A 72,089-nucleotide genomic window follows, 5' to 3' on the forward strand; every position below is an offset into this window, starting at 1 on the left:
TGAAATCTCATTATCAACAATGTCCTTCAGAAGAAAAACTGAACTTAAAAGTGTGGACTTTGGAAGAAGGGGGCTGGGGGTGATGGGACCTGGACCCCTAAAAGGAAAAGACCATGTCTTTGAAAGCAGCCCAGTCCCTGAACTTTCCCATACATTTAAGCAGCCCAGATCACTGGTACCCCTGCCCAAGGCACCTGGCCCACCCCAGCCCACCTAGATCATCTAATTAGTTTACTTGACATTCCTTTCACAGTTGTACCTGGCCCAACCCAGACTACTTACCACTCCTTAATTCCATCCAGATCCTTTTACTGTTCCTTTGGTATACAAGTGCATCAGTCTCACCCCCTATTAAATTGCAGGTGCACTAAGAGCCCTGCAGGCTTCTAAACCTTGTCACTTGACTAGAAGAAGGTTTGAGTGTGTGAATTCATTCCAGGTGGATGCTGCCCTGTACCCTGACATTTTAGGATTCCCAGCAATCCAAAACCTTGTCAGGGGAAACTCTGAATCTCCAAGATATTGGTGGTTAATGATCACTTTTCAGAAAACTAAATTAACATTGAGAGCATAGCCTTGCAATGAAAATGAAATGTTCCTCCTGCTATTTCAGTTGTTCCTTTATTTCTTTAAGGAATACTTTGCAGTTAAATCTATACAAGTCTTTCGTGTGCTTTGGTAGATTAATCTCCAGATACTTTATGAATTTTTTAGTTTTTGGAATGGAATTTCCCTTCTCTTATCACCTTTCAAATTTTAGTGCTGTTGATTTTTGAGGGTTTATTTTGTAGCCTGCAACTTGCTATCATCTCAATTAGTATCTTTGCTGATTCCGTAAGATCTTCTAAATAAATCATGTTATCAGAAAATGGGGACAGTTCTATCTCTATTTGCCTATCTTTAAAATTTCTCTCCTCAATGCTATTGCTAGCATTTCTAAAACTATAAAAAATAATAGTGAAGACAGCAGGCATCATTTATAGGAGCTTTACTCCTATATTAGGAAAGTTTCTACCATATTTCCATTGTATATGATGCTTACTTTAGGTCTCAAACAGGTATTTTTTATATCTATGCTTATATCCCTCTACGAAGGCAGCTAGGTCCACAGTGGATAGAGCTCCAGGCCTGGAATCATGAAGACCTGAGTTCAAATCTGACCTCAGACACTTACTAGTTGTGTGACCCTAGACAAGTGTCTTAACTCTGTTTGTCTCAATTTCATCATCAGTAAAATGAGCTAGAAAAGGAAATGGCAAATCATTTTAGTATGTTTGCCAAGAAAATCTCCAACGGGGTCACAAAGAATCAGACATGATTGAAAAACTGAACAACAACAAAATATCCCTCTTTACCCATACTTTTTTTTTTAAGGTTTTCAGCATAAATGAATGTCCTTTGTCAAAGGTTTTTCTGCATCAATTGAGGTAACAATTGTGGTTTTAAATGTTAATTTTTATAATTAATTACGTTGACTGTTTTCCTAATGTTGAGTCATCTTCATATCCCTTGTATAAATCCAACTCTGTAATAGTGAATGATTTCTTGGATTAACTGTTGTTGTTTGTTTGACAGGATATAATTTAAAAGATTTCAATTAATATTCATTCATGATATTGGGTCCATAGATCTTTGCTTTGTCCTTCTCTGGTTTAGGTACCATTTCCTCATTTCCCACCAGCAACACTGCTTTTGGACTTTTTTGGAACTCTGCAGCATGCCTTTCTTCCCCAGAACACCCATCATAGGGAAATCTCATCATCCTGGTACTCAAATGTCACCAGTAACCTATGTTACTGTTATCAGTAACCTCTGATTAGCCCTTCTGAATAGAGGGCATGGTCTTGGACTCTAGGGCTTCTATTTAAGGAGGGTGCAGAGTCTTCTTCCTATTTCCCATCAGCTACACTGCTTTTGGACTTCTCCATCATGCCCCTACAATGAGGAACATTCCCTTCTTCCTCCTCCTTTTTTTCAGTGTCCTTTTGTGTATAGTCTTTCCCCATTAAATTGTAAGTTCCTTGAGGGCAGAGGTTGTCTTTGCTTTTATTTGTATCTCCAGTGGTTAGTAAAGTGCCTGGCATATAGTACACAATAAATGTTTATAGACAATCCGGAGTATATGCCTCATAAATGGCGTATAGTAGAGTTTTCTGTCTCAATTTTTGAGAATTAATATGAATTATTCTTTAAAAGTTTTGGTAGAATTTGCTTAAGAATCCATAAAGACAGAGGTTTTGTTTTATTTCCTTTAAGGCTAGATCCATTTCCTTTTCTGAAATTGTATTATGATCTTTTGCTTTTCTGTAATTTTGAGCATTTTATATTTTTGAAGGTAATCCTTCATTTTATATTGTTTTGTTAGAACTGTGCATAATAGATTCTGATAATTTCTTTTGGTTTTGATTTTATCTTGTTTATTTGCTATTTTGATTTTCTGCTCTTTTCTTTTTAATCAGGTTGGCTAAAAGTTTGTCAGCTATGTTAGTCTTTTCAAAGAACCAGCCATTCCCACATGGCTTTTAGCTTTCAGTTTACTTTTCATCTTATTTTCAATATCTTCTTTTTATGCTCATTTTGGGTTTTTTTACTTTTTAATGTTTTAAAATGCATATTCAGTTCATTAATCCTCTCCTTTTCTATCTTATTGATGTATATTTTTTGGGATACAACTATTCCTCTAAGGACTGTGATAGTTGCATCCCACAATTTTTGGTGTCTTATTTCTTCATTGCTATTTTCCTTCACGTAATTATTTATTTCTATGATTTGCTCCTTGACCATTCATTATTTAGGATTTTGTTAAGTCTCCATTTGGGTTGGTGTTTTGTTTGCATTCCCTGAACTGATTATTTTTTACTGCATCCTGTAAAGGACATGTTTACTACTTCTGTCTTTTTACACTGTTTGCAATATCTATCATAATAAATTGTCAATATTTGTAAAAATTCCATGCGTTACTGAATGAATATTTTTAAAGGGCCCATTTAGAAGATGCCACAAGTCCTTTAGCTTTAGTTTCTCCAGCAATTGATTCAGTTTTAGATTTTCCCTCTTGTTTATCTTTCTCTTAGATGTGTCTAAACCTGAAAGGATATAAATATCCTTCCATTATAGTGTCTCTATGTCTTCTCGTTTTTTGTTTGTTTTTTTAATGAACTCAGATGTCATGTCATTTGAAACATTTAAGGTAAATACTGATATTGATTTGTTGTCTGTAGCTCCATTAAGTTACTACATACTTTTCTTGTTTATTGCTTTATATTGTGAGTTGTTTTTTGCATTGTCTGATTTCAACTCCTGATTTGGATTCACCTGATGTAAAATAATTTTTGTTCCTGCCTCTCATTTTTATTGTATCTTCAAATTTAAGTTTGTTTCTTGTAAGCAAAAGATTCTGGGGTTTTGTTTTTTTATCGATTTTATCCAATTTATCCATTTTATCCAATTTACTGTATCTAATCAATTTCACATTTAAAATTATGACAGGTTAATATTTTTCCCCATTTGTGTCTTTCCTCCTCTCAATTTTTTAATTAAAATTTTTTTATCAATTTTTAAAGTCCTCTTTTAAATTAGTACAACACTCTTTTATTTTTGTTTATTCAACATTAAAGCAAACCTCTTCTTACAGGCTCTCTTTCCCCTTACTCTCAACCTATCTCTTTCCCCTAGTTTTGGAGTTTTACTTGTTAATTACTCATATTTAGTTATATAATTCTGCCTTCATTTTCCCCCCTTCTTGGTCAAGTATTTAATCAGTCCCCTCATTTACACTCCCCTTAAATCTTTTATTTTTTAGGGTTGTTATTTTTTTCTGCACTTTTTTCTGAACAGGATTTCATCTTTTTTCTCTTTGTTCTTATTGCTTTCTGTTCTTTGATTAATGGTCTTTATACTTATTTATTCCTTCTTTAGTCTTTTTGCATTCCTCATGTAATTAAAGTTTTAAAGTACCAAATTTGAATTCCTTCATTTAAATATTTTTTATGTGATTGCCTTACAGATGTTACTCTTTGTCCCCCTTTTGTTGTTCCACACTCTTAGAAAAATCAACAGGAAAAGGAGGGTAAAAGTGTTATTGGGTCATGGTAGAAATTTCCCTGTCCTTGGTCATGCAGTCCAATTCTATCCCCTGCCTTTTCCATGATAATTTTCCTTTACATCTGCAATATAATTTCTTCTTTGGGTTCATTCTTTGCCATCCTTCTGGATGTTGGTTGCCCCTCAGAACTCTAATTTCCCCTTTTCTGAGGTGGGTTGTTATCCATGAAGCTAGAAAATTCTCTTGTAGGTAGCAGTACCTCTAAGGACCAAATTCCTGCAGATTATACCCAGTCCCCATTTCCTATTACAGAATTCATCTAGCCCTACCATAGGAGTGTTCTTCAGGGGTACCTCTTTCACCACTGAATCAAGATTTCATTTTTTCCCCTGTTTCAAACCATCTCTTTGCCTCATTCATTGTCTCATAGCTGCTCTTCATAATAAGAAACTTATAGAGGTTACTTTCCCTTCACTGTTTACCATTTACTTGATTAAGACACATCACATATTCTCTATCTTCTTTTTCCTCTCTTCCATTTTGTGCCCCATCCCACTCTGTAATTCTGTCCCACAAAATACACTGACTTCTGTGTCATCATACATTTGTTGGAGATTGGGGTGTTATGAAGTTTAGTCCATGGTGTTTCATGACTCTTTCTCCAGAGTAACTTCTCCTATCTCTTTAAGTTCTGTTTTCATTTTTATTCCCTTGTGTCCTTTCAGAAAGAAATTTCTTAATGATCCGTTACTTTTAATTTTTTTTGATCTGTTATTTTTTTTAAGCCCACAGATTTCTCCTTAGTTTTTCTTTTCCTTTTAATATTCTTGAGGGCTAGGGGTAATTTATTTCATTATTTGTTCTTTTCTTGGTAATTACATTTATTTACCTTTCTTGTGTTCTGTTGTTCTAGGTTTCTATAAGTCTAATAATCTGCTCATCTCTTTTTTTTGGGGGGGGGAGAGGGAGTAAAAATGCCTCAAATGCCTCTTTTTTACGGAATACCTATTTTCATCGAAGCTTAGGTTAGCTGGGTATGTAGCCTTTGGAGCTCCTCTGCTCTCACAATTAGATTATTCCATTCCCTTATGTGGTTTCCAGGGCATAAAGAATAGTCTTGTTCTTAAAATTTATTTTCCTTTATCTTCTTGTCAGCTTGTAAAATCTGTTGTCACTGGAATTATTCAATTTAACCAGTTTGGAGCATGGGGTAATTTTTCTGAAGGAAATCTGTTGATTCCTTTGATTGCTGCTTTGTTTTCTGTAGGTAGAAATTTAGGGCAATTTTCTTGTATTATTTCTTGCATTACAGTATTCAAGTTTCTTTACTTTTATTCTTCTGAGGGACCTGAGATCCTTAATTATTTCTATGCACCTTTTTTTTTTGAGAGCAATGTGTTTTGCTTGTGTAGAGATATTTTTTGTTACTGCTTTTTGCTTTTCTTCTTCCACTGTCCTTCCTCCAGTATTTTTATATTTCCAAACAACTGTTCTTTCTTCTGCTTCTTTGGTGAGACTTGCCACTGTGTATTTATGTTTTTGGATTAGTACAGGCAAAAAAAATCTTCCACTTTTCTTTTCAAATTATTTTCAAGATTTTGATTTCTCTTGAATCATTTTGGAAAATGCTATTGTGGTTTCATTTCTTCTTGCAAATACATAGGGTATTCTGTCTCACTGGGAATTAGTTCACTTTCTTTGGTTTTGTAATATTTATTTGGTGACATTTGCAATAATTTAGGTATCTTGGTACCATCTTCCTTTCTAATTTATCTACTTTTGTAGTTTTATTTTTTTTTCCTTCTTTCTGAGAGCTTTGTTTAATTTAGTCTTTTCCCCTTCTATTCCCCTATTAATCACTTTCTGATTCCTACCATTTTGATAGTGTCCCCAGGGGCTGTATCACCTGTAAAGTTATATTAACCTTCTCTTACTTTGGAGAATTCATTTCTCACTAGCCTCAATGCCTGCCCCCAGAGGCTTCTGGGGACACAGGGCTGGAATTAGCTGGATACAATTCCCTTTTCTTCAGGCTTGGTTCAGCCACACACACAGGTACTAATGTCCTGCATCAGTTCCCTTTGGTTTTTTTTTTTTTTTATTTCTCTGGCTGAGAGCTGTGGTCCAGGAGGCAGACACTCCCATTCCTTTATTTTCCCCCTCCTCCACAAGGGGATGGGCAGAGTTGAGGGCTTCCGTTTTTTCTTTTTGTTGGGTTTTTTTTTCTTGTCATCGAATGGTGGCTGAGGGTAGGAGCAGGGTGTACTGGCTGGGAATGCTGCAGCAGCAGGGAAATTCCTGAATAGCTGCTAGAGCTTACACAAATGGGTTGGGTTATGAACCCAGACAGAGAATGATAGCTGGGGAGGGAGGGTTGTCCTGAGTAAGCAGGTTAAGGGCTGTTGTTCTCTACGGTTAATTCATAAGCCTGCTACTTTATCAAGTTTCTTGGTATCTTAACCTATGGAGACAGCTGGAATTGCTTTAACTCTTAGGCATAATTCCTATTTAGGGGAGTTTTTGAGAGTTAGTGAGGACTGAAGATACTTAGACGTCCACTATTTTGTTGGTCCAAACCCAACAGACCTCTGTAGATCCCAGTGTCTCACATACCTGTCCCCTGCAACCTATCTTCCACACTGCTGCTAAGGTTATTTTTTGAAAGTCTAAGTCTGATTATGCTACACCACCCATCCACTCACCATCAACCTCCCCTCCCTCTTAATTCAGTAGCTCCAATGGTTCCAATTGCCTCTAGGATCAAATATAATCTCTTTTGTTTGGCACTTAAGGCTGTACAACCAGTGCCCTTTCTACCTTTCTGATCTTTTCTACTTTTTTTTTCCCTCCATGGGCCTACTGGTTTAGATGGGGTCATGCCCCATAAGAAATTAGTCTCCATTGTTCTCTCTTCATCTAATCAGCTGTTTTGATATATCCTAGGAGTGACAGATCTAATGGGACTCTAGGAAAATGTATTTTTATTGGGCTATCCTATTTCCCTGCTTCTTGTCCTGTCCCTGATCTCCTTTTCTGAATCTTCTCTCAGAAACCTTAGCCCTCTCTAATGATTAAGTTGTTTCTGTGATCTCATGTGAGGGACTGTCTGATGTTGGCTACTGCCAAGTGAGGATTGTGGCAAGATTGAGGTAGGATCTGGGTATTTGGAAGTAACCGGAGCTCACGCTCCCGAGGCAGGGGCTGTGGTGGGCGGAGTTGTGGTGAACTGGGATGGGCTGGATACAGAGAAGTCCTGAGGCAGTGGGCAGTGTTATGTGAGATAAGCTGGGGAAGGTACAGAATACAAGGAAGTAGCCGGAGCACGTGCTCCTGAGGCAGGGGGCTGTGCCACTTGGGAGTGGGACGGCAGAGGACGAGTTCCCTTTGCTTAGTCCCCTCCCTAAGTGCAACGTCAACCCCAGACACCTCCTTCCTGTGTCCTTCCTGACTTCCTGGGTCATGTACCTTCCCTTTGTGTAGCACTGACCCCAGACGCCTCCTCCCGGTATCTGGGCCTGACTTCCTAGGTCACGTACTCTTTGTCTATGCACTAATCCCAGACGCCTCCTTCCTGTATCCGGTCCTAGCCTCCTGCGTCACTTCCTCTCCCTTGGTGCGCTAAACTCAGACATCCCCTTCCGGTATCTGACCCTACAATCATTGACTAGTAGGCGGGCTGAGGAGGAGGGGCTAAGTAGGTACTTAAGGAACGATTGTGGTTGGATCACGGCTCTCTCTTTGCTCCTGCTCTGTTGCTCTGGCCTTCCTGCTTGGCCTTGCTGTGATGGCCTCTGAATAAAGCTTGGGTGTTGGCACCTCCTAGTAGGCTTGTCTCTGTGTTTATCCGGTTGAGGACCGAAGACTGGTAAGTATGACTCTGGCAGCCTGCTCCTTATAGGAGGAGAGTGCACGGCGCAGCCGGCACAATCTCACTGTGTGAATTTTTCATATGACTTATTTCTCACAGTTAATTTTCCTATATATGACTAATTTTCTTATTTTCATGAATAACAATTTCCATAGTTGACTTTGTGCCAAAACATTCCCAAAGCAATCAATATGTAATTTAATTCTGTTTGATTAACGAACACACACAACTACTTTCAAGTAACAACCCACTCAAAGGAGAGCTAATTACAGAAGAGAACAAATTGCAGGAAAGTATACTTCTGACAAAATCAAAGGATCCTTAGTTCACAAGACTCCTGAAAAACATGTAAGTGAAGCATATGTCCTGGGAAGAAAATTTAATAACAAGGCTACCATCAACTTAATAATATTTAACATTAAATCAAATTAAAATACTTTGTAATAAATTAAAACTTAATAATAAATCAATATTCAATATTTAATTTAATAATATTTAACAAAAGGCTACCATCAATCAATAAATTAACATTTATTACATACTTACGTGCCAGGTTTTGTCTAAGCTCACAAAAGACAGTCCCTGACCTCAAGGAGCTCACAATCTAATGGGCGGAGACAAACAAATATGAACAAATAAACCAAATACAGGAAAAAATAGGAAATAATTAACAGAGAAGGAAACAGAATTAAAATGGGTTGGGAAAGGCCTCCAGTTAGAAGATGGGATTTGGGTGTGTAATGTGACCTTGGGCAAATCATTTTGCCTCTTTCCCTTTCTCAAAAGTGGGGACAGTCTTCCTTAGAGACTTGTGTCCAAGACCCAACGATTTGAAAAACAACTCATTTATGTAGTGCTTTAAAAGCCCTACAAATCAATTCATCAACAAGCATTTATTAAACACCTAGGGGCCAAACACCACACTAAAGATAGAGACAAAAATGAAGCAATCCCTACCTGAAAGGGGCTCAAATCCTGTAAGGGATGGGGGATGGCAATATGCACAAGTAAAAAAATATAAGAAAAACAAGTTAGTTTGAGCAAAAGGCTGGGGGGGATGGCAGGAGCAGCTGAGAGGAATCAAGACAGCCTCCTGAAGGAAGTGGCCTTTGAGCGGTACTTTGAAGATAGCTAAGTACTTCACCTACCTTACTTCATTCGATCCTCACCATAATCCTTTGGGATAGGTACTATTATCATCCCCATTTTATAGATGAGGAAAGTGAGGCTCAAGGAAATCAAAGTGACTCGTCCAAGTCATCCAACTAGTATCTTGGCCTGGACAAAAGGCTGTTAAATGTGTAGTCATACTTGCAAGAAGATTAAAAGGTGAATTTAAAGAGAGGAATTCCTGAACCTCAGAGTTATAACTGGATCAGAGATCCAGTTCAACTAGTTCAAATAATAGCATTTCTCCACCAGAAAACTCTCCTTTCAGTGGTGGTGGTTGTTGATAAACCACCTCGCACTCATTAACTATCACAGGAATACCGTGGGCACCTGGGGAAAGTCCTTCTGTCACTTCCCTTAATTTTCTCTATTCGAGGTCTTCTCGGCCCAAGTAAATCAAAAACTTGACCAAAGAGGACTTTCGAATCACGTCACGGATTACGCCACCTAGCACAGGCGAGACGACGTGTGACGTAACACGCCAAATTCCCAACCTCCTCTTCCTTCTTAGTCAGCTCCGGCGTTACTGGGCGTCCCACGCCACCCCACCAAAATAGGAAGCGGGTAGACGACAGGTTCCGCCCATAGGCATCATGGCGTATTTAGGCTCTCTTTCCACTCCCGCCCTTTCTGTTCTCTCTGCCGGCGGAATCAGCAAAGGATTAGGAGGTAAGTGAGGAACACCGTCTCTATTCTAGACTTGTCCCGGCCCGGAAACCCTCTCGGGTTCTAAGGTATTCGCTAGAGAAGAACAAACGTTTGTCAATAAAGCTCGTTGACAGACAGGAAGAGAAATAGAAAATGGGGGCCGGGAGCGGTGGTGGGCGGATACCTTTCGATGCTTGGCCAATCGGTGCCGCACGAGGCTGGACCAGTTGAGGAAGGTTGGTAAGGAAGAGGGAGGGGGCGGGGCCGGGGCGGGGCCCTGCAGGGAAGGGGCGGGGCTGCGGTTGCGATCGTTAGCCGGAGGGGGCTGCGGCAGCTGCGGGTGAGTGAGCAAAGTGGCGGAGGAGGCTTGCGACTTGATGGGGAGGAGCACTGTGGCGCCTGAGACTTCGCTCCCTGCAGGCATCCGTCTCTTTTTTCGTTCGGGGCTTTACCTTTGAGAAAGCGGGTGGCCAGTTATCGGAGAACCTGCCGCTCTCCCGCCTTAGGCGGGGTGGGGGGAGCCTTGATTGGCCCGGCTGGTTCGGGTCAGTTTCGTTCCTTTTCCGCCTCCCCCCCTCGCCCCGGGGGATTCTGGGATGGGGACTCCGGGGGCAGCACCTTTTTGACTCCGGGCGTTCCCCGGTACGGGAGTGGGGCGTGCCGGCTCTGCACCGCCCCCTTGGCTGTGTGGGGCGGGGAGATAACGTGGCCGTGGCGGACACGCAGCCGAGAGCTGGTAGTCTGGCAGTCTGGCTCCTCTTTCCCCTGCATCTGCCCTCTTAGCATCCCCTCCCGCCCTCCGGGGCAGTTGTCACTCCCTCAACCCCACTCTCCGCTCCCCTCCGCGTGTCAGGCCCGAAGCCAAAAACTAAGGCCTACGTGGGACGGGCACGACCGGTGGTGAACCCGAGTTACGGCCCAAGGTGAGAGTTTGCATTTCGGGTCCGCAACTCTTTAGGGCTTCACCTCCTGATGAGGTCTGTTAAAGGTAAGACGAGTAGGAAGATGAGGTTGGGATATGTTTTGTAACTTTGGGCAGCCCACTTGTCTGAATGCTTTTGTTAGCTCTTGTAGGCTAAGGGGGAGCAAGACTAGGTAAAAAGTGCTCTAAGTAGTGCCTGATGTACAGTTTACAGGGATTCTTAACCAGGGCTCCTTGTGGATAGATTTCAGGGAGTTTGGGAACTTGGATGGGAAAAAAGTCACATCTTTCTTTCTCTTAAATAATCACCGATTGAAATTTTGCGTTCAGCTATGGATTAAAAAAAGGGGAGGGGGCAGCATTTATATAGCACTTTTAAGGTTTGCAAAGCGCCTTACAAATAATCTCTCTTTATCCTCACAACAACCCTGGGAGGAAGGGGCTATTATTATCCCTCTTTTGCAGATGAAGAAACTGAGGCAAACAAATTGTCTTGTCCAGGTCACTAAGCTAGTAAGTGACAGAAGCCAGATTTGAATGGTGTTCTTGACTCTAAGCCCAGTACTCACATCTACTTCACTACATATTTTTCAAAAAATATTATTCTGATGAGATACAGGTTTTGTCAGACTACGAAGAGGATATAAAAAAGGATAAGAATCCCTGTGTTTAAGGGCTTATTGAGATGGCCACTTCTGGTTAGTTTTTGGCCTCCTATGTAAAACTTTGTTAAGTTAATTTATGCAAAGGAAGTAATCAGTGTGTATGGGATCATCAAGCCAGCAATTACAGTAATATTAAAAGATTGCATCCCAATTGTGAATTTACTAAACATATATAGAGGAAAACCTTTGCAAGCAAAGCCAGACTTAGGATAGTTTATTGAAAAAGCAAATAACTTCTCTTGCTTCTAAAAATAGTTTCCCTTTTAAGAAGTCTTGTGTCAAGAGTTGATAGCATCCTGTTCAGGAAAGACGTTTTTCAAAACTGCACCCAAAATAGGCCTTTAAAAAATGAACAGGTACTGGAGGATTTAACAGCTGGGGATGTGCTATATTTAGGAAGATAAGGTTGTAGTAGAAGCATCAAAGCAATGTAAACAAAATGGCTAATACCCTTATGGGATGCTAAGCAGGCACTTTACTCAAACCTGACTCAGGAGCAAGTATTTAGGAGCTACTTGATTTATGCACATATCAGTGCTCTTGAATGAAAGAAATGAATGGAAATCTCGTTTTTTAAATTGTTAAACTGAGTATTAAGCCCCAATACAAATACATAATTGAGACAGTTTCTGACCTGAGGGAACTTACAATTTAACGTGGGTGAGGCTGCACAAAGAAGGAAGTTTGGGTCTGGGAAGTCCCTGGGATATTAAGCAGATGTTAAGTGGCTATGATGGGGCACTAGTGATTTGGTAACTGTTCCTGCTACAAGAATTGGAAAAGGGGGAGAGGGTGCCCATGTCATAACAGGACAGATAATAAGATCCCCAGATTGGATGACTGGGATGCACTTCACACAGATACATAAAAAGGGCGTAATAACTAACATATAGTCATTTGAGACTTAGAAAACAGTTTTGTAAGACATGCATCACACTGCCAGCAAAGGTCACCAAGTATGAAATACAGTGAAGTCGTATAAACTAGTGTAACTCTGTATACAGCTAGAAAATTTCACCTGCTTTAAAGAAATGAAGGTTATTGCTGGATTCCCCCACTTGAGCAATTCTATGCTGTATGTACTTTCTAGAGGAGTAAAACCAATTGAAAAAGAACAACCCATCTTAAAGAGACAGGCCAAATGTAGCATAAAAGTGGCATGTTCCATGCTAAAAGACTGTTAGTAACACTAACAACTGAACCTATAATAGATACAGATAATGTCTTTGTGAACCATTTAATCAGTGCCACTTATGAGCTCTGCTTAGTATTAAATGTCAAGAAATTATTACCAGCAATAAGATACAGTCTACCAACATTAAAGTGATGAATAAAAGTTCAGTAATACTATAATAGTATACTTATATAAGTCGCCATATGCTAGTCAGCATTAGGGATCCAAAAAAAATGCTGTATGTATTTTACTGAAGCAGTTTTAAACTGTGAGATGACTACAGAATTTTAGTTAGTAGTAGTCAGCAGACTAAATGAGGCTGTTGAACCAGTCATAAATAAAATAGCCCTTTTGAAGCAAAGGCTTAAGAAACTAAAATCACAGGCATCAGAAACTGAAAAAAGTTCAAAGGTATTAATCAAAATTGTCGGATAAGAAGTAGCATGAAAAAGGCTCCTGATTCTAGACCCAGCAATATCCTTAACTACTTGAGGGACTTCAAGCAAAACTCTAAACCTCGTTCCCCTTGGGTTGCTTACAGGTAAAATAAGGGAGGTATAATTATAATAGTTAATGGTAGTATTTATATAGAGTTTTAAGGTTTGCAAAGTACTTTACAAATATTGCTTTTTGTACTCACGACCCTGAAAAGTAGGTGCTATTATTATCCTCATTTTGCATATGGGGAAACTGAGGCAGAAAAGAGTTAAGAGACTTGTTCAGGGTCACACATCTAGTAAATGTCTAAGGCAGGATTTGAACTCAGGTCTTTCTGACTCCAAATCCAGTTCTCTATCTACTGTACCACTTAGATGATTTCTCAGGTGTAGTTTAGGAAAAATTGTTTATCATCTATTTTTCTAAAATGCACACTTCATGGCAGGACAGGTTTCTTTTTGTTTGTTTCTTTTTTGTTTTAAAGTTTTTGATCTAGGGACTAGCCTCCAAATTTAAGAAACAGATAGATTTTTCAGTTTTCAATGAAAGAAAAAGAAAATGAAAAAAAAAAAATAGTAGCCATGGTATGGTTGATTCCCAACATTCAAGATGAAATCCAAATTGGGACCTGGACGTGGAAAGTGGGGATCTACCCAATCATCCTGAAGCATTTTCTGAAAAGTCCCCAAGCATACTTTTTCAAACCCTTTCTAGAAGTACACAAGGGGCCAGGATGAAGAAACTTCTGTTGGTTGTGGTTGCAGCATGGTTGATCTTGAACAACTTCCTCTGCCTTATTCCTAAGGAGAGAAGGCCAGGCAAGCCAGAACAAGTAGTCCCAGCTGAGAAGACCAAAAATTCTCCAAGTGGGACCCCACTACTTCTTTGCCTCAAACAGCAAGTTACTTGTTACAGAACAAAATGCCCTTCTGGTTCTTGTAAAATGGCACCACAGATACTGGGTGGTATGGAATGTTATTATTCTGCACCTGATAGTGGGCAAGCCAGTCAATATTGGATAAATTCTTATAATGATATCAGGACACCAGAATACTGGACTCCCGTGAGAACTCTGTGAAAAGTCACCTGAATGTCTCAAGAGTATATACTCCAATAACTATGAGTAGTATATTATGTTGAAAAAAAGTGTCTGGTCTTACATTGGTCTGTTCAGACATATTTCCAAATGTGGATTTTCATCACAAAAGAAGATACCATGTATGATAGAAGTGTCTGCTAAACCCCCTGCTGGGTGTAACCTACCCCCACATAGGCCAGACTAGGTTTTCCTTAAAAGATAGTGAAATCATCCTTAGACTTAATTGGGCAAGAGTGAAGTAAGTACAAAAGCCAACCCAGGAGGAGTTTGTAGCTCCTCCATTGACATGAACAGTTCAGGAAACTGTGCCCAGCTTAATCAATGGTAAGTGTTTGCTAAACTGCTTTTGGTATATGCTATGTAAAGTAAGTAAACTTTGTTTTGTTAACTCTGATTTCATTCCAGTTTGAAACCTGAACCACCAAACTAGCCTGAGTCAGTCCTGGTCTACAACAGTATGTGTTTGTAAATTAATCTTTGCCACCTTGGTTGGAGGATTTGATTTTCTGTGATCATTTCTCCTGACAGGATTTCAATGATAAATATTTTAAATTAATTTTACCTTTCTTTATACCAGTTATAGTGTGTGATTAGCATTGTGTTACTACTAATCATTTAATTTTACAAGTGGAAGATATTTTCCCTTAATTTAATCAACTTTGGCTGTGTTTCAGTTCAGTTTCAAAAAGAACGTTTTCATTTAGAGGATGATAATATGGATGGAGGATGAGACACCATAGTATGGTGGATAGAAAGCCAGTGCCTTCTAAATATACTACCTCTGTGACACATTGGTCAAATCATTTAATATTTCAGTGCCCCAGGTAACACTCTCAAACTATAAGTTACATATTAGTTGCTGACCTGCAGCAGAGAAGGGAGAATCCACACCAGGAAAGTAAAAAGAAGGGAGATGTTGTGGAGGTAGAATGGACATAGGTGGGTGGAATGGACGTTATGTGTGCCTAAATGCAAGAAGAAACAATCCTATAAAAGTTTTTGACCCCACCCCTTTTCCTTCCTTTCACAACTATATACCTGATATCTCAGTTTCCTCATTATCTACTGTCCTCAATCCATTACAATCTGGCTTCTGCACTCACCATTCTACTAAAACTGCTGTCTTGAAGGTTACAGATGACCTTATTGCCAAATCCACCAGCCTTTTTTCCATCTTCTCTCTCCTTGATCTCTTTACATATCTTTATTTGGTTTCAGAGATGCCACACTTTGAAAGAATGGTGACTCAGATCCAAGCTCGGTTACTTAATTACCCATGTGACCTTATGCAATGGGTCTTAGTTTCCTCATTTGGAAAAATGAGATGGGTAGACCTGATGACCTTTAAGGTCATTTGCCCTTAATTAATGATCCTCCTGTCCTAAATGATCTTCTGTCTCTAAGAGGCAGTATAGTTGAGTGGAAAGAGTACTGAACTAGCAGAAGGGAGAGAAGAGATAATCTTTTGAGGGCAGAAAGTTGTTTTTACCTTTATATCTGTAGCATCTTTAATAGTGCTTTGCACATAGTGCTTAATAAATGTTTATTGAAATTTCATCTATTTCCTTTGTGATCTTGGCCAAGTTATTTGATATTTCCTATTTCCTCGTCTTTAAAATTAGGAGGAGGCTGTACTAAATCATCTCTAACAATCTTATGAATCTTCCTCACCTCTTAGTGTGGGTCTGTTTTGGTGCCACTCTTCTTTTTATGCCCTGTATTTTGGCAGTCTCGTTTTTTGTCCACTAACATCATCTGCCACTTCTGTGCAGATAACTGACCCTCACATTGCTTACCAAGGTCTATAGTCTTCACCTGTCTTCTGCACTCCAAATCTCATCTCCAGCTGCTTTTTAGGACATGTCTAACTAGATTGACAAACTGCATGATATTGTAGAGTGTTGGTCTTGACATGAGGAGACCTGGGTTTCAGTGCTGCCTGAGTGCTAACCCTTTCTGAACCTCAGCAAGTACCTCTCTGAGAAAGTGAAGATCAAATGAAATAATAGGTAGAATGTACTTTGCAGACCTGAAAGTGTTAAAACATGAGATTCTATTTGTGATGATGATAACAATGAAGCCATTAGGGTCCTCCAGCATTTCAAATTCAGGATGTGCCAAATTAAGCTTACACTCTTATTAAATCTGCTTCCCTTTTTGACATTAATCTTTCTGTCTATGGTTCTTTCTTTCACCCCATCTTCCGTATTCTTAACTCTGGTTTCATTGTTCTGAACACACAGTTCTTCTCCCACTTGTTTACCTTTTATATCCAATTAATTACCAAGTCCTATTGATTACATTTCTACAACATCCCTCACATGTATCTCTTCCCAAAGTCATTACCTTAGTGTAGATCCTCATTACCATTCACCTAGACTTTTGCATAGCCTTATGACAGGGCTTCCCACCTGCATACTGTCTTCCAATCTGTCTTTCATAGTGTTGCCAAAATAATTTTTTATACACATGTCACTTCTGTTCAAAAATCTTAAAATGTTTGCCTATTTCCTACAGAGCAAAGTACAGATTTTGTTATTCGAAGCTCTTTAAAATATGGCATCAGTTTATCTTTCCAACCTTTATATCATGTTTCTTTTTATATCATCATAGCTGAATTGAATTATCTTCCAGTCCCCCGAAATACAGAATGCTCTTTTGTCTTCTTGCTTTTGCTTACACTTCTCCATTAATCAATGATAGACTAAAGGTTAAGAAGCAGTTTTGTTTTTTTGGACATGGCTCATCAGTGAATGGATGTGATTTGCCTGGCTCTGTTTTCCTTTCCTTTCTTTCTTTTTGTGTGTGTGTGTGTGTGTGTGTTTATTTTGCTTTTTACAAGTGAGGGATTTTTATTTATGAGGAGTGGGAAAAGATGGCTCAACACCAGCAGTGCCCCCACCCCACAAAAAAAAAAAAGCATCAACAAGACATTTTTAAGAAATACTCAGAACATAAGGCGAGGGAGGGGAGTCTCAGAGGGGAAAAAAAGAGAAGCTATGGAATTTAGCATGTTGAATTATATACTTTAAAAAAATCTGTACCTTAAAGGGATTTGTGGTTGCCTAAGTATCCTCCTTTTTTTCTGTTCTTTTATGTAGGGTAATGTTCATGTTTAGTAAGTTTAGAATAACAGAATTTTTAAAGGGAATAGATATGTTTTAGTAACTGATTTTATAGAGCAGACCATATCTTTGTAGTCACAACAGTAGAGAAAGTATAAAATCTTGTAATGCTAGTTGATTTTTAAAAAGCCTTTGGCCCAAAGGAAGTTTAAAGATTTTGCTTAATGTCTTCCTTACGTATGTAAAAATAATATGAAGTTCTATCACAGATTCAACCACAAGAAAATTTTATTTGATGACCTGAACAAAGTGAGGAATAAAAACAGTAGGAACAGGTTCATCTGAGCTGTTCACTGGTAACAGAGAAGATAACTTGTGCTGAGTCCAAATATAAGATTCCCTATCTATGGTGGAGTTCTCCAAATTTTCATAAGCAGATAACATTATGCCTACTGCACTGAGCCTTGCAATACTTCTTTTCTTTAGTTAAATCCATAATTTTTCAGAAAAGATTGATTTGATACCCAGACTTGCAGCTTGATAGAAAACTCATTGACTTAATTCCATCATTGTGGAAAGAACACTATATTTAGAGCTAGAAGCCATGGGTTAAATTCTAGATTCTACCCCCTCTTACTAGGAGACCTCAATATACATATTGATTCTCCCTCACTCTGTTCCCCAACCTATACTGGCTTGACATGAGCTATTCTTCCACCCTGTCTCAGCTACACACAAAAATGGTCATACACTTGATCTTACTGTTAACCCACAAATGTACCACCTCTATGTTTAAAAATTCCAAAATTCCCTTATCTAACCATAATCTATTGGCTTTCCACCTCTTCCCCTGCCTTCCTTTACATAACCCTACTCTTCATCTATACCATGATCTCCAATCCCTTGACTTCTAAGTTCTCTCACAGGCTCTCTCCCCCATACTAGCCACTTCCTCTTTAACCTGTCTTTGCCCTTTGGGGAACCAATTCAATTCTATGTTGTACTCTTTTCTTGACTCTCCAGGCCCTTTATCATTTCGATGATTGTGCTCTGCGAGGCTTCAGCCTTGGATCACTCCCACCACTCATGGTTTCCTACATATGCTGTTTTCATCCTTAAACCTTTTCATCCCTCTTCAAACTTCCCATGGTTCTTCTTTCCCTCACCCTCACATCTGAGAACCTTTCGTCGTATTTTACAGAAGACAATTGAGGCCATTTGCGGTAAGCTCCCTTTTCTTCCCTCTTTCTCATCTCCTCTCATTCAGATGTTTTCTGCAACTTTGTCTTCTTCATCCCTGTCTCACATGATAAAGTGGTCTTACCCCTTACTAAGTCTAACCCCCCTACCAGCTCAAGCAGTCCCATTCTATCCCATCTCTTATCCCATGACAGATTGTCACCTCTGTCATCCCCACTCTTTCACTTATTATCAGTCTCTCCCAGTTCGTTTCCTACAAATGTATCCATGTCTCCTCCATTCTCAAAAGAACCCCTCTCACTTGGTCTTTCCATCCCCACTACCTGATGTCCTATACCTCTCCTGCCCTTTATGGATAAACTCCTTAAAAAAACTGTTTACACTAGGTGCCTCCACTTTCCTCTCTCACTTTTTTTTTAACGTAGTCTAGTTTCTGACCTTATGTTCCACCAGAACTCCTCCCTCCAAAGATTTTTGTTGTTCAGTCATTTTTTTAAATTGTGTCCAACTCTTTATGATCCCATTTGGAGCTTTCTTGGCAAATAGTGGAGTGGTTTATCATTTCATTCTCCAGCTCATTTTATAGATGACTTGTCTAGAGTCACACAGCTAATAGGTGTCTGAGGCTGGATTTGAACTCATTTCTTCCTTATTCTAGGCCCAGTGCTCTTATCACATAGCTACCCAAAGGTCCAATGACTTTTTCTCAATCTCCGTTAATCATACTCTCCTCCTTGATTCTAAGTTTTTGGGACATCACTATCCTGGTTTTCCTCCTACCTATCTGACTATGCCTTCTCTGTCTCCTGTGTTGGATCCTTCTCCAGATCACACCATCTGACTCATAGGTGTGACTAAGAATTCTGTCCTGGGTTCTCTATATACTGCTTCACTTGGTGATCCCATCAACTCTTGTGCATTAAATTATAGTCCCCCATATTTGATGGGAAAATCATACCGGGTCTGATTACGTAGTGCTTTCATTGATCCTAAAACGTGTGCTTCTGGAAAACTCTTCTCTAATACTCATTCTCCCAGTGGTAGATATGTGGGATAACACAATGTCAGAACAATAAAAATTTCTTGCAGTCCAAAAAGGCAACAGGAAGACATGACAGATATAAGCTGTTTGCAAATGAGAAGTGATCTTTAGTCACATGACCAGAAAAGGAGGTAGGGGAGGGATGAGAGGTAGTAGACAGGCAACCTGCATACTAAACTGGTATTTTTCAGATAGTTGAAGAACAAGAGGAATGCCTTCTGCATGTTAGGAGGATTTAGGAAAGACAGAACTGTCAACCTGCACAAGATAAGGCACAAAGTGATTTGGAGAGTTAAGTCTTCCTACTAATTCCATAACTTTTACTTACATACAATTTGCTGTAGTTATCAGTGATGCTTTTAGAGTACAGGCATATATCCGAGATATTTTGGGTTTAGTTCCAGACCACCACAATAAAACAAATATCTCAGTGAGTCACATGAATTTATTTGGTTTCCCAGTGTATATAAAAGTTATGTTTACACTGTGTTGTAGTCTGTTAAGTGTGCAATAGTATCAGGTCTAAAAAAAACAACGTACATACCTTATTTTAAAAAATACTTTGCCTCGGTCTGCAGCCAAGGCAGGAGTGCAATAAGGTGTTGGAGATGTTTGATTGGAACCTGGAGCAGGCTGGCTACCACCTGCTAGATTCCTGTGGTCCCACCCACCATAGGCACTGATGGTAGGTCTGGGGAGCCTGAGAGTCTGACTTAAGAAGGGGAGGGGGGGTCCTGTTAGTCTGCCTGAAGGATTGTTTGAGCTTGTGCTGGATGGCGGGGGCTGGGGAGGGGCCTGGGGAAACTTGCTCCTGCTACCTTCTCCCCCCATCACTTCACTTTTCAGATAGGCAGAGAAGAGCCAGAAGGAGCAGGAGACTTAGATGGGACCATCCTTCCACAGTGCTAGCTCTAGTCCTCCATCCATCTGCTCTTCCCTTGGCCATTCCAGAGGGACAACGGAGAGGGAACATCCAGGAAGGGGGTGAGGAGGCATGCAGAGCTGGTCTGAAGGAGAGCTAGAGACAGTCCCAGGCACAATTTCCCCCTCTTCTCCTGGCCCTTTCAATTTCCATCTGCTATGATGCCTCACTTCCCTTTAGGGACCAGATTGTAGGGAAAACCTCAAGCCTGTCTGCTTGTCTCTGTGGCATTACCCATTCCTATAAAAGCTGAAAGAAGGGGGGGCCATGAGTGCAGGAGTGAGACCCCAATGCTTTGCTCATCTCAGTGGAGTCTGCTAGCTTCCTGGCAGGTGTGGTGCCATAAAACAGGCTTGATTGTTACGGGGGAGAGAGCACTCAGGATACAAATCACTGTCGATCCTCTTCCTGGGGTTGGGGAAACTGGGGTGGGGGGGGGGTACTGTCACTCAAGGTCAGGAATTTCAGATGTTGGGGCAGCTAGGTGGCGCAGTGGATAGAGCACCGGCCCTGAGGTCAGGAGGACCTGAGTTCAAATGCGGCCTCAGACCAAACACTTGACACGTACTAGCTGTGTGACCTTGGGCAAATCACTTAACCCCAGTTGCCTCACTAAAAAAAAAAAAAAAATTTCAGATGTTGAAGGCAGGGACAATGGAAGCCCAGTTCCAGGGCGGGGATAGAACCCCAGGATGTGCAAAAGGGAACAGATACTGGCAGCTAACCTGAGACCAATGCTCCCACCCCAGCTCACTTCTGTTTTGTGTTTTTCCCCCAACAACCTCTGTTGCTAAAGTTGCTGCTCTTATCCTGCCTCCACATATTTGCTTCTTCCAGAGAAATAAAGTTAGTTTCTATTTTACATTAAAAAAGAAAAAGAAAAGCTTATCTACTTTGATGAAGGCAGTGACCCAAGACAATTCCATAGGACCCATGAGGAAAAATGCTCTCCACCTTCAGAGACAGAACTGATGAATTCTGAATGCAGATTGAAATACGCTTTTTTTTAAAATTTCCTTATTTTTAGAATTTTGTTTTGTTTTGCAACGTGGCTAATATAGAAGTATTTTTTATATGACCTCACATGTTTAATCAAAACCATAGTGTCTTCTCAAGGAGGGAGCAAGAACGAAGGAGGGAGGGAATTTGAAATTCAAAAGTTTAGACAATGATTATTTTAAACAATTTTACTTGTGATAGGGAAATTTTTAATGAAATAATTTTACATTTAAAAAATACTTTATTGCTAAAAACGCTAACCGTCATCTGAGCTTTCAGTGACTCATAATCTTTTTCCTTGTGGAAGGTCTTGCCTCAATGCTGATGGTTGCTGACTGATCAGGGTGGTGGTTGCTGAAGGTTGGGTTGGTTATGGCGTTTTGTTAAAATAAGACAACAGTAAAATTTGCCCCATCAATTGACTCTTCCTTTCATGAACAATTCTCTGTAGTGTGTAATGCTGTTTAGTAGCATTTTACCCACAGTAGAACTTATTTAAAAATTGGAGTCAGGCCTCTCAAAACCTGCCAGTGTTTATGTAATATTCTTCAATATTGTTGTGTCTCAGAGAATAGGGAGGTCTGAGGAGAGGGAGAAAGACCAGGGAATGGCTAGTTGGGGAACACTCAAAACAAACGCAACAATTAAGTTTGCCATCTTATACGGGTGTGATTAGTGGTGCCCCAAAACAATTACAATAATAACAGCAAAGATCAGTGATCACAAATCACAAGTAACAGATAAAATGATAATGAAAAAGTTTGAAATGTTACAAAAATTACCAAAATGTGACACAGAAACACGGATGTGAGTACATGCTGTTGGAAAAACAGTGCCAATAGATTTGTTTGACAAAGGGTTGCCACAAAACTTCATTCTGAAAAAACAAATAAAGCAATAACAGTATCTTCAAATCACAATAAAATGAGGTATGCCTGTAAAATACACATAACATTATTCATAAGCTGAGAGCTTGGTTTAATAATTAAAAACAAAACTACCTGAATCAGAAGAACTAGGTCCAGACTGCCACTAACAGTGTACGCATAGGCAAATTCACTTATTCTGTCTTAATTTCAGAAGCCTTATCTCAAAAATAAGGAGGCCTAGTCAGGTTATCTTTGAAGTCCCTTTCACACATTTTTTGCAGTGTGATTATTATGAGCATCTAAGTGATATCCCTAAGGTCAATTGATGTTATAGTGCTATTTGCCTTTATATTGCACAATTACCCTCCTCACCACTTTTTTATACTTTTGCCTGCTTTTTAATAGTCCTATTGATTGATTTTTGTCAAGTCTCATATTTTGTCTACTTTCACATACCTGCCTCATACCATGCCACCTTTTCTAATTTTCTGCTTTTAATCTTCTGTGATCATGGGACAACTATGTAACCATGCATACTAGATTTCTGTAAGATAGGAGTAAAGAGGTTCTGAGTAAGCTCTTAAGGGGCCAGGTATGTAAATCTCAGTGAGATTTATAGGCCTCTTTTTTCATTATTTCCTGGTTCTGATTCTGTTTGGATATTTGAGTTTATTTCTGGGAAAGTGAATTTGTTAGCTTTCTCTACAAATATTTATGGTATATATTATCCTATATCTTTTTCTATCAGTATTTAAATGGAAATCACACTTGAAAAATCTCTTTGCTTTAAGGAACAAAAAATGTGAAGGTTGAGTCAAAATCAGCTGTTACTATGGGTTTTTTATTAATTTGAAGATTGAAAGAAGACAAATTTAACAGCCATCTTTTTTTTTTTAATTTCATTTTTTAGATTGTCACCTGAACATTGTGATAATGTGACGATTAGGATGCAGTCATGTCTACTCTCTGTCCACCACCATCTCCAGCCGTTGCCAAAACTGAGATTGCTTTAAGTGGTGATTCACCCTTACTAGCAGCTACTTTTGCATACTGGGACAACATACTTGGCCCTAGAGTAAGGCACATTTGGGCTCCTAAGACACAGCAACTGCTTCTCAGTGATGGAGAAATAACTTTTCTTGCTAACCATACTCTAAATGGAGAAATCCTTCGGAATGCAGAGAGTGGAGCCATAGATGTGAAGTTTTTTGTGTTGTCTGAAAAAGGAGTAATTATTGTTTCGTTAATCTTTGATGGAAACTGGAATGGGGATAGGAGTACATATGGACTGTCAATAATACTTCCACAAACTGAACTCAGTTTCTACCTTCCCCTTCACAGAGTGTGTGTTGATAGGTTAACACACATCATCCGGAAAGGAAGGATATGGATGCATAAGGTGAGTAGGTTCTTGAGTCCAGCATTTTATTTACTTTATTACTGTATTCTGTTTGCTCTTGACCAATCATTTCAATTTTGTGATTTCCTCTACCCATGCAGATCAGCACTTGCTTTGTATTTTTAGTCTTAGTTGCCTAAATCACTGAGAGAGGGTTCAGTAGCTACTACTTGAGTGCAGGGGTCCTGACCCAAGGAATCCTAGCCCACTGCAGGATTGCTTAAAAGAAATAAGGTCAGTGTTTCATAAATGATAATAACAGAATAGGTTTAAAGGATGAAAATAGAACCAGATATGCCAGATATGCTTTTCTTCAAGGGAAGAATTTTGGAAACAGAAAAGTTCTTAAATGAGATAAGAGGAACAAAAAAAGATAATAATTTTAATACTATTAAAGTCAGTTGGTCCTTTTGTAATCCTAAACTACCAAATGCTAGTTTTGACATTTTATGTTACATCATTCATATTATACTCTACTAGTACACCTAACTTTTTGGTATTCCATCTTTGTTTTATACAAAGATGTTTCCTCAAAATATCCTCATGTTCTACCTCCTCTACACCTGCTATAATCTTACTTAACTTGATTTAAATGCTTTTCTTTGTCATTATGATAGTACTTATGTTTGTCATTATTTATAATTTTTTGTCATTATGAAAATATAGTGCCCAAATGAACACTATTTGATATCTAAGTAGAAAGATAGTTATTCTCAGCATTTCAAAAGACAGTTTTAATTGGTAACTTGGTGGGGAAAAGAAATTGCATCTGAATTTGGAATTTAGGGTAAAATGTTAAACTGATTCTATAATTTAGAAAAATATCACCCCGTAAGTGGCGTGTTTTTGTATTTTGCACTTCCTCACCAAGCTATTGAAAATCCATTGAAAGTTTTATTTTTATATTATATTTGGGTTTCATTTTTTGACCACTTTTTTGAAAGATTGGGCAATTTGAAACTCATTTCTTTCCCTCTGAAGTGGAAACCTATTCATATCAAAATATTAATCCTATTTCCAGGAGTTCTGAACATTATAAAAACTGAACTTATATTTATAATCTATAGGAGCTTTAAAATAGGTTCCCCTTTTTTGATTACTGTGTTTTATTATGGCTCCTTTTTACAAAAGAATATATATGCATATACACGTGTTAAATTTACTTAAATTTAAATGATGGACAGAGATTAACTGGCATTTCCTTTTGAATATATTCACCACTTTGTGTTTTGAACTGTATTAGGCTTCACACTCCTTTAGAAAATATTCTGCTTTTGTAACACTCTGGAAATCTTTAAGGAATGAATGACAAATGAAAAACCATTTATTAAACACTTATGTACGTAGCGTGATGCAAAGTCCCATGGATATAGTAGAAAAGCAAGACAGTCTCCGCTGTCAGGGAGCTCATTCCACCTGGAGGTGACATACCGGAAATTTCATCTGAAAGACAGATGGAAAAATCGCATGGTTATTACAGTTCAGTGTCAAAGCAAGTGCTAATGTATTTTCTTTACCATATTATTTTCATAGTTAAGGCCATATACATTTCTGATAATGAACCATTTGACAATGCTAAGGACTTTGGTGATGAGAATGTTCAAGGTCCTTACTGTCTCCATTAGGTCTGAGAAGGCAGTTGATGGTGCCAGTGAATTGGCTCCCATGGTACATACTGCCTACTGCTCCAAAAGTGTGATTTGTTATTTCAGCTGTCTGGCTTATCTGTCCTGTAAGCAGAATTGGCTGGCAGTTGGTAGTTCCATTCTCCATCAGGGTTGCTGCCTTGGATAATGGGTAGAGAGCAAATGGCACACATTTGTTCTCATGAATTTATTCATCATATTCAACGTATTCAAATGTTGCTTTATTCTAAACACTGCACCCCTGCATCATTGTCTTATAAAATCAGTAAGGGCTCTTTTTCTACACATTTTACTCATCATGGGGCTTAGTGGTAGTGTTGTTTCTCATTTTATGATTTAGTAGTAGTAATAAAGTCTTTTTTAAAAAAAAATTAAAATTCTGTGTTTGTACTTTTTCCTGATATGTTGCTTTTTACATGCAGTACCTCATGATGAAGTACTATAGTATTGCTTTCTACTTGTTTTCATAAACTATGAAAGGATATTCTTGAATAAGCATTACCTTTTTAAAAAAAATAGAACTCAAAAGCAGCTTGTTTGGAAATTCTGTCTTCTTAAGATTGTGCCTAGAGCCAAGGCTTTACCTGGAAATAAAGACATTTCCATACTATTCTGACCCAGTGTTCCTTTCACTCAGTTTTCTGTAATTACATGATCCCAAGAAATGTACTATGGGAGAGTTATCCATTCTTGCACTAACCTTAAAAAAAAAAAAAGCTATATACTTACATCTTTTGTAGTCGTTTAGTCAGATCTCTCTAAAATATATTTGTTTTTCATGGTAGTAACATCTCTTCATTTAGTCATGACTTGTGATTTTGTTGTTGTAGAGAATTCCCAGTGAGGAAATTCCTTCTGTAACTATGAGAGTTGCCTCCAACACTGATAGGTTAAGTGACCAGTAAAACAGGAAAAGACATTTGTCATAATAAACTGCAACCCTGGTCTTACTAATTCTTTTTTTTTTTCATTCTTTTTTTTTCTTTCTTTTTTTGGTGAGGCAGTTGAGGTTAAGTGACTTGCCCAGGGTCACACAGCTAGTAAATGTCAAGTGTCTGAGGTCACATTTGTACTCGTGTCCTCCTGACACCAGGGCCAGTGCTCTATCCACTACACCACCTACCTGCACCTTACTGACTAATTCTAAGACCTGCTCTCCATTTATCTGAGTTTAGCTACTCTTACTAGGGATTATTAACCTGGAGCCTGTGAACTTTTTCTTTTTAAAACTGTATTTCCATATAATTGGCTTTTTTTCCAATCCTGTATATTTTATGTTTTTATAATTTGTTTTAGTTTTCAACATTTACTTGCAGTCCTATATATTTTAATCATTTGAAAACATTTTGAGTAGGATTCATTCCCCCTCCCCCCCAAATGGTAAGACTCCCATCTTAGAGTAATGAAATCTATGTATATTACTTGTTTTGTAAATAGGGCTTGCTTTGTTAATAGGATATGTGGGAGGCGGGGACGAAACTCAGTAATTTGAATTGGAGTAAAGCGGCAGGCATTCAAGGGGTTTCTTTGGAATGTGGTAACAAAATGTTATTTAGAGTAGATGAGCATAAGTATTTAGAAATCATTGTAACAGATGGATTGCCAGTGGTCTGAAATAGAAAACTTTTATTAAATAGCAATGTAACTTGGTCCTCAATTTCCTCATCTATAAAATTAATGAGTTAAAGTAGATTATATCTAAAGTGATTTCAAGCTCTAAATTTTCCTGATAGTTCAACTTAAAGTTTAAAGTAGTATGTTGCTTATAACTTGATGATAATTTGTAGCCAGTGAGGAAAAAATAACTTAACTTTTATTTTCTTCTGCATATGATGAGGTAAAAAAATAACAAAAGTATATCCCCAACCTTTAATTTCTTGAAAGTGTTTTGATTCAGATCCGTGAAGGAAAAAAAATTTTTTCCCTTTGTTTTAGAAGCATCCAGCTGTATTCCTTATTCAGATATTCAGCAGGCTTAGTTTTAGGAATTCTAACAACATTTTGCTTCCACTCAACTTGGTTTAATTGGTACTAAAGAATACCTGTTTGTTTTGTTTTGTTTTTACAGCAAATAACAATACTGAGTAATATTTTAGGATCATAAAAATTAAGGCTAGAAGGAGCTTCATCCCAACAACTTCTTTCTGATCTTTTAAGATCTAAGTCAAATTCCATTTCCTTATCTCTCTCTTCTCTGAACTTTTTTTACACTAGAGAAGCATCAGTTTTCATATTCAGGGAGTAATTTTGGTGTCACAAAAATTAAATGTTAGATGAGACATAAAATCTTCCTTACATTAAGCAATTAGCATTTATTTTCTGGTGTTGTAAGCAGTTTTTTTATGTATATGTATTTTAATCTTCCACTCAAATTATAAGCTGCTTGAGGGCTGGACCATGTGTTATACTTATTTGTATCACCCACAGCATCTCTTAGATGACTTCCAGATGGTAAACACTTGGCAAATATTTGTTAATATAATGATTGACTGCTTAAAATTTTTTTTTTTTTGGTTATTGACAATCAGCTAGCATTTCTAAGGTACCTACTATATGCCACGCACTGTGTTAAGCCTAGGAATTTGAAGGAAGGAAGGAAATTAGCACATATTAAGCACCTACTACATTGTAGGTACTATGCTAAATGCTTTACAAATATTTCTTTTAAACTTCACAGAAACTCTGAAGGGTAATGCTATTATTGCCCCCATTTTACATTTGGAGAAACTGAGGCAGAAAAGTGATTTGGCTAGGGTCACATAGTAAATATCTGAAGCTTGATTTAAACTCGGGTATTCCTAACTCCAGCACCCTATCTACTTGGCCACTTAAAAAACAATCCTTGCTCTCAAGGAGTTCACAGTCTAACAGGGGGAACAACGTGGGGGAAAAAAACTTTATGTATAAACAAGGTATATTCAGGATAAATTGAGGGTAATCTCAGAGGGAAGGCATTAAGATTAAATAGTAATGGGAAAGGCTTCTTGCAGAGCATGAGACTTAGCTGAGACTTGAAGAAAGCTAGGAAAGCTAGGAGGTGAAGATGAGGGGGCAGTGCATTCTAGTCATAAGGGACAGCCAGTAAAAGCTGGATGATAGAGTATCATATATGTGGGGAACAGTAAGGAGGCAAATATCACTGGTGGTTATGAAGCTTTAGATGCCAAATAAAAAGGTTTTATTTTTAATTCTGGAGGTAATAGGGAACACTAGAGTTTACTGAGGGAGACATGAGGTGACATGGTCACACCTGCAGTTTAGGAAAAGCATTTTGGCTGCTAAACTGAGATTGGAATAGGGAGAGACCTGGAAGGGAAATAGGAAGAAAGAGACAGTGTCAGTAAATATTTACTAAGTTCCTATGTGCCAGGCAGCTAGGAAGATTACCTTCATGAGTTCAAATTTGGCCTTAGATACTTACTAGCTATATGACCCTAGACAAGTCACTTAATTCTGTTTTCCTAAGTTCCTCTTCTGTAAAAAAGACCTGGAGAAGGAAATGGAAAAACACTCCAGTGTCTCTGTCCCCAAATGGTATCACAAAAAGTCAGACACAACTGAAACAACTGAACAATAACAGATGTGTCAGGCACTGCTAAGCACCTGGAATACAGACAAAGGCATATCACAATCCCTGTTCTCAAGGAATTCACATTCTAATGAGGAAAAACAACACATAGAAACATAGAATGGTAGGCGGGTGAGGTGAAGGGTAGGGGGAGGGAGGGGAACAAGGAGTGTGATGGGGAAGAATTACCCCACCTGGGGGCTTTATATAAAGCGATATTGCTGGGTTAAGAAACAATCTCAGGAGGTGTGAATTTTTGAGTTGGTCTTGCAAAATGACGAGTTTCTGATGATAATGAAATCAAAGACGCACTTGGGTGGGAAGTGATGGGAATTGCTGGGGTGCCATCTTTAAATGTGGATGACATAGAGGATCTGAGAAGCTCTTCAGTGTTCATCCTCCACCCTCTCCAATCTGAGAGAAACAGGCACCCCAAGGGCAGGAAATACTGAGGAGGCATGAGTTTCCAAGTTGATTTTATCTTGGCAGAATGAGAAAAGGGAAAAAGAGAGAGGGAAAGGGAGGGAGGATCTGTCTGTCTGAAAAAAAGAAAAGAATGGGTACAAGGATACATGTAGAGGAATTTGCATAGATGAGAAGACCACCTTCATGTTAGAGGAAGTGATAGTGGAAAAAAATAACTGAGTGAGATTTGATGAGGAAGGGAAAAGAGGGAGCTCTTAGCAAATGGCCTCAGTTTTTTTGGTCAAGAATATAATGAAAACATTCTTAACTGAGATGGTAGAGAGAGAGGGTACAGAGGGAAGCTTGAGGAACCATGAGAATGTTTAGAAAACCTGCTATAGCGAGTGAGATTGCAAATTGATTAGGAAGATATATAAATTACTTTGCTACATTGAAGACCAAGGTGAGATCAGATAACATAAATTTATAGTGTACTAGACAGTAGGATTTTGTAATATCCTCCAGCTCCATCTCAGCAACACATTAGGAGCAATGGAAGCAGAATATGGGAGTAATCATTTGGCAAGGCAAGATTAGTTTTAAGGTTGTAAGAGGTTTAAATGCAGAGGGTAGTGTGGAATTGAACATAGGGTTAGGATAGGAAAGGGAGGAAGGTGTATAGACAGTTCAAGGGTGATGACTGGTGAAAACTGGGAGACTGGAAGGATTGGAGGTCACAGCGAGGTTGAATAGGGTTGGAGGTCATAAGGCATAGGGAAAGATGGAATGACTAAAGATTATCATCAAATAAGAGTTCCAGAGTTCATGAAAGTAGAAATGGAATACTTATAGGTAGTGACAAGTTCAAGGGTTTGACTGTCTCTATGTGTAACTTGAGTTAAGAGTGGAGGAGGAGGAGGAAGGAGATCATGGGAATTGAGTAGATTCAAGAACTTGGAAGTTAAAGAATTTAACAGAGCATCAACAATATATACATTTAAGGCCCCTAGTCTGAGGGCAGGAGTTCAAGTCAGAGGAGGACTGGAAGTCCAGCAGACACTGAACTCACTGAGGGATGAAGGAAGGAGAATGTCTTGGGAGGGCTCAATAGATAATATCCTCCAGGATCTAGATTTGTTGTTATTGTTCAGTCATGTCCGACTCTTCCTGACCTTGTGGACTGTAGCACACCAGGCCCTTCTATCCTCCACTATCTTGAAGTCTGTCCAAGCTCATGTTTGTTGCTTCTATGACACCATTAGTCCATCTCATCCTCTGCCATTCCCATCTCTTTTTGCCTTCAGTCTTTCCCAATATCAGGGTCTTTTCTGGTGAGTCCTTCTTATGTGGCCAAAGTATTTAAGCCTCACCTTCAGTATTTGACCAGTGAATAGTATGAATTAATTACTTTAAGTGTTGACTGATTTGACCTCCTTGCAGTCCAAGGGACTCTCAGAGTCTTCTCCAGCATCATAATTTGGAAGCATCAATTCTACATTGCTCAACTTTCCTTATAGTCCAGATCTCACAGCCATACATTGCTCCTGGAAAAATCATAGCTTCGATCCTATGGACCTTTGTCAACAAAGTGATGTTTCAGCTCTTTAGTATGTTGTCCTGATTTGTCATAGCTTTCCTTCCAAGGAGCAAATGTCTTTTAAATTCATGGCTGCAGTCTCCTTCTGCAGTCATCTTCAAGCCCAAGAATATAAAATCTGACACTACTTCCATTTCTTTTCCCCCTGTTTGCCAGGATGTGATGGGACCAGTTGCCATGATTTTATTTATTTATTTTTTTTATGTTAAGCTTCAAACCAGCTTTTACATTCTCCTCTTTTACTCTCATCAAGAAGCTTCTTAATTCTAATTCACTTTTTGCCATCAGAGTGGCATTGTCTGCATATCTGAGATTGTTAATATTTCTTTTTTTATTTTTTCCAATTACATGTAAAGATATTTTTTAGTATTCATTTTTCAAAAAAATTTTGAGTTCTTAATTTTCTCCCTCCCTCACCACTCCCTCCCTAAAATGGTATAGGTTGTTTATGTACAGTCCTGTAAAACATATTTTCATATTAGTCATGTTATGAAAAACAAACAGGCCAAAAGAACCACAAAAAAAATAAAGTGAAAATAGTGTGCTTTGATTTGCATTCAGACTTCATCAGTTCATTCTCTGAATGTGGACAGCATTTTCCATCATGAGTCTTTTGGAATTGTCTTACATCATTGTGTTGCTTAGAAGAGCTAAGTTGTTCATAGTTGATCATGGCATAATGTTGCTGCTAACTGTGTACAGTGTTTTTCTGTTTCTGCTTGCTTCACTTTTCATCAGATCATGTAAGTCATTCCAGGTTTTTCTGAAATCCACTACACTTGCTCGTCATTTTTTTTTATTATTTATTTTTAGTTTTCAACAATCACTTCCATAAGCTTTTGAGTTTTTAATTTTCTCTACCTCCCTCCCCAAAATGCCATAGAATCTGATAGAGGCTCTACATATACATTCCTATTTAAACATATTTGTAAAGAAGAATTAGAACCAATAGGAGGAACCACAAGAAGAAAGAAAACAAAACAGAAGGAAAAAAAAAGAGCAAATAGTATGCTTTGATCTGCATCCAAACTCGTTCTTTCTCTGGATGTGGATAGCATTTTCCATCATGAGACTTTTGTAGATGTCTTAGATCGTTGCATTGCGAAGAAGAGCTAAGTCTATCAAAGTTAGTCATCACACCACGTGGCTGTTGCTGTGTACAATGTTCTCCTGGTTCTGCTCACTTCACTCAGCATCAGTCCATACAAGTCTTTCCAGGTTTTTCTGAAGTCAATCAGCTCGTCATTTCTTATAGCACAATAGTATTCCATTACATTTATATACCACAACTTGTTCAGCCATTCCCCAATTGATGGGCATCCCCTCAATTTCCAGTTTTTTGCTACCACAAAAAAAGAGCTGCTATAAATATTTCTGTATGTGTGGGTCCTTTTCCCATTTTTATGATCTCTTTGGGATGATACTTGCTCCTCATTTCTTATAACATAGTAGTATTCTATTACATTCATATACCACAACTTGTTCAGCCATTCCCCAGTTGATGGGCATTCCCTTGATTTCCAATTCTCTGCCACCACAAAAAGAGTTGTTATACGTATTTTTGTACACATAGGTCCTTTTCCCTTTTTTGTGATCTCTTTGGGCTACAAACCTCCTAGTGGCATTGATGGATTGAAGGGTATGCACAGTTTTATAGCTCTTGGGCATAGTTCCAAATTGCTCTCCAGAATGGTTGGATCAGTTCACAACTCCACCGACAGCATCTTAGTGTCCCAATTTTTCCATAATTCTTTTTAACATTTATCATTTTCCTTTTCTGTCATGTTAACTTTAATTACAGCTTTTGATTCAACTAGCCTTCCATTTCACTTGATGTATTCTGCAAAAAAGTTAATTAGATAAGGTGACAATATATAGCTTTGTCCTACTCCTTTTCCAGTCCTAATCCAATCAGTTGTTCCATGTTTGGTTCTGACTGGCGTCTTGGCCTGCATACAGGTTCCTTAGGAGACAAACAAGATGATCTGGTACTCCTATCTCTTTGAAAACTTTCCACATTTTGTTGTGATTCACACAAAGTCTTTAGTGTAGTCAGTGAAGCAGAAGTAGATATTTTTCTGAAACTCTCTTGCTTTCTCCATAATCCAACGAATGTTGTCAATTGGTCTCTGGTTCCTCTGCCTCTTTGAAAATCAGCCTGCTCTTCTGGTAAATTCTCGGTATTGCTGAAGCCTAACTTGTAGAATCTTAAGTGTAACCTTGCTGGCATGTGAAATGAGTACAATTGTTTGGTTATTTGAACACTTCTTGGCATTGCTCTTCTTTAGGATTGGGACACAAATTGATCTTTCCCAATCCAGTGGTCACTGTTGAGTTTTCCAAAATTGCTGGCATATTGAATACAAAATTTTAATAACATCATCATTTAGAATTTTAAATAGCTCAGCTGGAATTCCATCACCTCCACTATCTTTATTGTTAGCAATGCTTCCTAAGACTCACTTGACTTTGTTCTCCAAGATATATGACTGTAGATCAGTAACCACACTACATGGTTATCAGTGATGTTAAGATATTTCTTATATAGTTCTTTGATGTATTCTTGCCACCTTTTCTTAATCCCTTATACTTCTGTTAGACAATGAATTGAATAGTGTAGACCCAAAAGGGGAGGAGAGAGTGCTGAATTATGATGATAGAGGAGAGAGTCTAGAAATAGCAGCAGAGAGCAAGGAGTATGCCAATTCCCTCACTACAAGTAGAGGATTGGGAACTCAGTGGGGGATAGGAGGTGATAGGAGTTTATATTTTTACTTTGTGAAGTTCCTTACAGTTTTATTAAATCTTTTGCTAGATGACAAAGGAAAACATGTTTGTTTGTTTTTGTTTTGTTTTGTTTTTCTTAATAAGAGTTGGTTTTCACTATTCAGCTATATCTGTTAGATCTAACTTTTATCTTGTTCATTTAGGAAAGTATAAGTCACTATTTTATGAATAATTAAAGTTTAGCTTAATATTTTTGCTAAAGTGACCTGGTTTTTTTATTGTTTGTTTGTTTTTAACCAGAAAGTAAAGCATACTTTTGTTTTGTTCTTTCCTTATCTGTGGGACCATAATAGTTCTTAGCATAGTCCCTTATACCTCCCATTTGTGCCCAGAAAAGGGAAATCATTTATATCAGTCTCGAGAATTTATGAAGTGAAATTTCACCTAAAATATCTTACCAATTGACCTTTGTTTATATGAATATGTAAATACTAACACTGCTCTAAATTAAGCACATTTTTTGCCCAGGAGAGGCAGGAGAATGTCCAGAAGATTGTATTAGAAGGAACAGAAAGAATGGAAGATCAGGTAAGAAGAATGTATATGCCATCAAATGCTAGTGTATTAAAGAGGTTTTTTGGGGGGGGGGGGTCTGGTGGTTCTTTTGGTTGACCTAATTAATAACAAATGGAATTAGTGAGCTTCCAGGAATCATAAAAGAACCTTTGTGGGGAAAAAATTAAGCAGTTTCTACAAAACTAAAGGAATCTATTCAATCATTTTACCCATAAAGTAGAATCTAAGACACAAATCAAGAGTGGGGAGTGGTGGGACAATCAGTGTGGGAATAATATCAACTACAGGTGAACACTTTGTCACCTTTATTCTTCTTTTTCTGTAGGGTAAGTTTTAGATAATTTGTTCAATGTCAGGGCCCAAATCCCCACGCTGAGACCATTTACATTAAATGTCTGAGACATGGTAAAAGATAAATGTTTCCCTTTGGTTCAAGAGGAAGCATGTTTGAAAACTCTAGCTTTGACCTGTACTAATGAGAAATGTTATCTTGAGACAGAGGATAATTTCTTTATTCTTAAAATTCATATGATTATGTGTAAGCTTCCTTTTGTTTGTAGAAAGAATATTTTATTAGCAGTCGTAAGGGTCCTGGTATGAGTCTAGGCTGCACTATTTGAAATTACTGATAAAAAGATTTACAGATTATGCTGTCTTTTAGCTTTCCTAGCTATAAAATGTGGAAAGCAGTAGATGTCCTTTTAATTAATTTTTTATATCTCAAGTAATAAATTAGAAATATTAATTTTAAACCAGGCAGTTCACATAATGACGTTTGGCAGTGTATGATAAGCCATAGTTGGCAGTATGTGACAAATTTAGTAACTAGAAAAGACTTTCTGGAAAAATTAAAATATCTTCGATTAGCACATAAACCTTTAAAAACCTTGAGTGGGAAACTTGTTTTATTTGACTCTTTTTAATGTTATCAAGCATTTCTACCAAATGAAAGCATTGGTTTTTGTATTCCTGCCATCTCACCATCCTAGAAACCTCATTTATCCCTTGCTTTCATTGTTATAGTTTCATTACCAAGATCTTCCTGTTTTGCATGTCTTTTTTTGACCTCATTTTACTTTATTGTATAGGGTCAGAGCATTATTCCAATGCTCACTGGAGAGGTTATTCTTGTAATGGAACTCCTTTCATCTATGAAATCACACAGTGTTCCTGAGGAAATAGATGTAAGTTCATATTTGTATTGTGAAGTCAAAGCAGTGGTACCTTTTCATATTTAGCAAACCTTTTAATTAATAAATACCAATGATAAACTATTAACATAAAGCAGTATCTTTGTAAGGAAAAAAGTCTCTAGCAATTAAATTGACCGATGTAAATTAATCATTTTTGTATCATATTAGCTATATTAACTTTACCACTCATATACTTTCTGGGAACACAAAAGTTCTAATAATGTAGTACTTGTTTTTATAATGATAGTATACAATTCAGATATTATGTTAGAGTTCACTTACGGACTTTATGATACATATACGGATATTTATAGTGTCCTTTAGTCATCACGATAAGTCAGCCACTTTGATTATTGTTGAGAGTCTGCATTAAGCACTTTTCAGTTTAAATCTGTGCAGATAATTTTTATCTGAATCTTCTTATTTAGAAGATTTTTGTTCTCAAATTTCAGAGTATCTCTTAAGCTTTTAAAGAGTGGTAATTCAGAATCTTCGGTTGGTTAGAATGCAGTACCACTAAGAAGCCAAACAGGACAGTGTGGGAACTCCCATTGTTACTGTTGTTGATCTAACTCTGAGTTTTAAGGGCTGTCAGACTGTCTTTCTTTGGATGTGGTTAAGAACTCAGAGTCAGCTATGTTTATGGAACTTCATCTAACCTGCATGACCAGCTTTCACAAACATGCTTCTGATTTACTATTAAACGTAGCAATGATTATTTCGTGGCTTTCTTTGATTCAAAGCAATGACAACAGTATGTTCTTTTAAACCTTCATGCCACAAAACTTAATCAGCATGCATTTTTCAAGTACTTAGGTACTATGTAATCTACTAAATGTTGGATTAAAATCTTAGGGGCAAAAAAATTCTTTCCATACTGTGTTCTAACCTGGCTAATTTGTTTTCTTTGCACTTTAGATAAGTGATACAGTACTAAATGATGATGACATTGGGGATAGTTGCCATGAAGGTTTCCTTCTCAAGTAAGAATTTTGTTCCATTTCATAAAAGACAACTAGTTTTTAGTATATGATGTCAAGCTATATAGATCTTGGTGATGGAAAAAATAGGATGGAAAAACCACCCTTATTTCTCTGAAAGTGGTTTACAGGCATTTATTTTCTGTGTATCTTTATTTGATGCTTATGTCTTTTGATTATTCACAGTTTGGTAGAAGAAACTGAGGTACAAAAGCATTAAGTAAGATTTCTAAGGCCTGGCTCTCAATTTAATAGTTGTGTCAATACCTTCTATGGCCCCTTTCTTTGTTGTATCATCATATATAAATTAATAATCTTCCAATTAAATCACCATCCACATAAATTTCAGAAATTTTAAGTCCATATAATGGCAAAAGTGGACATGAGATTATCTCAGCAGTAGTTACAGGATTTTACACTATAGCTTTGGGTTTTATCATGATTTAAAGGTTTTACTATTAAATAATTTTTATGGTTTGCTTTTTGTTTGATTTTCAGTGTGTAAAATTGTCTTATTTAGATAGTAAATCTTCATTTAACTTACAGTGCCATCAGTTCCCACCTGCAGACCTGCGGCTGTTCTATAGTAGTAGGTAGCAGTGCAGATAAAGTGAATAAGGTAAGTGACTTTACATTCAGTACCCTGTATTAGAGTCTTTAATATTGTCAGTATATTGCATACAGTAATTTAAAGATAGGAATTAATATGCTGCTAAAGCATTTGGAAACCACAAGTGTCTGACCAAATTGTTATCATGTACCATGACAAAAAGTGAGAAGTCATTTCCATTTGCAGTTTGATATTTCATGAAAATCATCTTTAGTTGACTGTGTAAATTACATAAATGGAATTAAGATTTAGACATTTTACCATACTTTCTTCTACTTTATCCATTTACATTTCCTCACCTTCCTATTGCATTCCTCTTTCTCTCATTCTAATTCTTTTTTTTTAATCCTCTCCTTACTCTTTCCCACTTCCATCTAATCCTTTTTTCTGCTTCTTTGAGCCCAAAATTAATCTATCCTGTACATTCTCCGAGGAGAATTGGAGTGTAAATAGCATCATTGCTGTTATGATTGCCCTCATTCTCTCTTATTCTAATGAAGTGAACAAAAGGATCAGACCTGTTAGTTTAATCATTTTCAGAGCTGCTTATTTGTAATAATGGAAGAAGAAAATCACATTAGTAATTCAGGTATTCATATTTGGTTTGGAAATGTATTGTTTTCCTTTTTAGTAGCACTTATCTTCCTACTTATTTTTTAAAAATTAATATTGAAATTATTTTAGATTCTGATTCATATATGGATTGATGGCAGAAGTGGTCTAAAAGTATATATTGGTGGCTAAAAAGAAACCAATTCAAGATAAGAAATATTTGCAAGTAATATGCAAAGTGAATAATCCATAGTTGAAGAATTCAGTTTTAATATAATTTCAGCATCCATGCTATTCACGGCAATGAGAATAATATAATATCCCCAGAAAAAAATGTAGTGCTTCTGTTTTCAAAAAGACCGTTTCACATTGTTATGTTCATTTAAAAGGATGACGTTATCTTCAGTTTCTAAGTCTACTGATCTTTAGACTTTTTTGATTGTAACACTCTTAGCCAAAAAAAGTTCTTTTACAAATATACCCCTGATAATTCTATACATTATACAACTCAGTATAAATTTTAAAAGGAGGCAATAAAGATGAACAAAAATTTTGCCCTTAGAATCAGTAGTCACTGTCAACTAATTGGATATGTGAGATGAGAGAAAGTAAGAAGACCAATAATATGCCATTGTTGAGAACCTAGGTGACTAGAGGAATGTTTGTATTCTTAACAGAAATAGGGAGGTTCACAAGAGGGGTTGGAGAAAATATCATGAGTTCTGCTTTAAACAAGTTGAGCATATAGGACATCCAACTCAAAAAAATCTCGTAGGCAGTAAGGGGTATGGTATGGATGATAAATCATCAAAAAATATTGAAGAGTGGTCAAACCAAGAAAGCAGTACCATCTTCATCCTTTTCCTTGACTAGGAGGCCAACCAAGAGAAAAAAATCATGAAAATTCAGGGAAGAAAGAGCATCTAAGAGGAAAGGGTAGCCAGCATTGTCAAATGTAGCCAAGGGGTCAAGATCCAAAGATTGAGAATAGAATATGAGATCTGGTAATTAATTAAGATCACTGATAACTTTAAATAAAGAACAGTTTCAAGTCAATCAAGTATAAAGGGCCTATGATGTGACAGGAACCAGGGATTTAAATACAGTGAATGAATTACTACTACAAGGAGCTTATATTCTAATAGTCTGTACAGAATACATAAAAAGAGAATAAATGCAAAGTAGTATTATATGATTGCCTGTTGAAAGTAATTAGGTATAAGGTAATCTGAGAGAGAATGCACCAGCAGGGATTGGTCAACAGCCATTTATTAAGTGTTTGCTGTGTGCCAGGCACTATGTTAAGGTGAATCAGGAAAGTTTCAACATAATCCTTTGTAAATTTTCATTGAGAGTACAACCTTTCCTTGCTCAAAAGAAATGCGAAAAGAGTGTTCCCAGAAAATCTCAAAACAAACCCAGATGACAAGGGCTCTCACATCCTTTCATGACTTGAACAAGTCAGTGGAAATGGAAGTTAATGGAACTATTAAAACTCTCTATAGTACCAGTTAATGAACCAATATATTAGTCAATTCAAACATTTTGAAAATAATGGAATGAAATAACCCATTGAATTATTTTTTATGGCTATTAAAGCCATGCAGAAATAATACCTCCCTGTCAACTGCCTAAAACATGCTCCAGTAACTGTTTCTCACAACAAAAATTTCTAAATTCTAGCCGGTGGCCTATTTTTTTCAACCAATATTTGATAGAACAAAATTTCAATACTACAAAAAGCATTGGACCAGGATAGCCCTTTGGTGGTCCTTTTAGTTGGACTTTACTTGCATAAATCTCAGAAGTGATCTTTCAATGTACCTAGCTTTGCTATATATTTCTAGAAAATTTGATTTTTGTCTGAAAAAATTTGCCATGGCAGGTGAGGCAACTGGAAGTAGATTTAAGTATTCGAAACATAGTACTCTTTTTGGATTTATTTATCAGTAAATAAAACTTAAATCTCTAGTCAGGATTTCTTTCTTTAGTAAACCTTTTTATTATATTTATATTTTTTTCCTGTTGAAATCCTCTTGTTTTACAGATAGTGAGGACATTGTGCCTTTTTCTGACTCCTTCAGAACGAAAGTGCTCCAGACTTTGTAGGAATGAGTCTTCATTCAAGTATGAATCCGGGTTATTTGTACAAGGTCTTCTCAAGGTACAGCCTGTGCCCTTTTCTACAAAATGAAATCCCAAATTATTTTGGAAACTCACTGAAAATATTTACTATTTTATGTGTTAGGATATAAATAAATATATATACATATATATATTTCATTGTGGAATGTATTCTAGGGAATGTAGTCTCTACAAAACCACTGTTACCAGCCTAAAGTATATCTCCTGGGATATGTTGATTGTACAGTCAGTGGAACACCACAGTATGCTTACCCTACTATCAGTACTCCGCATATAACTACTTACAACTACTCAGTGTTTTTGTTATATCCAGCTTGCAAAAACCACTATAAAAGTAAATTCATTTTATTTCTTTGATTTGAGAGAAAATTTCCATTAATTTACACAGCTCAAATTGGAACATTTCATTTTTTTTCTTGAGCAAACTTAGTAGTTTTGCTATTTTTAAGTTTATACCGCCTTGAATATTAACAGAAAAAAAGCTGTTTACTATATAAATTTTAATTTCTATTTGTATTTTTAAATTTATTTCACTTCTCTCTTTTTCTGCATTTCAAGGATGGAGTGAACAATAAAGGATCATAGACCTAAACTTTAAGTAATTATTTCGATGCTTAATTACAGTAGAATAATCTAAGATGCAGTGCCATTGTTTATTGCTTGGAATCTTTTTTACCATGGTGAAATTATCAATAAGATAAAAAATAACAACTTGTATATTGTTCTGAGCCCTTTATTCTGTCCTAGGATTGCTTTCCTGAGGATACAAACAAGGCAAAATGAAAAAAAAAAAAGGGAAGGGGGAAAGAATAAAAAACAAGTGCATATATAACATTGTACCTATCCCACATGGAAACTTTTAGAAGCATCATACTGGGTACTCACAATGACAGAATTTAAAGAGTGACTACTCCTTGAGAACAATAAAACCACCAACTTGATTTGTACAAATTTGCCAAAATATAAGGATACATACGCATTTGGAAAGTAATCAGTTGAAGAATTTAATGCTTTTTCTTTAGTAGTCTCTCCTGATCATAAAATCATAGGACTTGTAGAGCTGGAAGAAACCTCAAAAATCATTTGATCCATTCTCTTTCCTGTGTATCTCTGCCTGCCCAATTCCTGTTCATTCTTCAAGGTTGGATCAGTTGCTGTTTCTTCCCTGATCTCAATCCCATCTAACAACACACCCACACCCACACTACATTTTATACCTCACTTTGTCCTTCTTATTGTATTATGGTTAGTTGCATAAACAGGCTAACCCTCCCACCAGACCATAGGGCATAAGAAGCAGCATGGTATAAAGAAAAGACCATTGCATTTGGAGACAGAGAACCTGGATATAAATTCTGTTTCTCCTACTTATTAGTTATTTGATCTTGGTGAAGTCTCTTAAAACTCTTAGGGCTTATATTTCTTTATCTGTCAAATGAGGGGATTGGTCCAAATGAATTATAAGACTCCTTCTGCTTTGAATCCCCTGATCCAATAATATCTTTATCCCCCACAGTGCTTAGTTTAGTATATTAATTCAGTAATTGCTAAATGAATGAATGGATGTTTACAGATCAAAACCTTACTCTTAGAGAGGTGAAGTGACTTTTCCACAGGCACCTACACAGTGCACCTAGGCCTCCTGAGGCATAGCGTAATGCCCTTCCTCTTTATGTGTCAGTTTCCCTCATGTAAGAAAAAAAAAAGTCTCATCTATTAATAAGTTAAATATTAAGGATTTGGGGTATGATAGATGGAATTGATATGGAAAGAGCATGGTTGGAGTTATCTTTGTTATTGTTTTTTGTTTGTTTTGTTTTGTTTTGCAAGGCAGTCAGGGTTAAGTGACTTGCCCAGGGTCACACAGCTAGTGAGTATCATGTGTGAAGCAGATTTGAACTCAGGTCCTCCTGACTCCAGGGCTGGTGCTCTATCCACTGCGCCACTTAGCTGCCCCTGGAGTTATCTTAAAAAAAGATAATTTTTCAAAAATGGGAGTCATAACTAAAAAGAAGTATAATAGGCTCTTTTGGTAGCTGTTTGGAAAGTTTTGTCATCATGTTTATTTATGAGTATTTTATAGAACAGGGAAAAATCACAATCCTGAAAAAACCTGAAAGCATGGGAAATTTATCTAAAATTTTCATAGTAAGTTTAATTTATCTTTTACTGTGACAGGATTCCACAGGAAGTTTTGTGCTTCCCTTCCGACAAGTCATGTATGCCCCATATCCCACTACACACATAGATGTGGATGTTAATACAGTGAAACAGATGCCACCCTGTCATGAACATATTTATAACCAGCGTCGTTACATGAGATCCGAGCTGACTGCATTTTGGAGAGCCACTTCAGAAGAAGACGTGGCTCAGGATACGATTATCTATACAGATGAAAGCTTCACTCCTGATTTGTATGTAATAGATTCCAAATTATACTTGATATTGCTCTATTTTCACAAACTTAATTATTAACTTGTGTGCTAGAATGCTGCCAATAACATCTAAATGCATAAAATTCAAATAATACGTTCAAAAGAAAAGGAACATGATTAATGATGTTTGAAGGAACATTTTCTAAGTTAAATGGACCTGTTTTTCCTGTTATCGTTGTCTTTTTTTCCCCTTGAATGGTTCAAATTAGCCCTTTAAAATGACAGTAGTATTAATATTAATTTAATTAGCTTGGTAAATAAACAAAAGGAATGAATTCTGGCTATTTTTATCCAGAAGAAAGCATGCAATAATATACTCTGGACATAATGCAAAATACATTGCAATAAATGAGTGTAGCACTGAGGCTCTTTTTTTGTATTTTACAGTGAATTATTTTTTATGTACCATTTTACTCATTCCCATTATAAGATATGGCTTTTAAATTAAATGAAATGAAAATCCATGATTGTAAAATTATAGGTTGAGGATCTTTTTCCCAAGTAGAAAAATGATGACTATGAAAATAGATGATAATGATCATCATGGAGAAAATCTAAATAACATTGAAAATAAGAGAATTACAGTATAGCTTTCATCTTTTAATCTTTCAGATGTTACCATTTTCTTTATGAATGCAACTCTTCATCAGATTAAATTGTCTAGACCAGCAACAATGGAAAGAAAGAAGATTCAAGTCCAGATTACCTGAAAACTTATCCAGAAAAATGATTTCTCCATTTATTCATGTCAAGAAGTGTAGAGCTGCAACAGTATTATTCCATGTCACTATGATTGACCTGGCAAAATAGCACACTGATGTCTAGGATGTAGACATAGAAAGTGCAGAACTTAATCACCATCTCATTGACCCCTTATCTCATGTACAGCTTTCATTGAGACCAGCAGACAAATAGAGCCTATTTTGTTTTAGCTCCAGTGCTTCTTGCAGTTTCCCTAAAGTAGCATGGTTGCCTTAAGACACCCAACATTTTGCTCATCTAGTGCTACCTAGTGTCTTAGAAATGAAAATACTGGTGTCTTAGTCAACCATTGATCTATACAGCCAAGCCTGAGAAGTGCTAATTTTGCTACTCAGTCACTTTTCTTCTGCCAACATCTCTGCAAACCTCTCACCTCTCCCCTTTCTTATTTTCTAGACTGCAGTGAATCTGACATAATCTCCTGTTACTCTGCTGATGTTATTTTTCTCCCTGCCACCCTGACTTTTAATCTATACTCCTATTCTGTTAGTACTTTTCTTTTTCTTTTGGTTTCTTACTCTTTATTAAATGCTGAGTCTAAATGGATTCTGATAAATTCTTTGAGAAAGAGTACAATATTTTCCTGATTTCTCAGCCTGGTATAAGCCAAGGTGGAGGATATTTTACTCTCTAATTTTCATAATATACATCAGTTGATCATACTCCCCAAACATACCCTCACAGAAATATAGGGATAGTTGAAGTTAGGTTATGTTAAAGAAATCTCAGTTCCCTGTCCTATATAGTACCATGTCAATCTTCCTTTGCACTCCTTATTTCACATTATTTCCTTCCCAAACCTGATGATAAAGAGTTATTAGTTTATGTGAGCAAATTTATTTATAGGTTGTTAGAACCAATCATTATCTTAATTAACTGCCTATATTTTAGGGATAGTCTCTGTTTTCAGAGACAAGTTATAGTAATCCAAGTAGTGACTTGACTGTAGTATAAAGAAGAAAATGAACTGACCTGAAAGTTTCTATGGGAAATAAGTCCCAGAGTTATAATTCAAGTTAAGTTCCTAAAAACTAGATTTCTTTTCTCTTCCTACCATCCATGAACTATTTCTCTTCGTTACCATTTTTTAACAGTCTGATTTATATTCTGTCTTTATGCTGTCTTCCCAGGAATGTTTTTCAAGATGTCCTACACAGAGACACACTAGTAAAAGCCTTCCTGGATCAGGTAATAGTTGAATTGGAAATCAACAGGAATAAAGTACTTTCTTATTTAATATAGGCTTCCATTATCTTCATTGTATCATCCATTGCAAACTGAAATCATATTTTTAATGTTGTTCTTTCTAAATAGCATCAAACTGATTTTCTTCTTCAGTACTACTGGAAAATCTATACAGTAATTATGAAAAAACTGGTGTTCTCACATCTTTTGCTATATATTTTAATTATAGTCACACTAACTATAGATTATAATGCTAAAAATTACTGGCTTTTGATTCAATTGAAATAATTAAGTAGACATGTAAGTACGTCCAGTCCCCATCCCCCCCCCAAAAAATAGAGATTTTTGCCTGGTTAAACCACCTGTTTTGGGCCAAGCATTGTGATAGGTTATGGGAATATAAAGATAACAAATGAAATTGTCCCTGTCTTCAAGGAGCTTACATATTTGGGGGAGAAATAACATATACACACATAAATATATACAAAATAAAAAGATAATAAGACAATGGAGTGGGAGAAGGCATGAGATGGAAGAAAAGTATTCTGTTTGAAGAATATCAAGGCCAGTTAAACTAGACCATTTAGTACATAAAAAAGGGAAAAAAGGTTCGAGTCAGAGTGTAAATGTTTTAAATGCCTTTGAATTCTATCCCTAGACGTAAGAGGGAACACCTAGAGTTTATCAAGCGGACAAGTGACTTGGTCAGATCTGTGCTTTAGGAAATTCACTTTCACAGCTCTCTGGAGGATGGATTGGAGAAGGGAAAGACTTGAGGCAAGTGGACCCATCAGGGCTATTACAGTAATCCAGGCAAGAGTTCATGAGGGCTTGAATTAGATTGAGGAAAGAGACAGAAAGAGAGAAGCAAGAGATGATGGGAGAATCACTCAGCAAACACTTACTAAGCACCTACTATATACCAGGCATTGTTCTAAGTGTTAGGGATCAAAGAAAGATAAAAGAATCTTGTCTGATTATAGTATGCATCAGAAACTTTGTTGGAGAAGAATTTTAAAGGATCTATTTTGCTCTGTCAAATCAATTTTGGGGGCAGAATCAGCAAGCAAACATAGTGAAGTCTCATAGTCAGTTGTTTGACTGAAAAGATAGAGTCTATCATAGAAAACTTTTTAAAAGCTGCCTGTTCTCTTTTGTATTTTCAAAGATTCCTTATATATACATACATACATATACATATGTGTGTGTGTGTGTGTGTGTGTGTGTGTGTGTGTAGACCAATCTCACAAAATGAGAAAGGCATGTCAGTTGGTAATTATTAAAGTTCTTTTGATTAAGTTGATTGAGTAATATAGTCCTTCTCACCACTTCCCACTCTCCTGTTTCTTTAATATTTTCCTTTCACTGCAAGGTTTTTTGTTTTTGTTTTTTTTAATTTTAGGCAGTTGGGGTTAAGTGACTTGCCCAAGGTCACACAGCTAGTAAGTGTCAGGTGTTTGGTCTGAGGCCGGATTTGAACCTAGGTCCTTCTGACTCCAGGGCCAGTGCTCTATCCACTGCGCCACCAACTGCCCCATTACTGCAAGGTCTTTTAAAACTATTAACTTAATGCTTTCAAGATTACATCCCCTCCAGTACATTTCCTTGGTGCATACTTGGTCTGGTCCAGCCATTCTTCCTGATTTCATTATCTTCAGCACCATTTCACTTTCCTCATATCACAAAATTGGAACAGAGGTATTCAACTGTAGATCAGTTGTCATTGATAAGAAAATAGATCATTATAAAAATGTTTACAGAGTTATTTTAAATAGTCTATTTGTTGTCCTTTTGACAGCTTTAGAAATTTATGGCATTCAGATACCTATTGACTTACTCATAAACTGTAGTGGCTTTAGAGAGAAAAAAAGACAAAAAAGCAAGAAATAATCATCTCAGCAGAATTATAAACATAATCTCATGGCATTAATTTGCTAATCTTCTATGCTGTGAACATTATTTGGTATTTTATTTAAAATACCAGCTTGTGTCTGTCTTTATTATGTGGGAGTAAATGAACAATAGAGTTGATGACTTTTGTCCCAATCCATTTGATCCTTTTTGTACTCTTCTTTTCCCAAGTGAATAGTTAGGCCTAACTCTCCAGTGATTACTGATCTCATTTAAAGGGTTTGCACAGTGTAAGCCCAGTGTCATATGTAAATCAGAGCTATCTGGAGGATCTAGTTATCCACAGGAGCTCCTTCCTCTTCCATTTGGACTCTATGTTCGACATTTCCATGTCCTTGGCATTATGAGGGTATATTTCGCAAGAATGTCTCTTTGCCTATTGCCTTGTTTCTGCTATTATATCATTCAAGAAATCTTGAATATAAGAGGCCCTTTTGGATCCATTGTACTTTATACAATAGTACATGTATATAATTTATGAATAAGAAAATACATAGAGTACATGCACAAACTTTTTTTATTGATAGGGATATATACTTTAAAAAACAAAAAGGTTTGGGAACAGCTCGGTGGCGCAGTGGATAGAGCACCAGCCCTGGAGTCAGGAGGACCTGAGTTCAAATCCAGCCTCAGACACTTGACACTAGCTGCAAGTCACTTTACCCCATTGCCTAGCAAAAAAAAAAAAAAAAAAAGGCTTGGAGACTACATGGCTGTCCAATCCATGGATTACTTTCATACATACACTGCAGATGAGCATACATATACTGCTGATGAGCAATGGAGACAAAGAAGAGGAGATCATGCTGAAGTACCTTAGCGAAATGTGTAGTGTTTCTAATGACGTTCAAGCTTCTCTCATCTTTTTATAAGTCATGTAATATAAGTCTCAGAGAATAAAAATTGAGGATCTTTCTCCCAAAGGTCAGTGTAGAGGTACTATGAGCATAGACTATAACATATTCCAAATGAGAAATTGTGTAAGAAAAGCGGTGTAAAGTATATCATCTTCCAGTGACAGACTAATGCCAAGAAAAAAGAGGTGACAGTTATGTAGCAAAAACAAAGAATATGCAACAAACAGTTGTCATGATCCATTGGTAGCCATATAGTGTCAAGATATTATGTAAACTCCCTATGATACAAAGTCACACTAGGTTGAATTTCTTTCTGTGCTTTGGAGGAGTACATATATTAATGAGATACACATCCATCAAAATATTGGAAGTGTTTGGTGAGGTAATTATTAGTGATTTTGCCATTGACTTTAGGCAATAAATAATGTCTGTTGGTTATAGTAGAATATGATTTTAGTAACTTTCCTTACCACATCTAAACTATTAGTAGATTTTTTTGTAAAGCCCATTACTGTAACTAAAGTAGCTTCTTTAATAATCACCAATTACCTAAAATTGACAAGACCAGGAATAATAGGGATTTCTAGGTTCCTTTTGACTTGCTCCTTTTGGTGACTGCTTTATAGTCAATTACATTTCTGCAATGAATGGTGACAATCAGACACAATCTCTTTTTACATTTTTCATCATCAGTAGTTCATTTAAATATGAAGGTCAGGCGAAGGCTGTTGCAGTTGTACCCAATATCATCTTATCTTTCTCATTCTAATCTGATATTGATTTTTATCTTTGCTCAGACAAGTCTGCTCACAGAAAACTGATTCTGATAACTCCCAAGTCAATAACCAGTAATTTCTTACCTAAGATAATAGTTTAATTTTTTGTGATGTTCTTAGGATCACAGATATAGAACTGGAAGGGAGGAAGGGACCTCAGAAGCCAACTAGTACATTTCTCTTATTTTACAGATGACGAAACTGAGGCCTACTGAGGTTAAGTGACTTACCTAGGGTCACACAGATAGTAAGTATTAAGACAAAATTTAAACGCCACATCTTCTGAATCCAAAGTCAGCGCTTTTTCCATTGGATCATATTTCCATCCAGGACTTGATACATCTATGCTTTATATCACTCTCTGGATGAAAGTATTGATGTTACTTGGGCTTAAGTTTCCTGAATAAGTCTATAATCCTTTTTGGCTTCTATGGTTTTCTAACCCGAGTGGTATTTTCCAATGTTTTCTGTGATCTTTTGTACCTGCTTTCATATCAAAGTCACAAGGTATAAAAGTTGGTTATCTTAAAAACCACATAGTTCTTTTTCTTTTTTTTTTTTTTTGAGTTCCAAATTTTCTGCCCATATCTCCTCTCCTCTACCCCAAGACAGCATGTAAATTGATATAGGCTCAACATATACAGTCATGTTAAACTTATTTTCACATTAGTCATGTTGTAAAGAAGAATTAGAACCAATGGGAGAAACCGAGAAAGAAGAAACAAAAAAGAGAGAGAAAACAAATAATATACTTTGATCTGCATTCAGACTCCATAGTTCTTTTTCTGGATGTGGACAGCATTTTCCATCATGAGTCTTTTGGAGTTGTCTTAGATCTTTGCATTGCTAAGAAAAGATAAGTCTATCAAAGTTAGTCATCACACACTGTGGCTGTTCCTGTGTACAATATTCTGGTTCTGCTCACTTCACTCAGCATCAGATCATATAAGTCTTTCCAGGTTTTTCTGAAGTCTGCCTGCTCATCATTTCTTACAGCAAAATAGTATTCCATTACATTCATATACTACAGCTTGTTCAGCCATTCCCCAGCTGATGGGCATCCCCTCAATTTCTAATTCTTTGCCACCACAAAAAGAGGTGCTATAAATATTTTTGTACATGTCCTTTTCCCATTTTTATGATCTCTTTGGGATACAGCTCTAGAAGTAGTATTGCTGGGTCAAAGCCTATGCACAGTTTTATAGCCCTTGGTACATAGTTCCAAATTGCTCTATAGAATGGCTGGATCAGTTCACAATTCTACCAACAATGCATTAGTGTTTCAGTTTTTCCACATCTTCTCCAGCATTTATCATTTTCCTGTTTTGTCATGTTAGCCAATCTGATAAGTGTGATGTGGTACCCCAGAGTTGTTTTGGTTTGCATTTCTCTACCCAATAGTGATTTAGAGCAGTTTTTCATATGACTATAGATAGCCCTAATGTCTTCATCTAAAAACTCCTGTTCATATCCTTTGACTAATTGTCAATTGGGGAATGACTTGTATTCTTATAAATTTGACTCAGTTCTCTATATATTTTAGAAATGAGGCCTTTGTCAGAGACACTGGTTGTAAAACTTCTCTCCCAGTTTTCTGCTTCCCTCCTAATCTTGGTTGCAGTGGCTTTGTTTGTACAAAACCTTTTAAATTTAATGTAATCAAAGTTATTCATTTTCTCTCTCTCTCTCGTTTGGTCATAAATTCTTCCATTCTCCATAAATCTGACAGATAAACTATTCCTTGCTCTCCCAGTTTGCTTGTAGTATTGCCTTTATATCTGAATTGTTTACCCATTTTGACTTTATTTTGGTATACGGTGTAAGATGTTGGTCTATGCCTAGTTTCTGCCGTACTGTTTTCCAGTTTTCCCAGCAGTTTTTGTTAAATAGTGAGTTTTTTGTTTTTTTTTTTTAGGCAGTTGGGGTTAAGTGACTTGCCCAGGGTCACACAGCTAGTAAGTGTCAAGTGTTTGGTCTGAGGCCGGATTTGAACTCAGATACCTCTGACTTCAGGGCCAGTGCTCTATCCACTGCGCCACCTAGCTGCCCCTAAATAGTGAGTTCTTATCCCAGAAGCTGGAGTCTTTCAGTTTATCAAACAGATTACTATAATCATTTACTACTGTGTCTTGTGTACCTAACCTATTCCATTGATCTACCACGCTATTTCTTAACCAGTACCAAGTAGTTTTGATGATTGCTGCTAATACAATTAATAAAACAATTTAAGATCTTAAATACAATTTAAGATATGGTATGGCTAGGCCACCTTCCCTTGCATTGCTTTTCATTAATTCCCTCAATATTCTAGACGTTTTGTTCTTCCAGATGAATTTTGTTACTATTTTTTCTAGCTCTACAAAATAATTTTTGGGTAGTTTGGTATGGCATTGAATAAGTAAATTAATTTAGGTAGAATTATCTCTTTTATTATATTTGCTCAGCCTATCCACGAGTAACTAATGTTTTTCCAGTTATTTAGATCTGACTTTATTTGTGTGAAGTGTTTTGTAATTGTGTTCATATAGTTCCTGGGTTGTTTTGGCAGGTAAGCTCTCAAATGTTTTATAATATCTACAGTAATTTTAAATGGAATTTCTCTTTCTGTCACTTGCTGTTGGGGTTTCTTAGTAATATATAGAAATGCTGGGTGGGTGGAACCAAGATGGTAGAGTGAAAGCAGTGACTTGCTTGAGCTCTCCCCCAAACCCCTCCAAATACCTGTAAAAAAATGGCTTTAAACAAATTCTAAAGCAGCAGAACCCACAAAAAGACAGAGTGAAACAAATTTACAGCCCAAGATAACCTGGATGGTTGATCGGAAAGGTATATTAGAAATGCTGGGAGAGGAGCGCAATTTGGCGTGGGCACACAGGCCACAGCAAACCTGAAGGAGGCCTCAGAGGGCTGAATCACAGGCAGCTGTGGTGGTTTCCAGACTTCTCAACCCACAAACACCAAAGACAACTTAGAAGGTCAGTGAGAAAAGTCTGTTTCTGCAGTGAGAGAGAGGGGGTAGGTCTCAGCCACAAGTCCCGAGCGTGCCCCTGGGGCAGCGGCTGCCTCCTGAGCTTCTGGCCCACAGACTGAGGGGCAATTGAGTGACTGATCGGGGGGGTTGCAGGGATCTCTTTGCCAGGGCTGAGGCAGGAATCTCTTGCTTTGCCCGTGCTTGGATCTGGGTCACAGTTTTGAGGGGCGGTCCTGAGGTGAGGAGAAGTTCTGGCGTGGTGGAGCTTGTTGTGGCGGTGGAGAGAAAACACCTCGCCCCTTATCATACCACCTGGGAAGAACTGAAAATTTACAGGTCCCTAGAAGTATCTCTGAAAACAGCTGTACAAACCCCGGAAGCTCAGGACAGTTCGTTCTTCAATTGGAAGCAGACTCTTACCTTAACAAAGAGTTTAAAACTCAAGTAATTGACCGGGATCATGAGTAAGCAGTGCAAAAAGAGTCATACTATATTATCTTACTTTGGTGACAAAGAAGATCAAAACATACAACCAGAAGAAGACAACAAAGTCAAAACTCCTACATCCAAAGCCTCCAAGAAAAATATGAATCAGTCCCAGGCCTTGGAAGAGCTCAAAAGGAATTTTGAGAAGCAAGTAAGAGAAGTAGAGGAAAAACTAAGAGTTTTGCAAGAAAATCATGAAAAACAAGTCAACAACTTGCTAAAGGAGACCCAAAAAAATACTGAAGAAAATAACACCTTAAAAAAATAGCCTAACCCAAATGGCAAAAGAGGTCCAAAAAGCCAATGAGGAGAATAATGCCCTAAAAAGCAAAACTGGACAAATGGAAAAGGAAGTCCAAAAGCTTACTGAAAAAAATACTTCCTTAAAAATTAGAATAGAGCAATTGGAAGCTAGTGACTTCATGAGAAATCAAGATACTGTAAAACAAATCCAAAAGATTGAAAAATTAGAAAACAATGTGAAATATCTCATTGGAAAAACAACTGACCTGGAAAATAGATCCAGGAGAGAGAATTTAATAATTATTGGACTATCTGAAAGCCATGATCAAAAAAAGAGCCTAGACATCATCTTTCAAGAAATTATCAAGGAAAACTGCCCTGATATTTTAGAACCAGAGGGCAAAATAGAAATTGAAAGAATCCACCAATCTCCTCTTGAAAGAGATCCCCAGAGAAAGACTCCTAGGAATATTGTAGCCAAATTCCAGAGTTCCCAGGTCAAGGAGAAAATATTACAAACTGCCAGAAAGAAACAATTCAAGTATTGTGGAAACACAATCAAGATAACACTAGATTTAACAGCTTCTAAGTTAAAGGATTGCAGGGCATGGAGTATAATATTCTGGAGGGCGAAGGAGATAGGATTACAACCAAGAATCACCTACCCAGCAAAGCTGAGTGTAATCCTTCAGGGGAAAAAATGGTAATTCAGTGAAATAGAGGACTTTCGAGCATTCTTGATGAAAAAACCAGAGCTGAATAGAAAATTTGACTTTCAAATACAAGACTCAAGTGGAACATGAGGAGGTAAACAGGAAAGAGAAATCATAAGAGACTCGTTAAGGTTGAACTGTTTACATTCCTGCATGAAAAGATAATATTTGTAACTCATGAGACCTTTGTCAGTATTAGGGTAGTTGGAGGGAAAAAATTATATGTATGTATGTATAGATAGATAGATAGAGGACACAGGGTGAGTTGAAGATGAAAGGATCATATCTGGAGAATAAAATTCAAGGGTGAGAGAGGATTATACTAGGACAAAGGAGAAAGGCAGAGGTAAAATGGGGTAAATTATCTCACAAAAAAGAACAGAAAAGACTCTTACAGTGGAGGGGAAAAGGAGGAAGGTGAGAAGGAATGAGTGAATCTTATTCCGATAGGATTTGACTTAAGAAGGGAATAAGATACACACTCAATTGGGTATGGAAATCTGTCTTACCCTACAGGAAAATAGGGGGGGGGAAGGGGACAAGAGAGAAGGGGGATGATAGAGAGGAGGGCAGATTGGGAAAGGGGGTAATCAGAAGCAAATACTTCTGAGGAAGGACAGGGTCAAAAAGAATAGAATAAATGGGCAGGATAGGATTAAGGGAAATAGAATTAGTTTTTCACAGCATGTCTGCTATGAAAGCGTTTTGCATAACTGCACATGTATAACCTATATTGAGTTGCAACTTTGCTAAAGTTGTTTATTATTTCAAGTAGTTTTTTTACTTAATTTTCTAGGTTTCTCTAAATATATCATCATATTATCCGCAAAGAGTGACAGCTTTGTTTCTTCTTTGCCTATTGTAATTCCTTCAATTTCTCTCTTTTCTCTTATTCCCTAGGCTGACGTTTCTAGTACCATATTCAATAACAGTGGTGATAATGGGCATCCTTGTTTCACCCCTGATATTATTGGAAATGCTTCTAGCTTATCCCCATTACATATAATGCTTGCTGATGGTCTTAGGTAGATGATACTTACCATTTGAAGGAAGGCTCCATTTATTCCTATACTCTAGTGTTTTTAATAGGAATAGGTGTTGTATTTTGTCAAAAGCTTTTTCTGCATCTGTTGAGATAATCATATGATTTGTTAGTTTTCTTGTTGATATGATCAATTATGCTGATAGTTTTCCTAATATTGAACCAGCCCTGAATTCCTCGTATAAATCCTACTTGGTCATAGTGTATTATTCTCATGATAAGTTGCTGTCATTTTTTGCTAATATTTTGACCAACTAGTTATTAGAAATTTTTTTTTTATATCTTCATCCTCTACAACAAAGGTTAACACACTGCAGTTATCTTCGTGTTATTTTTTTTATGCTTATCATAAGCACTGTAAGAAAAGCTGATCAAATGTCCCCTGAAGTGGTCTTTCTTGTTGACTCTGAGAACACAATAAAACCAGCTCCCCCAACTTCTTTGCCTCTCCATAGAGTGTGTGAGCTGTCATCCATTTATCTGCAACTGCATTTTGCCTTTCTGTTTTAGAATGAGAATGTCAATATTGATGTGTTTTAGTTTCAGTATATAAATTTGTTGGTCCTTAGACAAAGATCTCATGCTTAAAGTACCAGTTCTAAAGTTAATGCTTATAAATGGTCAAAAAAATGTTTTTATGACCTTCTCTACTACTACTCCATCATAGTCACTGCAAAAGAATAATGGGGCCACACTAAGTGGTGGAAATGGATTTATGGAAAGAATTCTGGAAGAAACAAATATGAAAGTGGCAGTTTTTAGAGTAACTTTGTTCACTCATAAAATTCCATTGTTTTTCCTATAGGTCTTTCATTTGAAACCTGGTTTGTCTCTGAGAAGTACTTTTCTTGCACAGTTTCTACTTGTCCTTCATAGAAAAGCCTTAACGCTAATAAAATACATAGAGGATGATACGTAAGTAAAACTTCTGGTAGAATGAGGATAAATTTACACTTTTTTCAGGTGAGCATTTTCTATAATGTAACTGGATTTTTCCTTATAATTTTCAGGCAGAAGGGAAAAAAGCCATTTAAATCTCTCCGAAACTTGAAGACAGATCTCGATTTAACAGCAGAGGGCGATCTTAACATAATAATGGCTTTAGCTGAGAAAATCAAACCAGGCCTACACTCGTTTATCTTTGGAAGACCTTTCTACACTAGTGTGCAAGAACGGGATGTGCTAATGACATTTTAAAAGTGTAACCTTTTAAGTATATTTCATCATACTAGTGAGTGCTGCTCAGAGAAAATTAGTGTTATGAAAAACATCATTGTTTTGGTCATGCTTCCAAAGCTCTACTCTGCTTTGAGCTGAAAATTATGATACTACAGTCTTTATGAGATAAAGTATTTTATAATTACTTTATCAGGTATATCATTACAAATGGGTACCTTTTTGACGTGCACTTTTTTTTGGAATAGCCTTTTGTTTACAATTACAGTAAATATTCTTTAATGTTAGGGTGATACATAAATTTGACCATAGCTGCTATCTTCAGAACCTTACAAATATTTGATTTAAATTCATCTCAGAAGGTTTTGTGTTAACTTTTGAGAAGTTCTTTAATTGTTTTCCAAATTATTTTTCGGGGGGATAGGGGTGTTAGGTTGCTATAATACTTTGTATTCTGTAGATCAACTATTTGAAAATCCAAGCAGTTTACCAGAATCATTTATAGAACAAAAGGGAAAGGTGAACATAATTTAAACTTTAGAAATAAAAATACTGATCAAGCAATTATTAAAACTATATGATGGTTAGATGCTACTTTAAAACTTAGTCCTTAAACTTTATTGAAACACCAAATAACATTCAGACTCCCTGATTGTAGTGGACTACCCTATATTTCTCATTCTGTTGTCCAGGCTAATTGAACTATGAACAAAATATGGGTATTTGAAATTTACATTTAAATTGCTCTTATGAACTTTTTCAATAAAGCATTTTTCTTTGTTAAGAGCCAGACTAAAAACATTTATGTCTTTTCCTCCTTGAAAGTTTGAGGGAGAATATAAAATGTTCAAAAAATAATTTAATTTTCCCTTTGTATATGCTTATATTGATCTGATTTTGCAATCACTGTAGCTCTGAAATTGTAAAAAGTTGTGTCAAAATGCATTAGTAGAAACCTTTTTGATCACTAAGAGCTGTTTCTTTCTACCTGCTTATACTTTTGAAGCCAAATTCATAAGAGTTTTGTATTTTTTCTGGATCAAATGGGGAAAAGCAAGAAGTATTTTTTGCTGTTCCATTTTTTTTTTAGAGTGGTTGAGTTTTCTTTTTTTGTAAGAAGCATTCTGACTAACAACTTTAAATGGATGATAGAATTGCTTTAGAGGACTTGGGATTTTGCCAGTTTATGATTTATATTAGAGTCATTGAAATATTAGCTTTGTGGTGCTACCATTTTCTTTGCCTTTATTGTTATCCCAGAGCCCAAAGGTGTCATCATGCACAATTGTATTGCTGTTTGGATCTCCAATAATACTTTAATTATTATTCTTAGAAAGCCCTTTATTGTAATTTTTCTTAAAGGGCATTGTGGGAGATTCCCTTGCCTCATAAAGTAATTGTTTTTCCTTTTGAGACCATTTTTCCAGTTTAAAAAGTGGAAAAATTTAATTGAAAAGGAGATAAAGTATACATTTTTAAATTGCATATACTGGAAAGGATAATCTTATGCCACATTTAAGTTCATCATACCTAATTGGGAATGCTTTCCACATTCTACATATTCAGGATATCTTCATCCTAAAGAATAGGTACTACTTTGACAGAATTTGGATATTGTTTGATTCCCTTCATATTTTGGACCCTACTGTTAGATATACAATTAACATGTTTTTATATTCAGAAGAATATTGTTGGCATGAACACTGTGCCAGTGCCCAAGAAAATCTTTCCATTTTAAATTGTACTAGAAATAGTGAAAAGAATTAATATTTAGAAAAGAAATAAAAGGATAATGTTTATGTAGACTTTCCTTTCCAAGAACATTATACCCAAAAAGATTCATCTTGTTTTAAGGTTAGCAGCTTTTTCTCACCACAAATAACAGCTATGAGAATCTTGATTTTCAGGCAGAACATTGATTTAAATACATAATGCACTATAGCTCAGAGCTTTGAATAATCAATAGACACTACAAACTACAGTGTCCCATAGCTCACTCAAAGCCTTGATTCTTAATTTAAATGCTGGATTGTTGTTCAAATGCTGGGTTGTCTGTATAGAATATATAATGTACAGTGAAATAAGTTATTAGAGCATGTGCAGATTCTATGTCGTATATCTTGTTTTTCCAGGCAGGAGAATTTTGAATAAAATGTCTTTGAAATTATTTTTGTCTGACAATCATTTGTTCTAGGCATATCAGTACTTAGGTCACTGGAAAGCTGATTGAGCCTGTAGTTCAAGTATCCAGTGTAGACCATCTATGCTAACCTTTTAATTAGCTTCTTGTTGTTTCTTAAAAGGAAACATTATATTTTAAGGTCATCCAAAACCAATTTCTTTGCCTCCAACAACCCCCAGTTTCCTAGTTTTACTGAGGCACTATTAGTTTAATGGTCATATAAATTTTTATTAAGTTTTACATAGCATTCATCTCCAATATGTTAACTGAGTGCACTGCCTGGTGCAAACTGCTTTATAAGATTCCTTAAATCTCCTTCTAGCTCTGAACCTGTGAACCTCTGGCTACACAGTGTAGTCTTCTCTCCACGTATTTGTCAGCATTCTCTAAAAGGAAAATTCTGTCAGAATTCTGTCTGGGGTCCTGAAATTGGTTTCTTTTTTTATATACAGTTCCATTGTTAGGAAGTTATCTAAAACTTAAAAAATAGCTATATCATTGATAAGATTATTGTAACTTATTTTTATTTTTGCTCAATAAATATTCTTTTGCTAATGTTTTAGCTACCTACAATTTGTACCAGACTTCTTATACAAGCTACTAAAAATTACTAGAACACCTTTTTATGTGCTTTATATTTGTATAAGACTTTCCACTTCATAAAATGCTTTCATATGTTATTTCTTTTCACAATAACCCTGTAAGGTAGAAAGAGCAAAGTTGCAGACAAACTATACCCACCACTGATGATGATTTATGTAGAAACAAAAGATACCACTGAAAGGAACCCAGAAAGCATTGCTAGTGATTATGGGATCCTGGAGAAGAAAACTTTAGGAGGTACAGAAAGTATTTGCGTTTATTTCATCTATTTAATGAATTGAAAGGGTTCAGAAGAGATCACATATTTGGAATGTGAACAGCTGATTGAGATGGTGCCAGAGAAGAATTTATCTTTCTGTACCACTATTTCTTTTAAAATACTGGGATGATGGGCCCTTGGCCAGGGATGGAATCTACCAAGTGAGGGCCAATGAAAATATATTTTCCTGGACATTTGTGAATCTGATCAATTGGGCTTCAAACTATAAACGAAGAAAAGAGAAGACTGGCTACATTTATCTACTAAGCCAAATAGCCTAGAGGGAGAGGGTGTGCCATAAGAAAAAGATGCAAAGGCCAGTAATTCACAGATAATGATAAACAAGAAGGGAGTTTGTAAAATGGCCTCTAGTACCTATGCATAAAACATAGATAATAAAACAAGTAATCAAGCATTTATTAAGTGCCTTCTGTATGTCAGGAACTGTGCTAAGTGCTAGGGATATAAACAAAAAAAAGTCTCTGTCCTCAAGGAGCTTATAATCTAATAGAAAAAAAAAACATGAAAACAACTAAAACTAGATAAGGATAAATTGCATTAGATGAGAATAACCATATAGTAGAATTCTATATCAAGAACATACTTGTGATCAAATCCAAGTAGTAGGAGTCAGTATGAAAGAGCAGGTAAGGAAAAATTTAGGGAGAAGCAAGCACTAGTGTGGTGTGAATGTACTACTGACCACTTAACCAAAAGGAAGGAAAGGGTTCACAAAATTGGCACAGATATGAATGATGGGGGAGATGTTATCTATATATTTACTGTCAGACCTCTCTACCAAAAGCCAAGCAACCGAAAAATTATCGATATGCCTTAATATTGATTTTATTCTTCAAAAGGTGGAGGAGGTGACAAAGGGAACTGCTATTCTGGGCCTGAGAAACTGGTTCCTAAAGCATAGAAATGATGGAAGCTTTGGAAAAAGTGATCGCTCCATTTTAGATACAGTGAACACTATGACATAAAACTTAGGTTTTAGTAGAGGTGATTTTTTAAAGAGTTCAATGAAAGGATTCACAAGATTCTTTTGCTTAAATGTTATGAGGTAGAGCTCATGAGGAATGGGAAATTCAAAAGTTCTGATAACATGAACAAAAATTATTCTGAAAAGAAAAGATAGTAGAGCTTTCAAAAGGATAAGTATTTAAGGAAGTAACGATAAAGGAAGCTGAGTACAGAAATACAATTAGGTCCTATATGAATAATAATGAACACTGAACCTCACGACAGAGGCTATGGATAAATGCTAGGAACATTAAAAGGAAGATTCAGCTCTGTTGGTTGCAAAGGGAAAATAAAACCAGTCATAGATCTCCCCTTGGTTTGTTCAGTCATGGCTAACTCTTCATGATTCCATAGACTATATCACACCCAGGCCCTTCTATCCTCTACCATCTCCTGAAGTCCAAACTCATGTTTATTGCTTCCATGACACTATCCATCTCATCTTCTGCCATCCTGTTTTCCTTTTGCCTTCATTCTTTCCCAATACCAGGGTCTTTTCCAGTGAGTCCTCATTATGTGGCCAAAGTATTTAAATTTGAGCTTCAGTATTTGACCTTCAAATGAATAGTCTGAGTTTTCTTTAAATATTGATTGATTTGGTCTCCTAGTCCAAAGATGAATGAATGAATGAATGCAAAAATATTCCTTAACTATGTGCAAAGCATTATGCTAAGCACTGGAAATGCAAATTGAAAAGCAAGAGTTGAGCAAAAATGGTTTATAGGGAGCTAAAATAAAAGTTAAGTGAAAATAAGCTGCTTCTCAATTCAGATCACCAGGCTAGCTTAAAAAAACTATGTCCAAGGATGCTAAAAGATCTGACCATTATGGTTTCCAAGCCATTGTTAATGACCTTCAAAAAATTATGGAGATACATACTAAGACATTTATAGTAGCACTTTGTATAATAGCAAAGAAAAGAAAGGAAAAGTAGAAATCCTTCAGTTGGGGAATGGATAGTATAGTTGAATGGATAGTATAGTATAATATAGTACAGGTAAGTGAAATAGAATGTTACTTTATTATAAGGACTTATGAATATAGAACATACTGAGAAACGTGGGAAAATTTGTAGGAACAGATCTAAACTAAAGGAAATAGAATTAGTATAACAGTAACTACAATGAAAATGGAAGGGAAAAAAATGGAACCTGAATGCTCTAGAGCTATTTACCAAGTTTGACCTGTAAGAAGAGATAAGAGAATACATCTGCTTTTATTCTTTGGAGAAGCAGGGGACCATGAGTGTGTAACAACTACATATATTATCAGACTTGGTTGATGTATGGGTTTGTTTTGCTGCTCTACTTTTTTCTCTTATTCTTTGTTACAAAAGGTGGCTCTTTAGGTTGGGGGGGTGGAAAGGGAGGAAAAATTGTGGAAACCAGAAAAGGTACCATTGGACTTTTCAGTTCGTTTTTTCAGTCATACCTGACTCTGTGACCCCTTTGGGGTTTTCTTGGCAAAGATACTGGAGTGGTTTGCTATTTTCTTCTCCAGCTAATTTTATAGATGAGGAAACTGAGGCAAATAGGGTTAAGTGACTTGCCCAGGGTCACACAGCTAGTTAAGTGTCTGAGGCCAGATTTGAGCTCAGCAAGATGAGTCTTCTGACTTCAGGCCTGACACTCTATCTACTGGGCCACATAGCTACCACCTTTGGACTAGAGAAAAGCAAATATTGTTCCAAAATTCTAAAAAAAAAAAAATCTTCAAAAGATAGGACAATAAACTTGTCTTTGATTCCTGACAAAATCTTAATATGTATTATGTAAAAGGACAGTTTGTTAAAGGAATGTGATAATTATTAAAAGCCAAACTAACCTTGGTTCTGTTTTTGTTTTTAATTTGCTGATTTTCTTAGGCAGAGCACGGGAAAGTTAAATCGTAATGCCCCTGCATTTCTATAAACATTTGATAAAATCTGTCATATTCTCCCTGTAGCAAGATGTAGGCTAAGTGATAGTGCAATTAAGCGGATCAGAGTTGGCTGAATAATAGAACCCAGAGTAGTCTTTAATAGATCCATTTCAGCTAGCAAGGAATTTTCTAATGGAATGACCCAGCAATCTGACATTATTAGTTTAGTGCTATTTGGCATAAAGTTTAGAGGGCTAGCTAACACATTTTATGACAATGGGAATCAAAAAGATCTCAGGGGACTAGAATGATAGGCCAAATCTAATGAGATAAAATGTAATAGGCCTATAAATGTAAATGTAAAATGTAAAGTCATAGTCCTGGATTCTTAAAGTCAATTGTAAAAGTACAGGATAGTGGCAGCACAGCTAATTAACAATTAGTGTGGGGGAAAACAAGTCTAGGAATTTAAGAGATGCAAAGCAGTGTGACATGGCATTCAAAAAAAGAAAAAAGCACTTGCAACAAATAACTTGAAATATAGGACTAAAACTGGAAGAAACTTTAGATGTTATATAATTCAACCCCTTCGCTTTATAGATGAGGAAACTGAGGTACAGAGAGATTGAGTGATTTGCCCAGGGTCTTTCACAGATAGGATTTAAATGCAGATTCTCTCTCTCTCCCCCCATCCCCCACCACTCCAGTGTGCTTTCTAATATACCACATAGAAAAAATTACATTCCTTCCAAGTAGTTACTTAATGATCAAAAGTCCTTATGTTGGCTTCATCTGTGGTCCTATGGTGTGGACTTCCAGGCCAAATATACATAGTACTTTTTCCCTCAAAAAAAAAATTTTTTTTAATTGAGTGAAAAGGGGTAGGGAGGAACTAGAAATATTTGTTTTTATCTAGCATAAGCTTTGTTTTCCTTCAGTGAACACAATGGTAGAAAGCATAAGCACTGCTCTAGGCACCGCTGAACCACAGAAAACATTGAGAACCATTGTACTTGGTATTTAATTGATGTTTTCTGTAGGTCTGTAGCACTCAATTTTTAAAAGTTTTTCATCCATCCCTACATGAGAATGTTTTCAGAATATTCATGGGTGTTGAGTTTGGAGGTGGGGAAAAGAGGTGTTCTAGTCCCTTTTTTCAAAGGGTAAATATTGAGTTGGTATCATAATGGAATAACAAAAAGTCATTTTGTTTCTAATTCTGCTTCTTCACAGAAAAGAATAACTCCTCACAAAATTCAGTCCCCTCCTCCAATTGGTAAATTCCTCTCAGAATCTCCACTTGAGGAAATGCCCAGGCCAGGCTCACCCCCTCTGTCCACTTTTCAGCTTTCTTTTATGTGTTGTCTTCCCCCTTTAGACTGACTTTGAGGACAGAGACTGTTTTTTTCCACTCCTAATTATATTCCCAGGGTTTGGCATGATTCCTGGGACATAGCAAGCACTTTTAAAAATGCATTAACTGACTATCATGGAAATTACAATTGTATTTTGTTAAGTTGTAGAGCTGCAGTTGAGGGGTGCTGGGAACCTCGAAATTCATGGGCGCAGGTTCTGCCTCAAAAGAATTCGACTAAAGCCGTCTTTCATCCAGAGACAAGGTTTATTGTTTTGCCACTACAATCAGGCCAGGCTCTTAAAGAATCTGAGCAATTTAATGGGGGCAAGATGGACACATATACAGAAAGACTGTGGGAAGATCTGGATGTGATCAAGGAGTGGCCAGTAGCTTGAGGTGACTGGGAGGTAACAGAGAAGGGGTCTAGACTGAATTAAGAAGTGGCAAAATAACCTGGGGTGTGACAGGTGCAGACAATGAGGGCCACCAGGAAAGGGAAATTAAAAGGATTATACTGGGTTGGACCAGGTGCCTCAAGCAAATACCAGAGACTTGGTTCAGGGGTTTTGGGTCCTTTTAGGGGTCCAGCTCAAATCCTATCCCCCATCATTCTCACTCAAACAAATGGGATGCAAATTCTTTTGGGGTAAGGGGTGAAGGTCTTGGCTTCTGAAATGACTTCCTGCTAGCAAGGAGTGTCCCAGAGAGGAGGTTGACTGCCTCAAGGGAGTCCCAGAGAGGAGGTTAACTGGAACCAAACAGGCTGCATCCAGGGAATGATGAGGGGACATTGGCTGGTCCCCCTGTTCACCCACCCAACTGTGGGTGAATGGCCTGTAGTCTGGAAGACACAAATCTGACCAGCAAGTCAGAAGTAAAAGTGCAAGAGTCCCATTAAAATCATTTACATTGAACTGTGGGATTATCTTATCTTGTTACTTCCCTCAAGGTTCCACTCTGATTCCAATTCCTTTAGGAGGATCAGATGCTATTGGGAAGTAACAATTTTCCAGGTACCAGTTTTCTACCCTTTGCCAGAGACTGACTTTTACTGCAATTATAACCAGACTTGGGAGGATACTTAAGTAATGACTAGGCCAAATAGGTTACTTCCCTCAGAGAAAATTGATTGCTTGCGTTGAAATTCTCTTCACCAAACTGAAGATGTTTCTGATTTAATGTTAGTTGTTTGGGGTATGTAATGACAACACATTTAGGTCAGAACAGCAAGATTTCACACACTTGCACTGTGCTTCTATCTTACTGACCATTTGCTCTGATTATAGAAATCTGCTATAAAAAGATAGAGCAAGTATAAAAAAATTTATACCAAGTATGACAGGATAAGACATCCTTAGAATTCAGTTTTCCAATCATGCAGTATCAATTCCACTTCATAGCCAGACTCAGGAATAGCCAGGTGGGTACCATTCTTTTTCAAAGGAAGACAATAGGGAAACTGAGCCAGGAGGATCCCATCTTAGACTGAGACTAAAACTGTCCTCTCAGCTTTTCCAGATGTAGACCTCCCACCTGTATCACATTCTCTGAGTAGCTTGTGGCATTCCTCTCAGATGATGGATTATTGACTACTGATTATGGATGGATTATTATGATCCATCAGATCACTCAAAACATAATTCGTTGTAGTCCCAAGTGCTTTTACCTCAAACAGCAAGTTTCACTAATCGCAGCTTAGAGAAAAAATTTCCAGGATTTACATCTTGAATTTAAATTTGTCCTGGTGTAAAAGCCAATTGTGTGCCGTCTTGGGGAGGGTGGTGGGGAGGAAAGGGGAGAAAAATTTTAAACTCAAAAGCATATGGAAATGATTATTGATAAATCAAAATAAATTAATAAAAAAAAAGAATTTAACTAAAGCCTTCTTTCAGCCACAGACAAGGTTTATTGTTTAGCCAATATAAGCAGGCCAGACTCTTAAGAAATCTGAGCAATTTAATGGGGGCAAGATGGACACTAATATACAGAAAGACTATGGGAAGATCTGGATGTGATCAAGGAGTGGCCAATAGCTTGCAGTGACTAGGAGGTAACAGAGAAGGGGTCTAGACGGAAATAAGGAATGGTGAAATAGCTTGGGGTGGGGCCAGGTGCAGACAATGAGGGCCATAAGGAAAGGGCAGTTAAAAGGATTATACTGGGATGGGCCGGGTGCCTCAAGCAAATGCCAGAGATTTGGTTGGGGGGGGGGGCTGCTTTGGGGTCCTTTTCAGAGTCCAGCATGAATCCTATCCCCTATCAATAGGATGTTTTTTCTACAGTTCCTTTGATCCTTAATTCTGATTGTTTCTAGTGTAATTTATCTACAAAATTCTGTAAGCTTTGTAGACCAATTCAACAAAGTAATATAGTGATTCCTACCCAAGCTTGATTCCTAGCACTTTCCATACTCTCTCATCTTCTTGGTGAGGCTTTTATTTAAAATTAATTTTGCTAAACCACTAAGTTAATAAATGTATGAAGGGGGGAGGAAAGCGTTGGCACTGTTCATCAGGCTGTTAGGTATTACAATTTAAAATATCCATTTGTGCAGTATGATCATTTTAGAAATCTGATCTTGTATTTAGAAAACTATTCCTAGGCTCTGAGTTGGCTGAAACTGGGACCTACCAGCATTTGCTTGTGGGTGGGGAATGTGGAATGCTTTGAAAGTTGAATAATTTTGTCAAATTTTAAAACTCCCCAATGCCTAGAAGAAAATAACATTCATTGTTTAAGAAAATACGCCATTGTTATTTTTTTTTTCTCTCTCTCTTTTTTTTCCTTGTTAGGGAGTCTGACTCTGCAAAAAAAAAAAGAAAAAGAAACTCATGCCCTGTGTTTTGCTTCCTATAGCTTTCTACCCCACCCCACTCCCTACCTCCCCCAAAAGATATTTATGTGGATTTCAGTAGTTAGGAAGTCTTTTTTATTTTTGAGGTTCAATATTTAAACTTAAAGAAAAATATAAACTTTCTTTGCTCATGTTGAATTTAATGGAAAAGGAGCATATGTATAGGCAAGTGAACATCTATTTTCCAGAATTTGATTATTAAAAATTACTTTTCAGTGATTATATGACCCATCATTCCTTTCTGTTTAAATTTGTAGGCATTCTCCATACATTAAACCTGGTAGTTTCAACTTTGTTATTTGTAGCAATAGTAATCTACAAACAATCTCAACTACAGCCACATTCTCTTTATTATGAATGCTTATAACTGAATTGGTACTTTTGTATGTTCCTGTGTCTCCAAGTGTTACCAAGCAATAAGAATGCCCAAAAGTGGGCTAAAGGAAAGAAGAGAAGAAACAAAAGATTAGAAAGGCAACTAGGTCCTAGCAATTTCTGCGTTGTTTTGGAAATTACGTATATTAGCATAAGAATATTCAAGTCTAATGGGCTGGGTAGTCAAGTCTACTAGAATTTATTTAGCACTTATTTATTTAGCTCCATTCTAAGCACTAGGATGCAAAGAAAGGCAAAAACAAAAGTTCCTGTCCTTAAGGAGCTTTCATTCTAATGGGGGAAACTACATGCAAATAACTGTATACATACAATTAAATGGAAAATAATCTTGGCACTATCTGTGAGAGGAGGAAAAGACCTGGAAACTGACTCTTTTTTTTTTTAATTAATTTATTTTGATTTATCAACCATCATTTCCATAAGCTTTTTAGTTTTAAATTTTTCTCCCCCTCCCTCTTCACCTCCCTCCCAAAGACGAGTGCAATCTGATATAGGCTATACATATACATTCCTATTAAACATATTTTCACATTAGTGATGTTGTAAGTAAGAATTAGAACCAATAGGAGAACCACCAGGAAAAGGAAACATAACACAACAGAAGAAAAAAAATAGCAAATAGTATGCTTCGATCTGCATTCAAACTCCTTAGTTCTTTCTCTGGATAGCATTTTCCATCATGAGGCCTTTGGAGATGTCTTAGATCCTTGTATTGCTGAGAAGGGTTAAGTCTATCAACATTAGTCATTGCACAACGGGGCTGTTACTGTGTGCAACATCTTTTGGTTCTGCTCACTTCACTCAGCATCAGACCATACAAGTCTTTCCAGGTTTTTCTGAAGTCGGCCTGTTCATCATTTCTTATAGCACAATAGTATTCCATTGCATTCATATATCACAACTTGTTCAACCATTCCCCAGTTGATGGTCATCCTCTCAATTTCCAATTCTTTGCCACCATAAAAAGAGCTGCTATAAATATTTCTGTACATGTGGGTCCTTTTCCTATTTTTATGGTCTCTTTGGGATATAGCCCTAGAAGTGCTATTACTGGATCAAAGGGTATGCATATTTTTTTAGCCCTTTGGGCATAGTCTGGAAACTGACTTTTTTTTAAATTTTTTGCTTTTTGGTGAGGCAGTCAGGGTTAAGTGACTTGCCCAGTGTCAGAGGCTGGATTTGAACTCAGGTTCCCCTGAATCCAGGGCTGGTGCTCCATTCACTGTGCCACTTAGCTGCCCCTGGAAACTGACTCTTAATTTCTACTTGCAATTTCTACTTGCAAGGAGTTTACACTTATTCTTGAAAGCCAGGCTTAGCTAACACAATATTAATACTACTCATACTAATACTAATACTCATATTCATACTAATCAATACTACTAATACCGATACCAATATGAATACTAATTAAACATAAAGCCCTTACTTAGAATATTTTTCCCTCTTTGGTCCAGAATTGTGACTTTGTTGTTATAGGGACTTCATTGGTGTACTCAGTGTGGTAGCTATTTACATGGATGCAGATTGGCAACTTTGTAATTTATAGAGCTCCCTGAGAAGTATCAAGTGAATTGTTCATCATGATTATACTGCTTGCGATAAGAACAGTATCTGTCCAGGAGCCAAGATGGTGGAGTAAGCAGTAGATCATTGTCCCGCTTCCATTCTCATCCCCAAATACCCATAAAATAGTGCCCCAGAATAGATCCTGGAACAGTGGAGCCAGTGGAAAGATGGGGTGGAGCAGTCTTTTGATCTGGGAGACTTAGAGGATCAGCAAAAAAGGTCCATATCACTCAGGTAAACGGGGCGCAGAGTCCAGGACGAGAGGCATTTCAGCAAGCTGTGGCAGGCTCTACCTCACTCAGCAAACCATCAGGAAGTCCTGAAACCCAGGGTGGTGGAGCAGGCAAATGCCAAAACCAAGACCCCCCACATGCCTTAGCACAGTCAGGGGAACCAGCAGACTCCAGCTCAGAGAACCAACACGGCCATGGCCTCCAGGCAGGCAGACATTTTCCAGAGACCAGACCTTCACATGCTTTGTTATAGCCCTGATCAGGCAGACACCCCCCAGGAGCAGCACCTCCATGTGCTTTGACACATCCCCAGGCAGGCCCCAGTAGCCAGACCTCCACCTCAATGCAGCCTGGGGCAAACGGGCATCCTCCAGGGTCCAGACCCAAATGTGCTTCAGTGTAGCCCCAGGGAAAAACAGAAAAATCCCACCTAGCCTCAGCACACACCAGACAGCACCACTAAGACCCCAGCTCAGCACTAGGTAAGCTGCCAGACCCCTACAGCCTCCAGCTGCCAGCACTTGAGGCTCCAAGGCACAAAGCTAGTGACCAGGACTCTGGCTCCCAGCACAAGAAGCTTGGGACAGTGCCCCCTGTGCTCCAGCAGGAGAGCTGGACTTTAAAAGCCAGGTAATAGGCAAACATTAGCAAAAAGCAAAAAAGAACCTTGACCATAGAGAGCTTTTACGGTGATAGGGAAGATCAAAATACAAATTCAGAAGAGGACAACATTGTCAATATACCTACATCTGAAACCTCAAAGGGGAATATGAATTGATCGCAAGCCCTAAAAGCCTTCTTGGAAGAGCTCAAGAAGTATTTTAAAAGTCAAATAACAGGGGGCAGCTAAGTGGTGCAGTGGATGGAGCACTGGCCCTGAAATCAGGAGGACCTGAGTTCAAATCCAGCCTCAGACCAAATACTTGACACTTACTAGCTGTGTGACCCTAGGCAAATACCTTAACCCCAATTGCCTCACAAAAAAAAAAAAGAAAGAAATTATCAAGGCATTGAAAGAATCCACCAATCACCTACTGAAAGACATCCCAAAATGAAAACTCCAAGAAATATTGTAGCTAAATTCCAGAATTATCAGGTCAAGGAGAAAATGCTGCAAGCAGCCAAAAAGAAACAATTTAATTATCTTGGAACCACAGTGAGGATTATGCAGGACTTAGCAGCTTCTACATTAAAGGATTGGAGGGCTTAGAATATGATGTTCCATGAAGCAAAGGAGCTGGGATTGCAACCAAGAATCAACTATCCAGCAAATTTGAGTATAATCTTTCAGGGGAAAAGATGGACATCCAATGGAATTGGGGACTTTCAGTCTTTCCTGTTGAAAAAACCAGAGCTGAACAGAAAATTCGATCTGCAAATACAAGACTCAAGAGAAGCATAAAAAGATAAACAGGAAAGAAAAAAAAAGATGTTATTTAATAAGGTTCAATGGTTTACATCCCTACAGGGAAAGATGATACTTGTAATTCTTGAGAGCTGTATTTTTATTATGGCATTTAGACAGGGTATACATAGAGAGAGAGTGTGTGGGTATAACTTGAATTTGATATGATGATAAAAAAATTAATTAAGGGGTGAAAAAAATGATTGTATTATGAGAAGAGGAAACGGGGAGGCAGAAAGGGTAAATTACATCATAGGAAGAGGCACAAAGACCTATTACAGTAGAGGGAAATAAGAGAGGGGGGCAAGCATTGCTTGAACTTTACTCTCATTGGATTTGGCTCAAAGAGGGAATAACATACACATTCATTTGGTTATAGAAATCTATCTTACTCTACAGGGAAGTAGAAGGAGAAAGAGGAAAGAAAAGGGAGGGGTAGATAGAAGGCAGGGAAGAAGGGAAGGAAGAAGTAGTAGGGGAAAGGAGAAAGAAAAATGAGGGAGGCTGATAGAAGGGAGGGGAGATTAAGGGAGGCAGTGGTCAGAAGCAAAACACTGGTGAAGAGGGACAGGGTGAAAGGAGAGAGAAAAGAATAAAAAGGGGGAAATAGGATGGAGAGAAAGACACAATAATCATAAATGTAAATGTGAATGGGATGAACTCTCCCATAAAACAGAAGTGGATTGCAGTGTATATTAAAAACCATAATCATACAATATGTTATTTACAAGAAACACATCTGAAGCAGAGAGAAACACACAGAATAGAGGTAAAAGGCTGGAGCAGAATATATTATGCTTCAACTAAAATAAAAAAAAAAGTGGGGTAGCAATCCTATTCTCAGACAAAGCAAAAGCAAAAACATATCTAATTAAAAGAAATAAAGAAGGAAACTACATCTTGCTAAAAGGTACCATAGACAATGAAGTAATATCAGTACCAAATATATATGCACCAAGTGATACAGCATCCCAATTCTTAGAGAAGAGGTTAAGTGAGTTACAGGAAAAAATAGCAAAACTAAACTGTGGGTGACTTCAACCTCCCCCTCTCAGAACTAGATAATCTAAACAAAAAATAATCAAGAAAGAAGTTAAAGCGATGAGTAGAATTTTGGAAAAGTTAAGTAATGGCAGACTTCTGGAGAACATTGAATGAGGATAGAAAGGAATATACCTTATTCTCAGTGGTACATGGCACCTACACAAAAATCACCACGTACTAGGGCATAAAAACCTCCAAATCCAATGCAGAAAGGCAGAAATGTTAAATGCATCCTTTTGAGATCATGATGCAATAAAATTACATGTAATAAAAGGCCATGGAAAGATGGACTAAAAATTAATTGGAAACTAATCTAATCCTAATGAATGTGTGGGTCAAACAACAAGTCACAGAAATAATAACTTCATCCAAGAAAATGACAATAATGAGACAGCATAACAAAACTTATGAGATGCAGCCAAAGCAGTTCTTAGGAGAAATTTTATATCTCTAAATGCTTACATAAATAAAATAAAGAAAGAGGAGATCAATGAATTGGGCATTCAATTTTTAAAAAGCTAGAAAAAGAACAAATCAAAAATCCTCAATTAAATCCAAAGTTAGAAATTCTGAAAATCAAAAGAGAGAGTAATAAAATTTAAGTTAAGAAAACAATTGAACTAATAAATAAAACTAAGAGCTGGTTTTGTGAAAAAAAAAATAGAATAGATAAACCTTTGGATAACTTGATTAAAAAGAAGAAAGAAGAAAGAAGAAAATCAAATTACCAGTATCAAAAATGAAAAGGGTGAATTCACCACCAATGAAGAGGAAATTAAAACAATAATTAGGACAACTGTATGCCAATAAATCTGATAGTCTTAGTGAAATGGATGAATGTTTACAAAAATATAAATTGCCCAGATTAACAAAAGAAGAAATAAAACATTTAAATAATCCCATTTCAGAAAAAAAAAAGAGATTAAATAAGCCATAAATGAACTCCCTAAGAAAAAATCTCCAGGGCCAGATGGATTTACAATTGAATTCTACCAAACATTTAAAGAACAATTCATTCTAATACTATATAGACTATTTGGGAAAATAGGTGAAGAAGGAGTCTTACCAAATTCTTTTTATGATACAAATATGGTGCTGATACATAAACCAGGAAGAGCCAAAACAGAGAAAGAAAATTATAGACCATTTTCCCTAATGAATATTGATGCAAAAATTTTAAAAAATATATTAGCAAAGATGTTTCAGCAACTTATAACAAGGATAATTCACTATGTCCAGGTGGCATTTCTACCAGGAATGCAGGGCTGTTTCAATATTAGGAAAACTATAAGCATAACTGACCATATCAATAACAATATTAACAGAAATCATATGATTATCTCGAAAGATTCAAAAAGAACTTTTGACAAAATACAGCCTCCATTCCTGTTAAAAATACTAAAGAGCATAGAAATCAATGGAGTTTTCCTTAAAACCCTAAGTAGCATCTAACTAAAACTGTCAGCAAGCATAATATGTAATGGGGATAAGCTAGAAACATTTCCAATAAGACCAGGGGTGAAACAAGGATGTCTATTATCACCACTGTTATTCAATATTGTGCTAGAAATGTTAGCTTTAGCAATAAGAGAGGAAAATTGAAGGAATTAGAATAGACAATGAGGAAACAAAGCTATCACTCTTTGCAGATGATATGATAATATACTTAGAGAATCCTAGAGAATCAACCAAAAAACTACTTGAAATAATTAACAACTTTAACAAAGTTGCAGGATATAAAATAAACCTACATAAATTATTAGCATTTCTATGTATTACTAACACAACCCAGCAGCAAGAGATAAAAAGAAAAATTCCATTTAAAGTAAAGACAACATAAAATATTTGGGAGTCTACTTGCCAAAACAAACCCAGGAACTATATGAACACAATTACAAAACACTTTTCACACAAAGTCAGATCTAAATAATTGAAAAAATGTGTAATGCAAGGGAAGGTGACCTAGCCATAGACGATCTAAAACTGTATTATAAAGCAGCAATCATCGGAACTATTTGGTAATGGCTAAGAAATACAGTGGTAGATCAATGGAATACGTTAGGTACTTAAGACACAGTAGTCAATGACTATTGTACTCTGCTGTTTGCTAAACCCAAAGATTCCAGCTTCTGGAATAAGAGCTCACTATTTAACAAGAACTGCTGGGAAAACTGGAAAAGAGTATGGCAGAAACTAGGCATAGACCAACATCTTACACCTTATACCAAGATAAAGTAAAAATGAGTATAGGATTTAAATATAAAGACTGATACTATAACCAAACTAGAAGAGCAAGAAATAGTTTACCTATCACATCTATGGAGAAGGGAAGAATTTATGACCAAACAGGAGATAAAGAACATTATGAAATGCAACATGCATAATTTTGATTACATTCAATTCAAAAAGTTTTTGCACAAACAAAGCCAATACAACCAAGATTAGAAGGTAAGCAGAAAGCTGGGAAACAATTTTTACAGCCAATGTTTCAGATAAAGGCCTCATTTCTCAAACATGTAGAGAACTGAGTCAAATTTATAAAAAGACAAATCATTCCCCAGTTAATAAATGGTCAAAGGATATGAATAGGCAGTTTTCAGATGAAGAAATTAAAGCTATCTATAGTCATATGAAAAAAATATTCTAAATCACTTTTGATTAGAGAAATGCAAATTGAAATAACTCTAAAGTATCACCTCACATCTATCAGATTGACTAATATGAAAGAAAAAGAAAATGATAAATGTTATAGAATATGTGGGAAAATTGGAACACTAATACATTGTTGGTGGAGTTGTGAACTGATCCAATCATTCTGGAGAGCAATTTGAAACTATACCTACAGGGCTATAAATTGGCCAATACTTTTTGATTCAGCAATACCACTTCTAGGTCTGTATCCCAAAGAGATCATAAAAAATGTATAATGTATAAAAATGTATATGTGTATACATTTATAAAAATATTTATAGCAGCTCTTTTTTGTGGTGGCCAAGAATTAGAAACTGAAAAGATCCCTATCAATTGGGGAATGGCTGAACAAGTTGTGATTTATGAATGTAATGGAATACTATTGTTCCATAAGAAATGATGAGCAGGCAGATCTCAGAAAAACCTGAAAAGACTTGCATGAACTGATGCTGAGTGAAGTGAGCAGAACTAGGAGAACATTGAACACAGTAACAGTAACATTGTGCAATGATCAAATTTGATAGACTTA

At 36.9% G+C, this 72,089-nt stretch overlaps 1 protein-coding gene across 7 annotated transcripts; it reads left to right on the forward strand.

The window, feature by feature from the left end:
• Positions 1-9,615: 9,615 nt before the first annotated feature.
• On the forward strand, positions 9,616-56,248 carry C9orf72 (C9orf72-SMCR8 complex subunit). 7 transcript variants are annotated; one of them, XM_027839601.1, is made up of 11 exons: positions 9,622-9,752; positions 23,037-23,525; positions 33,997-34,056; positions 35,133-35,228; positions 36,156-36,220; positions 36,764-36,836; positions 39,427-39,543; positions 41,703-41,938; positions 43,852-43,909; positions 53,711-53,820; positions 53,916-56,248. In XM_027839601.1, the coding sequence occupies exons 2-11, from the start codon at positions 23,082-23,084 to the stop codon at positions 54,100-54,102; spliced, it is 1,446 nt and encodes a 481-aa protein (XP_027695402.1). In that variant the 5' UTR covers positions 9,622-9,752; positions 23,037-23,081; the 3' UTR covers positions 54,103-56,248. The 7 variants fall into 7 exon arrangements, with proteins under 7 accessions (XP_027695409.1, XP_027695402.1, XP_027695404.1 ...); XM_027839603.1 differs by lacking the exon at positions 9,622-9,752 and adding an exon at positions 10,021-10,071; XM_027839606.1 differs by lacking the exon at positions 9,622-9,752 and adding an exon at positions 10,078-10,276.
• The last annotated feature ends 15,841 nt before the right edge of the window (positions 56,249-72,089 follow it).

This window comes from Vombatus ursinus, unplaced genomic scaffold, assembly GCF_900497805.2.
Source record: "Vombatus ursinus unplaced genomic scaffold, bare-nosed wombat genome assembly UNPS02014832.1, whole genome shotgun sequence".
Taxonomy (NCBI): domain Eukaryota; kingdom Metazoa; phylum Chordata; class Mammalia; order Diprotodontia; family Vombatidae; genus Vombatus; species Vombatus ursinus.

Bases quoted from the DNA above. Each gene is read 5' to 3' on its own strand.
- C9orf72 (XM_027839601.1), top strand. From the start codon at position 23,082: ATGTCTACTCTCTGTCCACCACCATCTCCAGCCGTTGCCAAAACTGAG. The intron at 35,229-36,155 runs GTAAGTTCATAT...TTTGCACTTTAG, and splicing joins GTGTTCCTGAGGAAATAGAT to ATAAGTGATACAGTACTAAA. The intron at 36,221-36,763 runs GTAAGAATTTTG...TTTAACTTACAG, and splicing joins CATGAAGGTTTCCTTCTCAA to TGCCATCAGTTCCCACCTGC.